A 59,147-nucleotide genomic window follows, 5' to 3' on the forward strand; every position below is an offset into this window, starting at 1 on the left:
TCCACTTTCCTGTCTACTCACTGTCCCATAGAGCAAAGACTAAAGACAATAAATAAAGTTTCTCAGTAGCTGTGAAGACAAAGCATGTTACTCGATGAAGATCAAGCTTTTACATCACAGTCAACATAGGCGGCGATATGTGACAAAGTGCTAACATCTGTGAGATGGTCTGCGCCAAGCCGAACATACTGCACATGCAATAAACCCCTTCATAATACACTTCCTAATGAGAGCCATATTGAGTTCCTGCTTTTTTGAACGATTTTCCCCTTTCTCGCAGGCTTTTGCAGATGTGAAGGGAAATTCGTAATTTAGCAGCATGCCTCTCCACGTCAGCAACGCTCAATCAGCGAGAACACAAGCCCCTCGAACAAAAACAGTAGCCGTTGACAAGAAAAACACAGCCTTTTCGAGAGGCCCTCCTGTTTCACAGTAGCCGTGTTCCTGAAAGGAAAATAAAGCCTGGTGATCCAGGGAGCCTCCTCTACATCTAACCACACAAACCTCTGCTAGGTTATAAAACCGCTGAATAATGGATTCATTGTTGAGTGCGAGGACATCTCACAAGGAGAATCAGTTGATAGCCGAGTTTAAAGGGCTACTTGAAGACTCAAGAACAACAAAGTTCTCCAAAAAAACATCCAATCATCATGAAAGTCCTATCTTAAGCTTGATGCTTTCTAAAATCATTTGTAATGGGAAATGTAGATTAAATGGTTGTGGTAGTCATCCAATTTTAAAATGCTATTCAAGTAGATAAAAACAGACTAGTGTTCTACAGATATTTTTTAAGAACATTTTCTTGGACGAATTCTTTATAAAATTACTTTCACTGCTGTGTTCCAGCTATACATTCCAAGCATCTGGTGGTCCACAACATTTCAGGTTTTCTTCAATAAATCAGTCTACTGTAAAAGCCAAAACTTGTCCGTTTCCAGTTGGTTTGAAACTTTTCATAGTCATACTCAATGCGTACAATGCTGAGCAGATCTGCAACAGGCTCTGTATTTTGCCACAAGGTGTGTAATGCATAGTTTAAATGAATAAGCCAATTTGCAAAATGCTTTAGTAAGAAATCATCTGGCAAAGACATAAATGTATCATACAATGTGTAGTTCTGTTCCAAAACCTACTGCACTGCCTCACTGTCGACAGCCCGTATAGTCATAGTCATCCTTCTAAAGGTGCAGTTGTAATTACTGTTGCTTGCAAGTCATTGACATTTTGCAACATTTTTTTCTTTCTAAAACTTGCCTCATTGACCACTAGAAAGTTGCTTGGTTTGAAAGTGACTTCTGTGCAAGCTGTGCTTCCTACGGTGAGCGTGATTTGACCAAGTACAACATGTTCCTGGATCAACATCCTTGTTGATCCAGGAACATCATTCCAAACAACCAATCAGAATTGAGTGATAACTTTTCAGGAAATATCAGTTTTAGGCTTACAATCAGGATTAGGTGCTTCTACAACCTTGTTAATCAGCTATTATTTCCCTAGCATAAATTATGGGTAAAGTTAGGTTAAGTCTGTATTTTTGGACAGTAATGTTGATCCAGGAACATGTCTTACTTGGTAAAATCACAGCGACCACTTCCTACACCAATATAACACTGACTATGGACAATGATTTTTTACCCACAAAATTTTGCTAATATGACTGCACCTTTATCTTCATGGAACCTCATAAGCAAGCAGCACTTCATAGAAACTCCTTCTTTGGCATTCCTGCGGTGCGAACACGCCAAAAAGCGGATACTTCAGCCAATAGTTCTAGGAACTATGAAAAGATTCTTCCGGTGCAAAAGCCCCTTAAGTAAGCAAGTTGTTCAGTGAAAAGAAATGCTTATTCAAATACAAATTTTCCCTTAAATATGATCCCTTGTAAACTAGTTGTTAGATGCTCCATAACAGGCGCCCATGTCTGTTCAAACATGGTACTATATCCCCTAACCACTGCAGTTAGTCTCTCCAAAATTCTGAAGATCTCAACCTCAATTTTTTTTAGTTGGTTAAATGTCATTAAGGTGTGATGCTAAGCATAAAAATATAATACTGTACATTACAAAAATATATATATTTTATTTATACTGAACTGTTTATTAGTACTGGTAACACTTCAGTATAGGGACCAATTCTCACTATTGACTAGTTGCTTATTAGCATGCGTATTATTAACATTGGCTGCTTATTAGTACTTACAAAGCACATATTCTGCATGACCATATTCTAAATCCCTAATCCTAACCATAACTATGAGGCTAAAGTCGTAGTTAGCGGTTTGTTAATATCAATAATTTGATCTTAAAATAAAGTGTGGCCACTTTTCTGTACTGAAAGGCATAAGTAGCTACATTTATAATCAACATTTCTTCTCTGGCATATTGGATTTTCTTTTCCAACTAAGCTTGTCATAGTTTATTCTTAGACTTAAAATCTGGCTAAAAGAAGGCACAGCATAAACAAGTTGCCTACTTTATCTATGATACCTTAATGCCTAAATATTTTTGAAAGATTCTGACACAGACCATTTGTGCAATGCTAAGCTACAATAAAAACCTACGTACAGACTGCTGTGGAATACAAATTCACTGACAACCTTCAGCGGGCAATCATCTCAATAGATATAAATATTACTACTCTCAAGCACAGTGACAAGTTTCCATGAGCTTTACGAGCTGCCCATCCTGAAAGAATGCAATGGATAAACCTCTGATAGCCTCATAATTCACTCCTTTCTGCCACACAAGCATGCTAGTTTTCATGCCATGCTTCTAATCTTAAAAATGACAAATGACTCCCTTCCTGTAAGGAATTTCTTTGTTGGAGCTTCTGGTGTCTATAGTAAATTTAGGCACTACCAGATGGGGGTAAAAAGTAGAAAATGAGCTGTTGCTCTAACATATGAAAGGATTGCCATTAATTATCCAAATGTTACTGTTTGACAGGCTTCTGCACACTCGAGGAACCATTGATTTTATGAAATGCACTCTATAGAAGATAAATACAGTCTTTAAAGGCTCTTAAGAGAGTGTTAATTTTGCGATCTGCATACTGGTGAGACTCTTCCTTGAAAATACAAGAAACGCAGCTCTCTGTTTGAATTTAAATTGCATCATTAGTGGCTTCAGTAATTTATGTATACTGAAATGTGCTCACAGGAGAAAACATAATGGAGATTTTAGCGTAAACATTTTGCAGTCATGAACCATAACACGGGTGGCAAGCAACATCCACCCACTGCACACGGAGCACTGGACCCTTTCACATTTCATATGTTTGTAAATTCAGACCACTTGTTGCCACCTGTCCAATTAGAATGAAGCAGAGGAAAAGGGGAAATGACCTAGACAACCTCAGGGCCCCTTTTTACAGACATGTACCAATCCAGCATCCTGCTGAAGCGTCATTAGATACTCTCGTCTCCTGGGAGAAACTGCACTGCTCTCAACTTTGGGCCATTTTCTGACCTTGAGAGCTGGGGTGTGTACCTTACAGGGGCCCACTTTTGACCTATGACCTTCTGCTTTTATTGGCCATGTTGAGTTAACGAAGTGTTGAGGTGACACTATGAGTTTTAAAGCAGGAGATGAAACCAGGAGAAGCATAGTCCTACTCATTTTGTCTTGGAAATTCACCAATGTACATAGTACTACAAACAGAATTGCAAACTAAAGTATTCATCATCCTACTCCTAAAAACTAGTTTTATACAACTATTTGCCCTTCAGCCGGTTCTATCTCACTCAGTATAACGAGGCTTTCACGCCACGTAGTTCTAGGAACTAGCCAGCAGGATCGTTCCTCTATAGGCTTCTGCATTTCTCCTTTGGAACGTTTTCAGTGTACACTTATGTCACTGGTAGTTCCTATAGAACAATTTTAGACCCTACTCTGAAGTAGGAGCTAATTTAGTTCTCCCAAATGAAGTTCCTAAAACCGTTCCTAGTTCCTGCGGTGCGAACACGCCAAAAAGCGGATACTTCAGCCAATAGTTCTAGGAACTATGAAAAGATTCTTCTGGTGCAAAAGCCCCTTAAGTAAGCAAGTTGTTCAGTGAAAAGAAATGCTTATTCAAATACAAATTTTCTCTTAAATATGATCCCTTGTAAACTAGTTGTTAGATGCTCCATAACAGGCGCCCACGTCTGTTCAAACATGGTACTATATCCCCTAACCACTGCAGTTAGTCTCTCCAAAATTCTGAAGATCTCAACCTCAATTTTTTTAGTTGGTTAAATGTCATTAAGGTGTTATCTAGGAAAAAACACTGGTCACTCTTATCCCCTTTTCCATGCCATCTATGAAACAAAGAATTTTGAATGCCGGGGAGAAAATCTGCAAATCAATGGTGACCTGACAAAAAGCCCCTTCTCCCTGCAAATTTCATGATGTCCTGCCATACGTTAAGCATGTTGAATATGATAGGGCACTTGAGTCTGGAAATTTGTGAATACACAAATTACTGTATTACGTTTAGCAGACTCCTGACATTGGAGTAAGCCAGCCTTTGTTGAATAAAACCTGTCTGTTCCAGGTTTAGTACCTGAGGGAGGAATGATTCAAGTCTTCTTGCTAAAAGCTTGGACAGCAGCTTACAATTAACATTTAAAAGACTCAAAGGCCTGTAAGAGCCACAATCATCAGATGTTTTTTTATTTTTTATTTCTTTTCTGAATCAACAGTAGACAGTCTTTTTAAAATGAATCAGTATATATATCTCTGATATTCTAGAATACATTTGCTTTTTTTTTTGTAAAACTCTGCCTTTCCAGTTACCACCTTTCAAAAACATTTCTTCTGGTCTGCCTGCTGTTCCTCAGATAGGCTAGGATATTTGATTTGGTTAAAAAAAAGAATGATATCAATTATCTGAGACACTAGTCTCTGATGAGTACAACTTCTGATAAAACTCATAATAGTGTTAATTTGTTTAGAATCATGAGATAAATTGCCCTTGCCATTTTTAAATGTAAATGCCATGGCCTGACTTATTGCTGTATCCATATCTGCCTTGCAAAGGTCAATGGGGTCTTCACCTTCCTAGTTAGGATTTGATTTAAGGCTGAGCAGGCTGCATTTAATTCTTTCCGCAAAACATGTGAGGGAGTGTTTATAAAATTATTCTCTAAATCCTTACCAAGGTGTTCTAACTCCAGTTGTTTTTCCAGAAGAATATTTTTACATGCTGCAGAATAAAATATTATCAACCCCCTAACATAAGCCTTCACTGTTTCCCAAAGGAGAGATGGATCTGTATCAGGCTGCTTAATGGTTTCCATAAAAACACCCATTCTTTTCCAAGAAACTCCAAGAATTTAGAGTTACTAAGCAGTGAAGATTGTAATCACCAATAATGGGATGCAGGGTTAAAATATTCTATTCTATTCTGTTGGACATCCATTGCAGGTGCAAATAATATGTAAAGTCTCTAACTTTAGGGTTTATGATTGTCCATGCATAAGCAGGCCCAAATCTTCACAACACTTATTTAATTTAGCATCCTCAAAGTTGCTATATTTTTTAGATGGTCTAAGCTGGGGTCGAATGCATAGTTAAAATCTCCTTCAATAATTATGTGATTAGCAGAAAATGATACTGTATATTGGCAATTAATTCAGAAAAATTGAGGTTGAAATGTATTTGGGGCATACACACTTCTGATAAGGACCCTTTCTCCAAAAAACTGGCCTAGAATAAGAATGTAACATCCTCCTGTATCTTTAATCATATCCTCAAACCTGAAAGTTAACTTCTTATAAATTAAGATACTTTGAAAGAGGAACTGAAAACCTGATCCAACTACCCTAATCTGAGCTTCAAGTGGGTTTTCTGTAAAATAGCAATCTGAGCCTGTTTCCTTTTAAGGCAAGAGATTCTTTTCTTGTCTCTTGATTACATTGCTGACCCCTTCGAGATTTAATGAGACAATCTTAAAGGGTTAGTTCACCCAAAAATGAAAATTAGCCTGTTATTTACTCACCCTCAAGCCATCCTATATGACTTTCTTCTTTCAGATGAATCCAATCGGAGTTATATAAAATTGTCCTGGCACTTCTAAGCTCTATCATTGCAGTAGGCAGGTGTTTCTGTTCAACAGTCCAAAACACATTAAATAAAGTGTGCGCATCCATAATAAAACGTGCCTCACACGGCTCCGGGGGGTGAATGAAGGCCTCCTGTAACGAATCCATGCGTTTTTGTAAGAAAAATATCCATATTTCAAATGTAATAAACACTTTTCTCTCACTTTATCTAACTGTGGTACGCTGAAGCCGTTCCGGCGGATGACGTAGGACGTCGGCATCAGTCATGAATTAGAAGCACAAACCGAGGATTTGTAAAGAAAAATGTCGGAGGATTTCGATATAAGCCAAGAGGAGACTGGTTTTCCTTTGCTAAAGTAAGGAAACTTTGCTTCTTTTGCTCCTGTAAAAAAACTCGTGATAGGATATCTCAGAGGCGCAACACATACGTCCTACATCATGTGACAGTCAGCAGAAGTGAGAGAAAAGTGTTTATTACGTTTGAAATATGGATATTTTTCTTACAAAAACACATGGAATCGCTACAGCGCTTTAATGTGTTTTGGACTGTTAAAGGAGGCATAATCTCATGTTAATCTTGAGTACCTATAGGGTAGTACTGCATCCTTCATATCTCCAAAAAGTATTTAGTTTTATCATGTTTATAAAAGAAAGATACAGCTTTACGATTCTCTCCGGAAAAAGCCAAGCTCCTGGAGGCGCACCATGGGTGATGCTAAAGAGTGACGAGCACTTGCTCGCCGAATGCCAACAAAACAGACATTTGATGCCGTTTCACTTACCGACTGCAGTTCTGAATCATGACCGGGATCTTTTATAGCTGGGCCCAGAAAAAAAAACTGTATCCACTGTTTACATAACGCTGGGTTCTTTAGGAAGCTGAACAACATTATCTTTCCCTTACAACCAAAAACACACTTCTTTGGATTGGAGACATTCTTCCCAAGCAAGTCCCGTGCAGCGCTGCCGCCGGATGAAGCGCGTTGATGGGCGCGATCTCGCTCTTCCGGGAGAAATGCCCATATAAGGAGTTCCACCCTCGTCTACGTCATGAAGAGCCACGATCGAAAAAAACTCCCCGAAACTTGTACGAACCCGGAAGAACGGTTTTTAGCACAGAAATACTCCGTCATACGTCCAAATAGTTTTTTGAAACTTTGTCCATGCTTAGCATGAGAATCCAACTCTTTAACAGTGTAAACAACTCTGAATGCATGAAACAACATTGTTCTCCCCCTTTAAAGAGAAACAATAATAATGCTTGGAATAGCCAGGACAATTTTTAATATAACTCCGATTGGATTCGTCTGAAAGAACAAAGTCATATACACCTAGGATGGCTCGAGGGTGAGTAAAACAAATTTTTAATTTTTGGGTGAACTAACCCTTTAATATCATTTATAACCTACCACCCAGAAATTATATGAGTAGATTGAGGAGAAACATCCGAAATTTGGCTTCAGAGGGGACAAGATAGCAAAATAAAATTTCACCAATTTATAAATAAAAAGAACCACAAGGCTTAGAACCCAGATGCGCATACATGCACATGTATGTGTCGTGATGCTGTTGTGAGCATGCGAAGAAGTCGGACACAGAAGAGAAGAAATTGTTTGGACATGGACTATTTTAACAGTGTCCTTACTACCTGGGCCTTGAACATGGTAGTTCTGTTGCTGTCTATGGAGAGTCAGAAAGCTCTCGGATTTCATCAAAAATATCTCAATTCGTGTTTCGAAGTTGAAAGATGTCTTACAGGTTTGGAACAATATGAGGGTGAGTAATTAATGACAGAATTTTTGAGTGAACTATCCCTTTAAATTTAAACTAATTACTTAAAACAATCAAAATATTTTTAACTGTTGTTAATAACAATTGACTGTTTAAAATTGTATCTAAATTATACATTTTAAAACAGGAGCTAATAGGACTGTTATACTATGACAAAAATCTTTATTGTTGATTATTGCTCAATATTGTAATAATGATTATTAATGTTGATCAATAGAATACATATAAAACTTGTCTGCGTTTTGGGGAAATGGCTTGTCATATATTCTGGCTCTGGCTTCAGAGACAAACATGTCTCTGATCCATAATGCTATTCTAGTCTAGCACAAGTTATTCATTATTACAACTAATTATAACTCCTGTCATAATCACTACAAAATAAATTTTTTATTTACATTGTATCTGCACTGTGTTGTTTATAATTAGGGAATTCAGGAGGACAATAAATTTAATCAGTGACTGTGCAGACTCAACAATTCCAGAGTTTTCTGACTGGCGCGTTTTCAGCACTGACTAATCTAACGGTGTGAGCACACCAAAAGCAAATTTAATTATTTGCGTGGGCAGATTACAAAGTCAAGTCAAAGACACGAATAGATGTGAATTTGTGCCGGGCAACGTGAATGACTCGAATTGGCGAACGCGATTGCTGCAAACACACTCAACTTCCACACAAGTTGAAAAATTTCAACTTGAGTGGGAAATTTGCATGATGCATTGTCACGCAAGCCAATCAGAGAAGAGAATATTGACATGTCCGTGTCCGGTTTGACACATCCAGTTGTATGGAGGACAGCATTATTGCAGCCATCTGTGGGCACCCCAAGATTTATGACACACTTTTTATTCATACAGAGCAGACAAAAAAGGAGACCACAGAGAAAAGTAAGCGAGGAAGTTGGACTACCTGTTAAGCAATGATTACTTGATTCTAGCTATGAGTTTTAAAGAAATGTTGTTGTTGATGTACGTGAAGACACTGCTCATCATGTGAGTGACGCGAAAAACATCCCGTGACAATATAGAGCGAGTAGCGCGACGCGAATAATCACTTAGTTTTTGGTATGCACACACCATAAGGGTCTCTGACTGGCCATTGCATTCCTAAGCGTGTGATTGGTTATAAGGCTCAACGCTGCAAAAAAAACAAACTATGTATAAAAAGCAATCTGAAGCAGTGTGAGCAAATCAAAATGTAATTCCGTGAATAGACACTTTGCATTAATTTTCACATTTAATTTTAATCACAACAGCCATAATCGATTGTTTAACTGTGCAGGGGCAATTTTTTCCCCTTTATTCTGAATTTGTGAGAAAGTTTTGTTCATTTTGGTGTAATTTTTTCAACAAGAGTCGGTCTTCAAAAAGCCTTTATGCAAAAGGTACATCTTGAAAAAGGGGGCGGGGGGCTGTCTTATATTCAGAACAATACGGTAACTTTTTGTCTAGATAAAAGTCAAAAAATGTTGACAGATGCGGCAGCTAGGCCTCTGTGCACCCTCGCAAATACACATTATTGCATTTCATTTTTAGATGTTAAAGAAAGAAGGATGTGAAACTTACAAACCACATTCATGCACTTTATACATCCAGACTGAGAGTAAAACTGGTCCTCTTCCTTAAGCTATTGCTAGGCAAATCTTCATATTCACATCAGCAACTGGCAGATGACCATGGAATACCAGAACATTTCTAACAGCTCTCTGTTTGCCCGTACCTCAGTGGAGGAGCTTGTATCCAGCACTGTTCTGGGATTGTGCTGTGCTCTGGGTGTACCAGGTAATATAGCGGTGCTGGTTATGCTCACCCAACATTTAAAGGAGGGCAGTTTTACCCCAAAACTGATGCTGAGTCTGGCTGTCTCGGATCTACTGAGTCTGATTTCTCTGCCTGTGTGGATCTATGCCCTCCTGAACGGCTGGGTTTTTGGCCATGGTCTGTGTAAGCTATTTTCCTATGTAGTCTACTGGAGCCTCTACAGTAGTGTGCTTTCTGTCACCTTGTTGAGTGTGCAAAGGTACCTGCAGGTGCTGTATCCACAGCGATGGGCGAAGCTTGGACAGAAGGGCCAAAAGGGGCTGATTTTTGGGATATGGACATCAAGTGGAGCTCTGGGTTCTTATGCTCTTTATTTCCGAAATGTGAAGAAGAAGAAGGACAGGCTTTTACACTGTTATCAGGATTACACAAATAAACAAGAACAATTAGCTGTCTTACTTGTAGAGACTCTAGTGATGTTTGTTGTGCCTCTCTTCAGCCTGTTGTTCTTCTACCTTAGACTTCATCAACGGATAAGTCAGTCAGCTTCCTTCAAAAGCCACAGGCTGACAAAACTGTCTGTCAGAATCGTAGTGGCCTTCTTCATATTCAGCACCCCCTGTATGATCAACAACTTGGTCTTAATGGCAGTGTCATGGGAATCAGATGTCAGCAACAATGTAACCGGGGCTCTTTTCTTCATCAACAGTTGCGTGAACCCCTTTCTTTACGCCTTCTCGGCTCGAACGCTGCAATGCAGAAGAAAACAGCATTCAGATGAGCCACAACAACATCAGGATGAAACTGAGTAAACACACTCTGACTAAAAATTTGCACTTCTAGTAGTGTTTTATGTTTCAGTTTTTTTTAAGTGTGTTCTTGTGTTATTTTTAATCTTATTGTATCTAAAGGGAAGTGCATACAAAGCGTTTCATCACTCATTTCCTCAACTTGTGTCTCCTCAATTTGAATACTTTATTCCTTCACTTTAAAAGTACATTGAGCTCTACTTTTTACAGGCTTTTCTTACAGTGTAACTTGTGTACTAATATAGCTTATACTTTGAACTTAACATTGTGTATAAATATTGGCTGTTATAACAAATTGTTCAAGATTTTCCTAATTTCTAAGTGTTGTGGCATTTGTGGAAAAAAGTTTAGAAAATGTATTTTCTTGCAAGAAAAAGGTCAACATTCATATAGTCATTCAGGGTTTGCTGCAGATTACGACAAAAAGGAAAACACCCCAACAAATCAATGCATATTCAGCATATGTGTCCATTTAAGGTTATTCAACAATGTCCCCTAGATGTGTTTCTAAATATTTAATGCAAATTATTTTCTAAGAGGCTAGGACATCTAAGAAGCTAAAATAACATTTTCAGTCTCACGCTGATTTCCTGTTATCTCTCAGCTCATGAAAACTAAAGCATACTGATGAGGCATCTAGATAAGAAAATAACACTCTTTGGTAGAGTAAATCAAATAAAGCTAATAATGATGATAATAATAATTCAGATAAAAATAAAATTTCCTCCACAGTAAGTCACTTTCTAAAAAAAAAAATCTGTTAAATGTATAAAAAAAAGTTTAAATACTTTTTTTCTGTAGCAACAAAAAACAAACAAAAAAACAAAACAAACATACATTCAGACAAAAGTCAACTATAGTAATCAAGGTATATTTTAACTAGAAATGACATTCTGCATTTTTATTTTTGTAAGGTTGGGGTCAGTTGTCTTATTTATTGGGGAAAGTTGTTGCATTCGTTTTAAATATATAATATATACATTCCATTATTTACAATAGACTATGTGCTGGTCATAAAAAACAGTTTGATAATTCTTTATCTTTTACATTGCGGTTTAAATTCTGCTGAAAAACACAATGGTTTCCTGTGTGACAACATGCACCACTACCGAGTAACCTCTGAGTCAGTGGCAGATACAGAAAATAGTGGTGGTTAGCTTTATTCACATTATCTGGGTTAATTTGAGAGGGGAGCGGGGGTGTAATTATGCCTTGTTGAAAATAAAATTTCATATATTCTATTTTTCCATATTCTTTGCTAATGACATGATAATGAAATGTGAGAACATATGGCATGGTGGCTCCTTCCATATTTCATACTCCTCTGCCATTTTGGAGTTTATGCACAATACGCAGACATATGCCATCATTCCATAATATAAGGCCAAGCTACCACTACATACAGGAAATAAGTATAAAAGACCTGAGTTGTTGTTAAAATCTTCTTAAACTCTTATTGTCAAGTCAAGTCTGAAGTGACTATTGCAACTTGAGACACTAATTCAAGTACCCATCTCTGCTTAAGATCGTAGAAACACATAAGAACTTTCAGAACACTCAAATACACGTTCCTCTATGTGGCATGAGGGGAAAACTTCCAGTAATTCCAGACTCCATACTAATTATTCATATTTGTGAAAACCGTGAATAACATAGTGGTGCAAGAGACACACTTTTTTTTCTTTTGAAAAGCTAATTATATGTTTTATTTCCATAGATTAATGACGCTTATTGGGGGCCAATGGCCATATCAAAATCCACACTGGTCATTACAAGCAGGGTGATGAAGGAGGCTTCATTTTTAAGCCTTACCAAATATTTTGAAGAACTACGAGGTAGAGCCGCAGACTGGAAGCAGCCTTGGAAGTGAAGTCAGCCAAGAAGAATGCATGAGATCTGGAGGTCCACCACATGAAAAGATCTCCCAGGGTTTACTGGAGAACTTTTCCCTGAAGACAGCCTCCTACAGTTTTAAGATGCTGACACAAAACTTGCCAACAAACTATAACATCTCTTATTTCACACAGATGAATGGACTACAGACAATCTTTTTGTCACTAAAGAATAATAAAATAAATTGATAAAACAGTCACATAATCTCACACAAACATATTCTTCATATTTTAGGCTGCTATTTGTATCTGACAAAGTTCCATATGTAGGTGAATTACAGGAAAGGGCATGATTACAGAACACACATTTTCCATCAAACATACAAATGCTGCCGTCAGACATTTTAAAGCAGCCATCAAAGGCATGGAAACCTCCATGTGGGAAAAGGCTTAGCAAACCCAGTCACTCTCAGCATGACTCCTTCAGCACAGAGCCATGTTCTCTCAGCAGGCAGATCTATTCTCTTCCGGGAGAAATGCCCATATAAGGAGTTCCACCCTCGTCTACGTCATGAAGAGCCACGATCGAAAAAAACTCCCCGAAACTTGTACGAACCCGGAAGAACGGTTTTTAGCACAGAAATACTCCGTCATACGTCCAAATAGTTTTTTGAAACTTTGTCCATGCTTAGCATGAGAATCCAACTCTTTAACAGTGTAAACAACTCTGAATGCATGAAACAACATTGTTCTCCCCCTTTAAAGAGAAACAATAATAATGCTTGGAATAGCCAGGACAATTTTTAATATAACTCCGATTGGATTCGTCTGAAAGAACAAAGTCATATACACCTAGGATGGCTCGAGGGTGAGTAAAACAAATTTTTAATTTTTGGGTGAACTAACCCTTTAATATCATTTATAACCTACCACCCAGAAATTATATGAGTAGATTGAGGAGAGACATCCGAAATTTGGCTTCAGAGGGGACAAGATAGCAAAATAAAATTTCACCAATTTATAAATAAAAAGAACCACAAGGCTTAGAACCCAGATGCGCATACATGCACATGTATGTGTCGTGATGCTGTTGTGAGCATGCGAAGAAGTCGGACACAGAAGAGAAGAAATTGTTTGGACATGGACTATTTTAACAGTGTCCTTACTACCTGGGCCTTGAACATGGTAGTTCTGTTGCTGTCTATGGAGAGTCAGAAAGCTCTCGGATTTCATCAAAAATATCTCAATTCGTGTTTCGAAGTTGAAAGATGTCTTACAGGTTTGGAACAATATGAGGGTGAGTAATTAATGACAGAATTTTTGAGTGAACTATCCCTTTAAATTTAAACTAATTACTTAAAACAATCAAAATATTTTTAACTGTTGTTAATAACAATTGACTGTTTAAAATTGTATCTAAATTATACATTTTAAAACAGGAGCTAATAGGACTGTTATACTATGACAAAAATCTTTATTGTTGATTATTGCTCAATATTGTAATAATGATTATTAATGTTGATCAATAGAATACATATAAAACTTGTCTGCGTTTTGGGGAAATGGCTTGTCATATATTCTGGCTCTGGCTTCAGAGACAAACATGTCTCTGATCCATAATGCTATTCTAGTCTAGCACAAGTTATTCATTATTACAACTAATTATAACTCCTGTCATAATCACTACAAAATAAATTTTTTATTTACATTGTATCTGCACTGTGTTGTTTATAATTAGGGAATTCAGGAGGACAATAAATTTAATCAGTGACTGTGCAGACTCAACAATTCCAGAGTTTTCTGACTGGCGCGTTTTCAGCACTGACTAATCTAACGGTGTGAGCACACCAAAAGCAAATTTAATTATTTGCGTGGGCAGATTACAAAGTCAAGTCAAAGACACGAATAGATGTGAATTTGTGCCGGGCAACGTGAATGACTCGAATTGGCGAACGCGATTGCTGCAAACACACTCAACTTCCACACAAGTTGAAAAATTTCAACTTGAGTGGGAAATTTGCATGATGCATTGTCACGCAAGCCAATCAGAGAAGAGAATATTGACATGTCCGTGTCCGGTTTGACACATCCAGTTGTATGGAGGACAGCATTATTGCAGCCATCTGTGGGCACCCCAAGATTTATGACACACTTTTTATTCATACAGAGCAGACAAAAAAGGAGACCACAGAGAAAAGTAAGCGAGGAAGTTGGACTACCTGTTAAGCAATGATTACTTGATTCTAGCTATGAGTTTTAAAGAAATGTTGTTGTTGATGTACGTGAAGACACTGCTCATCATGTGAGTGACGCGAAAAACATCCCGTGACAATATAGAGCGAGTAGCGCGACGCGAATAATCACTTAGTTTTTGGTATGCACACACCATAAGGGTCTCTGACTGGCCATTGCATTCCTAAGCGTGTGATTGGTTATAAGGCTCAACGCTGCAAAAAAAACAAACTATGTATAAAAAGCAATCTGAAGCAGTGTGAGCAAATCAAAATGTAATTCCGTGAATAGACACTTTGCATTAATTTTCACATTTAATTTTAATCACAACAGCCATAATCGATTGTTTAACTGTGCAGGGGCAATTTTTTCCCCTTTATTCTGAATTTGTGAGAAAGTTTTGTTCATTTTGGTGTAATTTTTTCAACAAGAGTCGGTCTTCAAAAAGCCTTTATGCAAAAGGTACATCTTGAAAAAGGGGGCGGGGGGCTGTCTTATATTCAGAACAATACGGTAACTTTTTGTCTAGATAAAAGTCAAAAAATGTTGACAGATGCGGCAGCTAGGCCTCTGTGCACCCTCGCAAATACACATTATTGCATTTCATTTTTAGATGTTAAAGAAAGAAGGATGTGAAACTTACAAACCACATTCATGCACTTTATACATCCAGACTGAGAGTAAAACTGGTCCTCTTCCTTAAGCTATTGCTAGGCAAATCTTCATATTCACATCAGCAACTGGCAGATGACCATGGAATACCAGAACATTTCTAACAGCTCTCTGTTTGCCCGTACCTCAGTGGAGGAGCTTGTATCCAGCACTGTTCTGGGATTGTGCTGTGCTCTGGGTGTACCAGGTAATATAGCGGTGCTGGTTATGCTCACCCAACATTTAAAGGAGGGCAGTTTTACCCCAAAACTGATGCTGAGTCTGGCTGTCTCGGATCTACTGAGTCTGATTTCTCTGCCTGTGTGGATCTATGCCCTCCTGAACGGCTGGGTTTTTGGCCATGGTCTGTGTAAGCTATTTTCCTATGTAGTCTACTGGAGCCTCTACAGTAGTGTGCTTTCTGTCACCTTGTTGAGTGTGCAAAGGTACCTGCAGGTGCTGTATCCACAGCGATGGGCGAAGCTTGGACAGAAGGGCCAAAAGGGGCTGATTTTTGGGATATGGACATCAAGTGGAGCTCTGGGTTCTTATGCTCTTTATTTCCGAAACGTGAAGCAGGAGGAGGACAGGCTTCTAGAGTGTCATCAGGATTATAGAAATAATCAAGAAAAACTAGTTGTCTTACTTGTAGAGACTCTAGTGATGTTTGTTGTGCCTCTCTTCAGCCTGTTGTTCTTCTACCTTAGACTTCATCAACGGATAAGTCAGTCAGCTTTCTTCAAAAGCCACAGGCTGACAAAACTGTCTGTCAGAATCGTAGTGGCCTTCTTCATATTCAGCACCCCCTGTATGATCAACAACTTGGTCTTAATGGCAGTGTCATGGGAATCAGATGTCAGCAACAATGTAACCGGGGCTCTTTTCTTCATCAACAGTTGCGTGAACCCCTTTCTTTACGCCTTCTCGGCTCGAACGCTGCAATGCAGAAGAAAACAGCATTCAGATGAGCCACAACAACATCAGGATGAAACTGAGTAAACACACTCTGACTAAAAATTTGCACTTCTAGTAGTGTTTTATGTTTCAGTTTTTTTTAAGTGTGTTCTTGTGTTATTTTTAATCTTATTGTATCTAAAGGGAAGTGCATACAAAGCGTTTCATCACTCATTTCCTCAACTTGTGTCTCCTCAATTTGAATACTTTATTCCTTCACTTTAAAAGTACATTGAGCTCTACTTTTTACAGGCTTTTCTTACAGTGTAACTTGTGTACTAATATAGCTTATACTTTGAACTTAACATTGTGTATAAATATTGGCTGTTATAACAAATTGTTCAAGATTTTCCTAATTTCTAAGTGTTGTGGCATTTGTGGAAAAAAGTTTAGAAAATGTATTTTCTTGCAAGAAAAAGGTCAACATTCATATAGTCATTCAGGGTTTGCTGCAGATTACGACAAAAAGGAAAACACCCCAACAAATCAATGCATATTCAGCATATGTGTCCATTTAAGGTTATTCAACAATGTCCCCTAGATGTGTTTCTAAATATTTAATGCAAATTATTTTCTAAGAGGCTAGGACATCTAAGAAGCTAAAATAACATTTTCAGTCTCACGCTGATTTCCTGTTATCTCTCAGCTCATGAAAACTAAAGCATACTGATGAGGCATCTAGATAAGAAAATAACACTCTTTGGTAGAGTAAATCAAATAAAGCTAATAATGATGATAATAATAATTCAGATAAAAATAAAATTTCCTCCACAGTAAGTCACTTTCTAAAAAAAAAAATCTGTTAAATGTATAAAAAAAAGTTTAAATACTTTTTTTCTGTAGCAACAAAAAACAAACAAAAAAACAAAACAAACATACATTCAGACAAAAGTCAACTATAGTAATCAAGGTATATTTTAACTAGAAATGACATTCTGCATTTTTATTTTTGTAAGGTTGGGGTCAGTTGTCTTATTTATTGGGGAAAGTTGTTGCATTCGTTTTAAATATATAATATATACATTCCATTATTTACAATAGACTATGTGCTGGTCATAAAAAACAGTTTGATAATTCTTTATCTTTTACATTGCGGTTTAAATTCTGCTGAAAAACACAATGGTTTCCTGTGTGACAACATGCACCACTACCGAGTAACCTCTGAGTCAGTGGCAGATACAGAAAATAGTGGTGGTTAGCTTTATTCACATTATCTGGGTTAATTTGAGAGGGGAGCGGGGGTGTAATTATGCCTTGTTGAAAATAAAATTTCATATATTCTATTTTTCCATATTCTTTGCTAATGACATGATAATGAAATGTGAGAACATATGGCATGGTGGCTCCTTCCATATTTCATACTCCTCTGCCATTTTGGAGTTTATGCACAATACGCAGACATATGCCATCATTCCATAATATAAGGCCAAGCTACCACTACATACAGGAAATAAGTATAAAAGACCTGAGTTGTTGTTAAAATCTTCTTAAACTCTTATTGTCAAGTCAAGTCTGAAGTGACTATTGCAACTTGAGACACTAATTCAAGTACCCATCTCTGCTTAAGATCGTAGAAACACATAAGAACTTTCAGAACACTCAAATACACGTTCCTCTATGTGGCATGAGGGGAAAACTTCCAGTAATTCCAGACTCCATACTAATTATTCATATTTGTGAAAACCGTGAATAACATAGTGGTGCAAGAGACACACTTTTTTTTCTTTTGAAAAGCTAATTATATGTTTTATTTCCATAGATTAATGACGCTTATTGGGGGCCAATGGCCATATCAAAATCCACACTGGTCATTACAAGCAGGGTGATGAAGGAGGCTTCATTTTTAAGCCTTACCAAATATTTTGAAGAACTACGAGGTAGAGCCGCAGACTGGAAGCAGCCTTGGAAGTGAAGTCAGCCAAGAAGAATGCATGAGATCTGGAGGTCCACCACATGAAAAGATCTCCCAGGGTTTACTGGAGAACTTTTCCCTGAAGACAGCCTCCTACAGTTTTAAGATGCTGACACAAAACTTGCCAACAAACTATAACATCTCTTATTTCACACAGATGAATGGACTACAGACAATCTTTTTGTCACTAAAGAATAATAAAATAAATTGATAAAACAGTCACATAATCTCACACAAACATATTCTTCATATTTTAGGCTGCTATTTGTATCTGACAAAGTTCCATATGTAGGTGAATTACAGGAAAGGGCATGATTACAGAACACACATTTTCCATCAAACATACAAATGCTGCCGTCAGACATTTTAAAGCAGCCATCAAAGGCATGGAAACCTCCATGTGGGAAAAGGCTTAGCAAACCCAGTCACTCTCAGCATGACTCCTTCAGCACAGAGCCATGTTCTCTCAGCAGGCAGATCTATTAGTTTCCGTCCAGTCAACTTCCCCAAAAGACCACTCCAACTTTCCCCACTGTGACCCATAATCATGCCATGTTACCCCCCAGAGCCCTGCCTCTATGATGTAAGAGTTACACCCACGTGAAAGGGATGATTCACTTAAAAATGAAAGTTCCGTCATCATTCACTCACCCTCTTGTTGTTCCAAACCTGTGGTCCAAATACGATTGGACCCCACAGATCATTTTCCAAACATCTTCATTTGTTATGCACAATTTCTACAGGTTTGGAATAGCATGAAGGTGTGTAAAATGATGAGTTTTATTTTAAGGTGAACTATATCCCTTTACCGTAGAGGCAGACGGTGAGGATTGGTCCAAGATAAACTGGTCACAGTCTTTTTGCACTTATAGTAAAGATACATAACCTAATTACTGTCAAAAAGATGTACAACTAGGGTTGGGTACCGTTCACCTTTTAACCGGTACGGTACCGGTACCCTTTTTTGGTACTTTACTCTGTGTAATTACAAAAACATTTCAGTGAAAAAATAAGTCCTAAAGTCTCAATTTCAACATTTTGAACAATAGGGCCCTACAAACTTTTTCTTTATTTCTTTCCCCCCCCCCAGAAATTTTTAGAAAGGCAGAACCAGAAAGGCATTAAACATTTATTTGAAATCAAATGAAAATTAAACACTTTTATTTTTGGGCATTTTTAGGGTTTACTGTTGAAATTAATACATGGAAGAAAAGTTTTGTGAATATTCCTTTAAAACATTTTTTAATAGGCTAATAATTGTATTATTTTTTTTCTACAAGTGATATAATCTGTAATAAGTAATATTTATTTTTATCATTTAATTGTTTTATTTAAATTTGATAGAAAATTGAATATTTAAAGATGTACATTATACTGTACAAAAGTAATACAAGAGTAATACATTTCTGTTACATGTTAAACCGTACTTTTATTTTGACAGGTTGCCATCAAGTTTCTGTGAGTATACAGTATGATGATGCTAGTTTTCTCAAATGAAACAGTAAAATTCTCGTGAAGTGACTCTCACAGCAGCTCTGGATATTAAGTTTTTGCATTCATGCCGTCATGTAGTGAGCTGCAGAGGCCAAAAATCACCGCGAGCCTCACACGTGCTTCAGTATTTGTGTAGTGAACAAAACAGCGTTTCCGCCATTCATACATACAGAGGCAAGTGGAACATGCAGGACTCATATTTAAATCGTCTTTTTGCATTTTAATATTCACAGACACTAGTTCATATCGCGATTCAAATTAAGTGGCAGGGGCTACTTTTGATTTATTCGTCCAAAATTGACGAATAATCCGTAATTTGGCACCGACTGATTTAACGTGAATCGGTACTTGGTAGTACCGATGCAATTCGGTCGGTACCCTTAAAAGTACCGAGTTCGGTACCCAACCCTGTGTACAAGGCAGCAATATACAAACAAATTGAAAAAAAATGCTTTTTGTAACCAATCAAATGTGGTTTGGTTGACCAGTACACTCTGAAATAATTGGCTGTGGATAACACCAGACTGCTAGTGGGACCTGGTCATTAACTCTGCTACAATGTTTGCTTTGTTAGGAGTTATTTTTTTGTCTTATTACTAGGGATGCACCCCCGATACTGGTCTCCTGTACTCATACTCGTTAAAATGCCCCGATACCAAACGCCGATACCACACAGCATGTGTTAAGCGCCATATGCAAACAAAGAAACACAGACAACAGAACAACAGACAGCAGAAAGGAGTTAAGGACGTCTACTTCGAAGTATATGTATGCAATGAATATAATGTTAAACATTCAGTATTAATGCCTGTATAGTTGATGTGCGCGAGCTGATAAACAAAGCACGCTGAGTGGATTGAGCGTGCGGTGGCACAGATGCGTGAGCTTGTCGAGTGAATATACCTTTCTCACAGACATCAAAAACAAGTAAGTAAAACAATGCACAAGTTACTTAACGGTAGGGAGAGAGAGAGAGAGAGCGCAATTCTGTTGTGTGATCTGTGATGTTCACTCACTTAGCACACGCATCATTTGGATTAAAACTTAATCGTAAAAATAAAACATTTATAGGGGCATTCACTATAAACATCATTTATTTTCAACCTTAGGCATACACGACTTTCTGGCGAAAGTGAAACTAACAGCTTGTGTGAAATGCGCTAGGCTGTACTACTCCCTCTCATTCTGCATCAGTACAAATACGTGCACGCGCTGTGCGTGTTTTGCTTGCTTGAGTGTTTGTGCATTATATGAGTGGCTTTGGAATATAAATCGCAGCATGTTTCAGATGAAAAAACACGACTTCTATTTCTGAAAATATCACAGTTACGAGATTTATAACAAGTGGTTCCCTGCATTATTACAGCAAAGCGCGTGATTACAGTACTAAGCCGCTGCAATGGAGCAGCTCTAATGCTATTAAAGATGAATTAACAGTGAAAGTAACAAAAACTTGTCAAATACATTTTAATGGGCATAATTAAGTGTGAAAATAACCGAAGGACATACAGTCAAACCAAAAATTATTCCGAGACCAGATATAATTTTTTATATTTGTTTACCTAGTGGGTGCAGGACACTATAGTTCATTTATGTAAGTGAAGAGAGCAAAATAAAGGAAACTGTGACAAATCATACCCAAAAATTCTTCATACAGTGGACTACCAGAAAAATTGATACAAATTTGGGTCTAAAAATTATTCAGACCGAGTCTGGGAAAAAACATTGAAGTTGAGGTTTGCATGAAGCTGGGTGACAGCATGCCCAGGAGACTACAGGCTGTCATTAAGGCTAAGGGTTGCCCGAATAAGTATTCATAGTTGTGTAAATACTGTCATACTAACAGCTGTCTGAATAATTTTTGGTTGATTGTAATCTATTACATACCTTTCTATCAAAATTATCTAACATTATCAAGATGAATTTGTTCTGACACAGTGTAACTCTGAGTTCTTGTCATATTTTATTACCATTTTCTAAACTATAGGAATAAACTGTGATAATGTGAGAAATGTTGAAGGTGTCTGAATAAATTTTGGTTTGACTATCTATTTAATAAATGAAGTTAACCAACTAACATTATACATACCCTTTTGGTTTCTGTACCCAATATTAAAAAAAATTTACAAATGCAATAAAAAAATCAGTATCGGTACTCGGTATCGGCAAGTACCAAAAATAAAAGTATCGGTATCGGGTGAGTACTGGAAAAAGTGGTATCGGTGCATCCCTACTTATTACAATCATTGTAATTTTTGTATTATTTACAGCATAGTTAACATTTTGAAATAGTTTAACCGCTATATTTTCATTTTTAGTAATTTTGTTGTGTGCTTTTGTCATTTTTATTAATATTATTATTTTTGTTAATAGTACTATTTAGGTTTATTTTTTATTTAGGTTTTAGTTCCAAAGGCAACATTTCTAATTTTCATTTAAATTTAACATTTCATTTCAGCTAAATTTCAATTAACAAAAATGTTCTCAATAGTTGTAGTTTAAGTTAACAACAATAACCCTGAACAGAACACAGAAATAGTAACTTTGTGCAAGAAAACAATGTGCATATTCGTCATACAGCATATTAGCCATCTCCAATCAGACAAGCCTAACTTATTTTTTTAAATCATCTTTTATAAAAGTCACTGAATAAAAGACAACGCAAAGTGTGATTACTGCCTTTTATTTTTCTAAGCATTACGACAGTTCCTTTAAAAGGATTTGCTGGTTGACATTGGCATCAGGTGCAATACTTAAAGAAGTCTGTGGAACAGCAAGTATAATCGGTTACTGCTAAGATAAATCAGTTTTCTCAAGTGGGTCAAAGTGTACTTTGTACATCCCTAAATGGTAACCTGAGCCCCAGCACAGGGGATGTCTTTAGGGCTGCTGAGATGATGGGAAATCAGTATGTTACAGGGGAAACGGACTCAGAGGAAGTCTCTCTGCTTGGATGATGTAACAGGACTCAGTAATACAGCAGATGATTAAAGCTCCAGTTCATCTGTCTTGCGCACAATAAATAAGACAAAAGAAAAGAAACGCTATACTTCACATTATTACATGCAACCACAGTGAAAACATTTAAAACATATCCTAATGGGGCTAATTTAGTTTTTTTTAAATGCTGCCGTTTGACATGTAACAATACACTGAGCCTATAATCAAGCAAAAGGTTTAACAATATAAAATAAAAAAGTGTGCCTGACATGCTTGAGCTGCAACAGTCAATCTTACAATCATTGACAAGTAGGCTAGTTATCGACATATTCAACTAAATTAATTTCAGATTTTTATTCAACCCCATTTAGATTAATATTAGTTTAAAATGTATGCCGATTTTGCTTTGAAAATTCAAGAAATTTCCATGTTTGTGAATCGGACTACACTGGTCATGCAGTTTATTTTTCCATCGAGAGAAGTCTTTCTCATGAAACAGTCCTTCATTGAATTCAATACATACTGTGAACTCATTCACAACTCAGTTAAATTTCTGAAGATGAAGTGACATGTGGCCAAGTATGGTGACCCATACTCAGAATTAGTGCTCTGCATTTACCCATCCAAAGTGCACACACACAGCAGTGAACACACACAAACCGTGAACACACACCCGGAGCAGTGAGCAGCCATTTATGCTGCGGCGCCCGGGGAGTAGTTGGGGGTTCGGTGCCTTGCTCAAGGGCACCTCAGTCGTGGTATTGAAGGTGGGAGAGAGCGCTGTACATTCACTCCCCCCACCAACAATCCCTGCCGGTACGAGACTCGAACCCACAACCTTTGGGCTATGAGTCCGACTCTCTAACCATTAGGCCACGACTTCCCGACTTCCACGACTTCCACGACTTCCACGACTTCGAGATGGTGCTGAGGATGCCAAAATGAACAATATGGCACAAACTATGCAGTTTAAGGGGGGGGTACTTCAAAAGAAGGCAGTGACATCTGCAGGACAGACACTGCTATACAAATACATTATCATGCCGCCACTAAAAATAGCCAGAGTAAAAGATCTATTATAATTTTTTTAAATCAGCACCATTTAAATGAAGCAATTGCGATTAATCTGAAATGTTTTTCTACCCAGCTGTACTGATGAGCCTCGGGCATTGGACAGCTTTGTTTCTTTCAGTCCCATCATTTTCTATCTGCTGACTACACACAGAGAGGAAGCTGTGATAGAGGGAATGCCCTCTTGCTAATCCTCAGATTAGGGTCTGTTAACTGTGATACAGAGCTCCAGATTTGCCCAGGGGAAAAGTCATGGACAAAAAGCCTAAGTGAACACTGTCTAGTGAGAAGATCTCGGGCATTGCCCTTGTATGCCGGAACATGGCAGGGGGGAATAATGACGCATGTGTGTGCAAAATATACTGAGCTCCTACAAAAATCATTTAAATAGGAATACTTACCTAAAATTTTTAATTCTGCCATCATTTACTCAAATTAATATACTTAAGAGTAGGTTTGCAAAATTCTGGGAGTTTTCAAGACTGGACACTTTCCATGGGAATTAACAGGAATATATGGAAATAAACTGGAAATTTGCAAAATTGCAGGAACTGGGGACTTAAATGCAGTTCTTGCGGCATAATCTTGGTTAAAACAACTGGATTTAATGCGATTTCAGTTTAATTTCTACCCTGCAAATTGCACAATCACATGCACACAGCACACTGCTTATACTGCAGGGCTTTTGAGGCCACACCCCCTACATGCATGGTGCTTTCCTCCATAACATGAACAGATCATTTCTTAAATCTTGTACAAAGTCCATCTTGGTAAGTATTCATGTAAATTACATGAATATTACAAAAATTATGTTTAAAACTTCCTTGTGCTGTGTGTAATATACTGTGCAACTAAATTAGGCTATAGACCAATTTCAGTGTTTGCAAACAGTGATGACACTTTTTTGTGGGCGGAGCCTATCCGGTGGCAGAAAAATGACAGTTTTAACATAGCAGTCTATTCAAGCCATGGAATAAAATAATAAAAATGTAATTCTATTACATAGAATTAGTTTATTATGTAAAAAAAATCTTACTTTTTTCTTGCAATTCCGAGATTATTTCTCACAATTCTGGTATTAAGAAAAATCAGCTCATCAATCTTTCTTTTTAGTTTATAATCCCTCACTTCTGGCTTTTTTCCCTCAGAATTGACAAACTCGCAATTGTTGACTTAAAGTTATAAAGTCCGAACTAGGAGATATAAACTTGCATTAGCAAGAAAAAAAGTCAGTACTATGAGATAAAATAGGTAAATGTTATGTAAAATGTTATAGGTTTAAATAGTATTTCATGCATGTATTTCAACTGTAGGGCTAATACAATATGTCCCCTATATGAATATTATATAGACCTATTGTTTAAATCAAATTTATGCTTTAAAAGTAGGGTAATCATAGCAGGTTTCATCCATAGCCCGTCCGTTTAAACGTCTGCGTTTGCTTCAAATGTTATATAAAAATTATTTGCATTCTGATTCTGACATCCAAAGGCACAATACATTTTTCTCTTATTCCATGGATTTTACCCGTTTCCCTCCACTTGTTCCCAGTGTTTTTCTGCCACCACTATGCGCGTGCAGCTGCAAGTGACGTAATTGACATCTACTCCAAATTGGTCAATACCATTGTAAAAACAAATACACTGACTGAACAAACATTTAGGTGAAATAATAATAAAACAGAAGTCTCCCTCCCCCCACACACACACACACACACAATCCCCCAAGTCACCAAAAAGGGGGATTCCCCTCCATTTTCTCTGAAGCAACACTTGCTGCATTTGAGCCCAAAAACAACATCTACATTTTGATATTCTAAATATGGGATTCAAGTTTAACTAGTAAATACCAAAAAGTGTTTATACAGTAGCGAGCTAGCCAGTAAATCAAGATATGAAAAATCATATAGTTAGCACAATCAAATAGTTAGCACTATTTCATTGACAATTTATGAGGTATGTGCTAGCTAGCTCAAGCTGTGATGCACTTTCTGCTAGTCAGTTTTCTGTTATCATACAGAAGTACAGTACTGGTCAAAGGTTTGGACACATTACTATTTTTAATGTTTTTAAACATTGCATATCTTTTGCTCATAAAAATAATAAAAATGTAATTCTATTACATAGAATTAGTTTATTATGTAAAAAAAATCTTACTTTTTTCTTGCAATTCCGAGATTATTTCTCACAATTCTGGTATTAAGAAAAATCAGCTCATCAATCTTTCTTTTTAGTTTATAATCCCTCACTTCTGGCTTTTTTCCCTCAGAATTGACAAACTCGCAATTGTTGACTTAAAGTTATAAAGTCCGAACTAGGAGATATAAACTTGCATTAGCAAGAAAAAAAGTCAGTACTATGAGATAAAATAGGTAAATGTTATGTAAAATGTTATAGGTTTAAATAGTATTTCATGCATGTATTTCAACTGTAGGGCTAATACAATATGTCCCCTATATGAATATTATATAGACCTATTGTTTAAATCAAATTTATGCTTTAAAAGTAGGGTAATCATAGCAGGTTTCATCCATAGCCCGTCCGTTTAAACGTCTGCGTTTGCTTCAAATGTTATATAAAAATTATTTGCATTCTGATTCTGACATCCAAAGGCACAATACATTTTTCTCTTATTCCATGGATTTTACCCGTTTCCCTCCACTTGTTCCCAGTGTTTTTCTGCCACCACTATGCGCGTGCAGCTGCAAGTGACGTAATTGACATCTACTCCAAATTGGTCAATACCATTGTAAAAACAAATACACTGACTGAACAAACATTTAGGTGAAATAATAATAAAACAGAAGTCTCCCTCCCCCCACACACACACACACACACAATCCCCCAAGTCACCAAAAAGGGGGATTCCCCTCCATTTTCTCTGAAGCAACACTTGCTGCATTTGAGCCCAAAAACAACATCTACATTTTGATATTCTAAATATGGGATTCAAGTTTAACTAGTAAATACCAAAAAGTGTTTATACAGTAGCGAGCTAGCCAGTAAATCAAGATATGAAAAATCATATAGTTAGCACAATCAAATAGTTAGCACTATTTCATTGACAATTTATGAGGTATGTGCTAGCTAGCTCAAGCTGTGATGCACTTTCTGCTAGTCAGTTTTCTGTTATCATACAGAAGTACAGTACTGGTCAAAGGTTTGGACACATTACTATTTTTAATGTTTTTAAACATTGCATATCTTTTGCTCATAAAGCCTTCATATTTGATCAAAAGTACAGTACAAAACTAATATTTGCGCAGTATTACTGGTATTACAATTTAAAATAATGGTTTTCCCTACTTATTACAATCATTGTAATTTTTGTATTATTTACAGCATAGTTAACATTTTGAAATAGTTTAACCGCTATATTTTCATTTTTAGTAATTTTGTTGTGTGCTTTTGTCATTTTTATTAATATTATTATTTTTGTTAATAGTACTATTTAGGTTTATTTTTTATTTAGGTTTTAGTTCCAAAGGCAACATTTCTAATTTTCATTTAAATTTAACATTTCATTTCAGCTAAATTTCAATTAACAAAAATGTTCTCAATAGTTGTAGTTTAAGTTAACAACAATAACCCTGAACAGAACACAGAAATAGTAACTTTGTGCAAGAAAACAATGTGCATATTCGTCATACAGCATATTAGCCATCTCCAATCAGACAAGCCTAACTTATTTTTTTAAATCATCTTTTATAAAAGTCACTGAATAAAAGACAACGCAAAGTGTGATTACTGCCTTTTATTTTTCTAAGCATTACGACAGTTCCTTTAAAAGGATTTGCTGGTTGACATTGGCATCAGGTGCAATACTTAAAGAAGTCTGTGGAACAGCAAGTATAATCGGTTACTGCTAAGATAAATCAGTTTTCTCAAGTGGGTCAAAGTGTACTTTGTACATCCCTAAATGGTAACCTGAGCCCCAGCACAGGGGATGTCTTTAGGGCTGCTGAGATGATGGGAAATCAGTATGTTACAGGGGAAACGGACTCAGAGGAAGTCTCTCTGCTTGGATGATGTAACAGGACTCAGTAATACAGCAGATGATTAAAGCTCCAGTTCATCTGTCTTGCGCACAATAAATAAGACAAAAGAAAAGAAACGCTATACTTCACATTATTACATGCAACCACAGTGAAAACATTTAAAACATATCCTAATGGGGCTAATTTAGTTTTTTTTAAATGCTGCCGTTTGACATGTAACAATACACTGAGCCTATAATCAAGCAAAAGGTTTAACAATATAAAATAAAAAAGTGTGCCTGACATGCTTGAGCTGCAACAGTCAATCTTACAATCATTGACAAGTAGGCTAGTTATCGACATATTCAACTAAATTAATTTCAGATTTTTATTCAACCCCATTTAGATTAATATTAGTTTAAAATGTATGCCGATTTTGCTTTGAAAATTCAAGAAATTTCCATGTTTGTGAATCGGACTACACTGGTCATGCAGTTTATTTTTCCATCGAGAGAAGTCTTTCTCATGAAACAGTCCTTCATTGAATTCAATACATACTGTGAACTCATTCACAACTCAGTTAAATTTCTGAAGATGAAGTGACATGTGGCCAAGTATGGTGACCCATACTCAGAATTAGTGCTCTGCATTTACCCATCCAAAGTGCACACACACAGCAGTGAACACACACAAACCGTGAACACACACCCGGAGCAGTGAGCAGCCATTTATGCTGCGGCGCCCGGGGAGTAGTTGGGGGTTCGGTGCCTTGCTCAAGGGCACCTCAGTCGTGGTATTGAAGGTGGGAGAGAGCGCTGTACATTCACTCCCCCCACCAACAATCCCTGCCGGTACGAGACTCGAACCCACAACCTTTGGGCTATGAGTCCGACTCTCTAACCATTAGGCCACGACTTCCCGACTTCCACGACTTCCACGACTTCCACGACTTCGAGATGGTGCTGAGGATGCCAAAATGAACAATATGGCACAAACTATGCAGTTTAAGGGGGGGGTACTTCAAAAGAAGGCAGTGACATCTGCAGGACAGACACTGCTATACAAATACATTATCATGCCGCCACTAAAAATAGCCAGAGTAAAAGATCTATTATAATTTTTTTAAATCAGCACCATTTAAATGAAGCAATTGCGATTAATCTGAAATGTTTTTCTACCCAGCTGTACTGATGAGCCTCGGGCATTGGACAGCTTTGTTTCTTTCAGTCCCATCATTTTCTATCTGCTGACTACACACAGAGAGGAAGCTGTGATAGAGGGAATGCCCTCTTGCTAATCCTCAGATTAGGGTCTGTTAACTGTGATACAGAGCTCCAGATTTGCCCAGGGGAAAAGTCATGGACAAAAAGCCTAAGTGAACACTGTCTAGTGAGAAGATCTCGGGCATTGCCCTTGTATGCCGGAACATGGCAGGGGGGAATAATGACGCATGTGTGTGCAAAATATACTGAGCTCCTACAAAAATCATTTAAATAGGAATACTTACCTAAAATTTTTAATTCTGCCATCATTTACTCAAATTAATATACTTAAGAGTAGGTTTGCAAAATTCTGGGAGTTTTCAAGACTGGACACTTTCCATGGGAATTAACAGGAATATATGGAAATAAACTGGAAATTTGCAAAATTGCAGGAACTGGGGACTTAAATGCAGTTCTTGCGGCATAATCTTGGTTAAAACAACTGGATTTAATGCGATTTCAGTTTAATTTCTACCCTGCAAATTGCACAATCACATGCACACAGCACACTGCTTATACTGCAGGGCTTTTGAGGCCACACCCCCTACATGCATGGTGCTTTCCTCCATAACATGAACAGATCATTTCTTAAATCTTGTACAAAGTCCATCTTGGTAAGTATTCATGTAAATTACATGAATATTACAAAAATTATGTTTAAAACTTCCTTGTGCTGTGTGTAATATACTGTGCAACTAAATTAGGCTATAGACCAATTTCAGTGTTTGCAAACAGTGATGACACTTTTTTGTGGGCGGAGCCTATCCGGTGGCAGAAAAATGACAGTTTTAACATAGCAGTCTATTCAAGCCATGGAATAAAATAATAAAAATGTAATTCTATTACATAGAATTAGTTTATTATGTAAAAAAAATCTTACTTTTTTCTTGCAATTCCGAGATTATTTCTCACAATTCTGGTATTAAGAAAAAGCAGCTCATCAATCTTTCTTTTTAGTTTATAATCCCTCACTTCTGGCTTTTTTCCCTCAGAATTGACAAACTCGCAATTGTTGACTTAAAGTTATAAAGTCCGAACTAGGAGATATAAACTTGCATTAGCAAGAAAAAAAGTCAGTACTATGAGATAAAATAGGTAAATGTTATGTAAAATGTTATAGGTTTAAATAGTATTTCATGCATGTATTTCAACTGTAGGGCTAATACAATATGTCCCCTATATGAATATTATATAGACCTATTGTTTAAATCAAATTTATGCTTTAAAAGTAGGGTAATCATAGCAGGTTTCATCCATAGCCCGTCCGTTTAAACGTCTGCGTTTGCTTCAAATGTTATATAAAAATTATTTGCATTCTGATTCTGACATCCAAAGGCACAATACATTTTTCTCTTATTCCATGGATTTTACCCGTTTCCCTCCACTTGTTCCCAGTGTTTTTCTGCCACCACTATGCGCGTGCAGCTGCAAGTGACGTAATTGACATCTACTCCAAATTGGTCAATACCATTGTAAAAACAAATACACTGACTGAACAAACATTTAGGTGAAATAATAATAAAACAGAAGTCTCCCTCCCCCCACACACACACACACACACAATCCCCCAAGTCACCAAAAAGGGGGATTCCCCTCCATTTTCTCTGAAGCAACACTTGCTGCATTTGAGCCCAAAAACAACATCTACATTTTGATATTCTAAATATGGGATTCAAGTTTAACTAGTAAATACCAAAAAGTGTTTATACAGTAGCGAGCTAGCCAGTAAATCAAGATATGAAAAATCATATAGTTAGCACAATCAAATAGTTAGCACTATTTCATTGACAATTTATGAGGTATGTGCTAGCTAGCTCAAGCTGTGATGCACTTTCTGCTAGTCAGTTTTCTGTTATCATACAGAAGTACAGTACTGGTCAAAGGTTTGGACACATTACTATTTTTAATGTTTTTAAACATTGCATATCTTTTGCTCATAAAGCCTTCATATTTGATCAAAAGTACAGTACAAAACTAATATTTGCGCAGTATTACTGGTATTACAATTTAAAATAATGGTTTTCGGTTTTAATATACTTTAAAATATAATGCATTTCTGTGAAGCAAAGCTTAATTTTGAACATAATTACTCCAGTCTTCAGTGTCACGTGTTTCTTCCGAAATCATTCTAATATGCTTATTTATCAATTTTGGAAACTGTTGTGCTGCTTAATATTTTTTTTCTTTTTTCAGGATTCTTTGATGAATAAAGAGTTTTTTAAAAAAGCATTTATTTAAAATAGAAATCCTTTTTTTAACAATACACTATTCAAAGGTTTGGGGTCAGTATCTTTTCTCTTTTTTTAAATAAATGAACACCTTTATTCAACAAGGATGTGTTAAATTAATAAAAAAGTAATAGTAAAGACTTATGTTAGAAAAGATTTCTATTTTGAATAAACACTGTTCATTAGCTTTTATTCATCAATAAATCCTGAAAAAGCATCACAGATCCACCCCCCCCCCCCCCAAAAAAAAATCCAAAAATGTCATTTTTTAAATTGTATTAGTTTGCATGCATGCGAGTCTATGATCAAACAAAATGTTTTTATTTATGTTTGTATACAGTTTTATACATTTTCCCAAATTTCCAATTAATTCCCACAAAATTCTGGTAAATTTCAAACTTGGAATATTTCCAAAATTCCCCAGACGCAGGCTCCCATGGAAAGAAATTTTCCGCCCCTTCGCAACCTTACTTAAAAGAGTTCAACAGGGCTCCGTTCATAGACATATTTCCTACAGGAAAGCCCTTTTAGGCAATCTTCCATCTTGTACTTTCATTCAAACTGTTTCATAAACCAATCTAATCTAATTCATAAAGCCTACACTTGATCCGCTGCAAGCTATTAGGCTTCATGACTGGCTATCTTGAAATCTTTCTTTTGTACAGGCCTACATGTCCGAAGATAAACACGAAGATCTACTATATTTTCCTACTACTGAACTACAAAAGCATTTTTTCCAGAGATTATATCACCTTGAAGAATTTCGGCTGAATACATTTTAACCTGATAAAACAAACCACTTTCAGCTGTGCCTCCTCTAAACTTCAAGTAACACAGGATATGTGAGATTGGCTGAAAGTGCCATTGCTTGGACATCACCCTCTTCACCTCTTACTGTAGCTCTCAGTCCAATAGGGAAGCCCTGAACTCAAGAGCACTTCCATCAGTCTGAGAAGCCCTTTTATTATTACACCCCCATAACAGCTCATAGGCTATTTCCTGGAATAGAGAGTGAGAAATGCATTTATGCAAGAAGAGATCATGTTTGGACACATACTGTACCTTTGATCTGTTCATTATTATATGTACAAAACAAATCACAGTTAACAGGAAATAAATCTCTGATAAGCTCAACTCATCTTCCTAAAATGACCCCACAGTGCAAAATGATCAATGGTGCATGAGCACCCCCATGTGGTCAAAAGTGATACAACAGAACATACGACGATACAAGACTGGAGAAAGAAGAGAACAGAAAAGACTTTATTTTAGATTTCTCTGAGAATTAAATCATAACAGGATGAATCACACATAGGTTCCTTCCTTGGCACATTGACTACAACAATTTGCGGAAGAAACCCACAGTGCCTTCACAGTAACATCTCTAGCTCTGTAAAACCGAATCGGGAAGATCAGTGGCGCTGAGACACCATGAGAAAGGCATACAAAGTTACATAGAAAGTCTGATTATTAAAGTAACCTCTATGAAATGCAACCTCGGAAATAAAAAGTATACAAATCTTAGTCAGCTGAAGAAGAAAAAAAATCAGTCCTTGATTCCATAAATTATTATTTCTGCGAGTGTTAATCTCAACGGTATGCAAAAAATGTAAAAAACAGCATATTTCTAGTGTTAGTGTATGCTTATCCAAAAATAAAACGCAAGTCAGAGTCAGTTAACGTATTATTTCTTACAGATAAAGGGGGCTCAAGCATTTCACCTATTCAGCGTATGAACATGAGCCCAGATTGAGTGAATGCAAACAGTAGATTTCACACTCAAGAACAGGAAGGACACTTGTATAATTGCACAAGCTAAAATGTGTGCACTACTACTAGTAAATCATGTGACATCTACTAAAAATAACAGGCAAATAAAAAACAGCATATTTCTAGTGTTAGTGTATGCTTATCCAAAAATAAAACGCAAGTCAGAGTCAGTTAACGTATTATTTCTTACAGATAAAGGGGGCTCAAGCATTTCACCTATTCAACGTATGAACATGAGCCCAGATTGAGTGAATGCAAACAGTAGATTTCACACTCAAGAACAGGAAGGACACTTGTATAATTGCACAAGCTAAAATGTGTGCACTACTACTAGTAAATCATGTGACATCTACTAAAAATAACAGGCAAATAAAAAGCTTTTTCCAAAACTCTCAAAGAATATTATTAATATGATTTACAATACAACAACCTGGCCACATGCAATGCTAGCTAAAGCTATGTATAGAGAACATTTGTATAGAAGCAGTTATGCTACAGAGGCACATCACATCTGTAAAACTATTCACACGAGTACTTTGAAATCTCATTGGGGCAAAAAGCAAGCGAGGAAATCTACGATGGTGAGATATATTCATGTAGACAGGTTCTTGAGAGAGAGAGAGAGAGAGAGAGAGAGAGAGAGAGGAAAAACCGGTAGATCTTTCAGAATCTCATTCCCTCAGAGGATGCTGCCAAAGTGAAGAAGAACTTACCAAAGCCCAAAAAGAGCCCAAACACATTTTGAAACCATCCCAACAGGAAATAGTACATGTATTATCGATATAAATCTATGATATATATTTATGATTCATATATTTTATATTTCCACAGCTACATCAGTCGTAAAACCGTGTACACTGTATAGTTTATCTATTTATACTTAAATTAACAATATACCACATTCACATTATAACTGTCATATACTGCATCTCAATCAACAGATAAAAAAGATAAAGCAATACAAATAAAATGGTGGTCTACAAAGTAAACCAATAATTTACAATATGGTTTTTCTTCTTCTCTATCAAAACATCTCATGCACAGAGAGATTTCGATATCTGTGGGAACTGGTTTGAAAATAGGCTGGGTCCAGGTGCTTTGTTAGCATGAAGGCATCTTAAAAAAGTATCTCAAGACTCGGTTTCAGAAAATAACCAGACCAAAAAGCTCACATGGAAGACGTAATGTATACTAAAAGCCCTTATGTAGGAGTTATGCATTGTATATGTATAGTAATGCCTTCTCTGGTTGCAAATAAACTAAAAGAAATCCCATGGACTAAATGCATTGAACTGACTGTCTATTAAGGACTGAGGCTACTTCAAAATGGCATAACAAATCACATTCCTCATATTCTAGCACATTTACAGAATGCAAACCCCACAGTCTTTCTGGGAAAAAGACGACAGGAATCACTGACTACGAGATCTCAAACACCTGCTTGGTTTATACTGATCGACACGGTCCAAAGCAAGTCATATAGTTTTAATGGCATCCATAGTGTTTGCCCAAAGCAGCACAATATCAACGGAACACCCAAAAACACAAGAAAACATCAAAATGCTAACAAACATCAGCCTTTCCACGTCACAATAAAGCACACAAGATTATCTGTCCTACTCACACTAGGCTGCATCTTTTATTCGCGTATAACCAAGTCAGCTGATGAGGCATTTGAGGTCCAAAGGAAAACTGGATGGTTTTAACACCAGCATGATTTAGTTGTTTTCTTCGACAGCGATTTTACAATGAAACTGCCTTCGCTTCTCAGGCTCAGGGTGTAAACCTGGTCTGCTGCTAACTTGAATGTATCTTCCACAGATCCAACATGCAAACTAATACATCAAAGAACACCGAAAATGGAAACGAAGGCAAAAAAACATATCACACACACACACACACACAAGCTCCTCAACTCACAAGCAGGTTATCGAAACCCAAATTCTGCACTTTAAATTTAAGCAATGTCCACCACTACAGAGAGCCAAAGAAAACGAGAAACATTCGAGGCACACAATGCTCAAAGGGAATGTCAGAAGACTGTCGATGCGTCTGAAGCAAGTTAACTACGCAGTTGCAAAATGAACGCATCGACATCATTCGTTAGTGTCACTCCGTGTCCGTCTACGCACAAAACATTCACTTACGAGTAGCTCAAACACTAAGGAAAGCAAAAAAGTACACAAATAGTGAGTGCGACACAAGCCAAGCGCTTGGAAATGAAATGATGTCTGTCTTGTGGTGAAAGTCTTCTCAATCTCTATAAAAGGCAAGGTGCCACATCTATGGCACAGGCAAGTAGTACGTTACAATCACAGCTGACAGCTATCCCACTACGAGAGAGTGAGAGGTTCCCAAAGGGCAACTATATTACAGTAGAACTGCACAAACTCTGGGAACGATTTTGGTACATAATGCAGAGTGGTGTCACGCCCAGTGCACTATTACACTGGGTACCGTAGTCTCTTTGGGCTCACGCGAGCACGGCAAAGAGCTCGGACCGAGGGAACAGGCCTCAGGAAAAAAAGTACTGCACGGGAACCACTACAGGCTGGAGAGAGGAGCGTGGCGGAGCAGCGGCATCTGACACCTTAAAGGCCTGTGAGGTCAACAATGGCCTTGATGAAGATGGTGTCATCTCGGATGTAGGAGTTCTTGGAGTCCAGTTTGGAGAGAGGGCAGAAGAGAGGGCAGCCGCTGGCAATGTTCATGTCACTCACAGGCCTCTGGAAGGAGGAAGAGGAAATGTCTGGCCGGAAGGCATCGATGATGTGCTCCCTGTTGTTCTGATCCAGCAGCATGAGGGTGACCTGAGGACCAAGGTGTTGGATAAATATTTAAATGACAAGAAAGGTCTGAGTTTAGACAGGTATGAATGGGTGAAAAGCTGAAGCCAGTCATTCAGCGGAAGAAACAAGGACCCCATAAAAAGCATAAAGTGAGAACATAAAGGGATGGAAAATGGCCACGGTCACACATTATATCGGTGTTAATGACATACTTTAGGAGTGTCCACAACAAAGATGTTACATGTTGGTTGCACATAGCTGGCATAAAAATGTTTCTTGAAAACGGTATAAAACTAATTAAATGACTAAAAATGCAATGTTGTGGTAACCAAGTGAAAAGCAAAAACATAACACTATCATTCAAAAGTTTGGGGTTAGTTTTTTTTTTTTTTAAGAAATTAATACTTCTATTCCGTAAGGACACTGAAAAGTGACACTAAAGACCTAATGTTACAAAAGATTTCTATTTTATATAAAAGCTGTTATATCAATTTGTATTTCTATTCAAGAATCATAAAAAGTATGATGTATTTTTTGAACACCAAATAAGAATTATTTCTGATGAATCATGTGACACTGAAGACTGGAGTAGATTCACCTTTGCCATCATAGGAAAAATTACATTAAATATATATATTTATATATATTAAACTTAGAGTTATTGTGAAATATTATAATTTTAAATATCAGTGATTTTACTGAATTTTTGATCAAATAAACGCAGCTTTGATGATCATTAGTCTTAAAAAAATAAATAAAATACAATTTTACCAACCCCAAAATTTGGAACGATTATATATTTTTTCTTACATCTTAAATACATGATGCGCGTGTATTCAAGGTCTAGGTTTTTTTTCCCCAAGTATTTTCTTTTTTTTAATTCATTTACCATCAGTAAGTTAGTAATGAGTCACACCACAAATTGCATTTATGTATTTTTGAATAAAATAATAGGAAAAAAAGAATCAGCACTTCACTGACTTGAATCTGAGAAGAAGTCTGTCAGGATTTCAGGAATTAAAAATGGTCAGCCACAATGTTAAAAGTTGATCACACTGACCTTCTGATTGAAAGGCCACTTTAGCAAGGCATCACTGTGTCCCCTCATCACCACGAAGAACAGAGACAAGTGAGTACCACGTCCCGTCCCATCCCCATTCAGATAGATGCGCAAACACATCTTATAGCCATATTTGCTTGTATAAAATGCTGTAACAAACAACAGGGCATTTTGGAGTGAGACGCCATACCTCATGACATGTCATATCTAAGCTAAACAACAAACACAAGCAATCTCTCACACTATTCTTAATAATTAATATGAAACCGTAAAAGTAAAATATGCTAAATAAAAATACCAGCCGAGAACATAGCAGGTGCCCGTCCGGCTACAGCATCTTGTCTCTTCTTCGAGAAGTCAGAGATCTTCCACACAAATACACCATCATAAGTGGCAGCGGACATCTCCCTCATCTTTGCCTCCATCTCCACGATGGAGAGATCCCTAAGGCCTACTGTCCTCTCCAACTGCCGTACCTGCATAAAAATCTAGTATTGAATGAAACTATATCTCAGGCTAAAAAAAAACAAAAAACATCTGCTTTTACATCAGACACTTTACCTTGTTGTTAAGTATCTCAATCTTGTCCTGGTCAAGCCGATGCTGACGGTTATAGGCCTCCATGGTGGTGGCGGAGCGCTCCATCTCACGGTTGAGCACGCAGACGATGTTCTCAAAGGTGCTTACCTTCAGCTCCAGCTCCTGACAGCGACGGCTGAGCTCCGCCACTTTGGTTTTCTCACTGTGTAGTTGCAGCTCCAAGGCTGCCCCGACGGCTGTAGGGAGTGGGGTGAAAGACGTACCCAGCGTCGGAGCCGGCAGTGGCGCACAGGCCCCCTGCACGGGAGCCCCTGCTCCACTCAGCTGGCCCATCTTCAGCTCCAGCTCCCGCAGAGACTGATGCAGCTCGTGGATCTTATGGCTGGCCAGTTCCAGACTCTGAGGCTGCAAACCCTCCAAGTTCACCTTGATGCCCATGATGAAGTGCAATAGGAGGTTTAAATGTTCGTAGGAACAGGCTTGCTCATGGTCATGGATCTTCTCCTTTTCTACCTACAAGAAATCAGAGAGCCTGATGCTAAAAAACATTTGTGGAACCGAAATGAATATGAAGTCTAATGGATGAGGAAAAAAGTCAGATTACCTACCGTCATATCACAGCCTACAACATGAAATCTGCAAGGTGTTCTGAATTTGGTGCACAGTTTAATGTGGTCCACATACTGCAGAAGGAAAATACAGATACCCAAATGAAAGTAACTATGAAAAAGTTCTATCTGCATTAAAAAAAACAATATAAATACAAAAGAAAAAGTAAAAAGCCTAAATACTATTTACTTACTTTCTCTCTGGGAATTTTTTTCTTGGCACAACCTTCACAAATCATTGGGTATTTAGGGCATATCTCATCATGGGCCTAAAAAAAAAACATGTTCTTTAGTATCACAAGTATCACAAAAATCTAGGGATGCACCGATACCAGGCCCGATACTGAGCTCCTGTACTCGTACTTGTTAAAATGCCCCAATACCAAACGCTGATACCACACAGCATGTGATAAGTGCCATATTCAGACAAAGAAACTAAGACAACAGACAGCAGAATGGAGTTATTAGAGATTAAAGATGTCTATGAAGTATATGTATGCAATGAATATAAAACATTCAGTATTAATGCCTGTATAGCTGATTTGTGCCAGCTAGTAAGCAAATTACACTGAGTGAATTGAGCGCTCGGCGGCGCAGATGCACGAGCTTGTCGAGTGAATATCCCTTTCTCACAGACATCACTGGAAAGTTTGTAGTTCGGTCGGAGATATCAAAAAGTAGTAAGTAAAATAATGCACACGTTAATTAATGGTAGGGAGGGAGGGAGGGAGAGAGAGAGAGCACGCACTTCTGTTGTGTGATCTTTATTGATGTTCGCTCACTTAGCACGCATCATTTGGATTAAAACTAAATCGTAAATATAAGACAATTTATAGGGGCATTCACTATAAACGTCATTTATTTTTACCCTTAAGCATACACAACTTTCTGGCGAAAGTGAAAGAACAGCCTGTGTGAAATGCACTAGGCTGTACTGTACTTGTCCCTCGTAGGCTACCATAGAGATGAAATGAACAGTGAAATGAACAGTGAAAATTTCATTTATGTAAAGTGAGGATAACAAAATAAACTAAACTGTGATATATTATACCCCAAAATTCTTCATTCAGTGGACTACCAGTAAAATTGATACAAATTTAGGACCAAAGATTATTCAGACCGAGTCTGGGGAAAAATTTAAGTTCAGGTTTGCATGAACCTGTTTGACAGCATGTCCAGGAGACTCCAGGCTGTCATTAAGGCTAAGGGTCACCCGACAAAGTATTGATAGTTGTGTAAATATTGACAGCTGTATGAATAATTTTTGGTTTATTGTAATCCATTACATACCTTTCTATCAAAGTTATCTGACATTATCAAGCTGAATTTGTTCCGACACATTTTAAAGGGGTCATATGATGCGATTTCAATTTTTCCTTTCTCTTTGGAGTGTTACAAGCTCTTGGTGCATTAAGAAGATATGTAAAGTTGCAAAGACTAAAGTCTCAAATCCAAAGAGATATTCTTTATAAAAGTTAAGAGTCAGCCACGCCTACCTAAAATGGCTCGTTCTAACACGCCCCCACATATCTACCTCATTATGTGGGAAGATTTGCATAACGCCGCCCAATGTACACACAAAGAAAGAAGGCGTAACTTTTATTCTCGCTGTGGTATTGTTGCCGCTGCCGCCATGCCGTGGAGACACCGTGTGCTTCGTTGTGAAAGCGAAACTACTTTGTTTGGCCTTCCAAAGGAGACTGAGGACGATATCCGCTTCGTCATGCCTAGAGCTGATCTGTGCTGGTCGCTGAGGGAATACTTCAACTTAGTGCTGAGGATCGCCGGATCGGCTTTCACCGTGGACGAAGCTCGGGGTCATCACATGTGGTTGCTGCTCCTTCGTCGAATCCGCCGGGCGCGCCGTTCTCGACCCTGCCGCCTTTGCTCATTCTAGCCCGGCCTTAGCTCACGCTAAGCCACGGATTTCACTCACGCTAGGCCGCAGTGTTTTTCGTTGTGAAAGCGAAACTACTTTGTTTGGTCTTCCAAAAGAGGACACGACTACAAATCAGTGATTAAGTTGTATTTACAACACTGTTCCAGAACAGTTTAACCCAAATCCAGATGTGTGCAGCACATTTTATGGAGGACTGTTTACTGATCCTGGGAGAGTTGACTACAATGACGGCAGTTCTGACTCACGCAAGTACGTTTTCATTTAAAGGATTTGACACTGATGATTCAAACGCGAGTTTTGAGCAGTGTAGAGTAGCACTTGTTGTTTGTCATTTCTCCGATCACAAATGCAGACAGGGTTTTATGTTTACGCGGCGCGTTGCAACGCAACGCATAAAAAGACAGTATAAGTCATTATAATCAGTAATTATGTCCCCACTGGATGCAACAAATGCCTCGTTTGTAATGGGTTTTAATGTTTTTGTCTCGTCGCTCCGGACACGGCATCAACAGCATGGTGAGGGGCGTAACATTGCCGACACACGCTTGAGGCATTCGGCCAATCACAACGCACTGGATAGCCGGTACATCCCTACAAAAATCCAAAACTAAAAAGATGAAAGCCATGAATGAATAAAGGATTGATTAATGATCCTCACATTACTATTAGAAGAAAGAAAAAAAACAGTTCTGTTTTTTTAATGTTAATAAGAAAGAAAAATATGTCTTACCTTAATGTTTTTAAAATGAAATGGCTCCTTGCAGTATTTACAATTAAGAGTCCTTTCTGGGCATTCCCTCTCATTGTGACGTTCAAGTTCGTTGGCTCTCAGAAGCTCTTTGCATGATGGGCAGGAAAGGATCCTGAAGTCACACTTTCCCTCATGGTTTGCCTTTGAGAGATCAAGAACCATTCAGATGGTGCATGTCATTTTAAAACTGTTTGTAAACGGCAAACAACACTGCCTAATAAAATAAATAAAAGATTAAGATGGTTTGCTGGTCTTCGTTGATCCCCCAGTCTGGTCAAGCTGGTTTGTTAGTGAGTTTAGGGCACTTTTCAGCTGTTTTTTTTTTTTTTTAAAGCATAGAAGGGACACGCAGTACCTCATATTCTTTGATGGTGCCTGTCCAGCTGCATTCCTCATTGATGCAAACAGCTTCAAGAGCTTCAACTTCTCTTTTAGCAGCATTATCAGGAAAAGCCTAAAATAAATTTGCACATAGTGAAAGTGAAATCTTCTTCCAACTTTCATTTGTCCCATTACTGACAGTGCAAAATTGGTTAAGGCCTGTTCACACCAAGAACTATGACTATAAAGATAATCATCATTCACACCAATGGAAGATAACATTCTGTTTATTTTAAGCACACAGAAACAAGCTGTTTCAATAATACTGTTCCTCTGTGGTGTGGATTTTTCTATTCTCATAGAATTACAATGTGTATTAAAACATTTACTGTTATCGTTATAGTTATCATCCTTTTCAGTGTATAAAAACTGGCCGCCTAAAATGCCATTTGCCACCAGCCTTCCGAAGAACTTCAGAGGAAGTCACAGCTTCTGCCACAATTACTGCAGTTACTGTACAAACTGTACTTCAGTTAATGTAAGAATCGAAAAATCGTATTATAGTAAAACTGTGTATCTTTCCTAATTTTTAAAGGAACTTTGTATTAGTCACCACTGTTACAAAAATGTCCAAAATATACAACAAAAACATTCTGGTGGTTTTACCATTTTAGTGGAAACTACAGTGATTATAGTTTATGAATTCTCATTTTATTTGTAGTTACTTATTTATTTTTGGAAGGGTTATCAGCACTAAAAATATTTCAAGGCGATGTTCCTACCATTTCAATTGTACAGTATAACAAAACGAATACTTACACAGCCCTGTTTCAAAATTGATGTTGGTTCTTCAAATATGTCCTCCTTTATACAGGCACCGCATTTCTGTGGTCCAGAGCTGCGATGGAAAAGTACAGGTTTGATACACACAAGCACCACAAAAATTGAAAAAATCGCGGATAAATACAAAAGCACACCACATATAGTAACAGTTGATTTTGACAACAGCTGCAACAGTCTGGCTATTGCAGTTTCCAGCTCGCCCAGCTAAACAAGCAGCCGAACACAACCTGACAGCCTGCATTTATTTATGTTCCCCGACCTGAAGCAACGTTTACTGCTTGTATACCCATAAAATATACCATAAAAATGGCACGGGAGGCTAGGCCTGACAGGTCGTGTTCATCTTTTGTAGTGTCGTGTCGTGTCAGGTGGGCCATCTGGACTGAATGCCGCTTACCTCACTGCTTTATTAAAACAATAAGAACAGAAACGATGTCCGCACTGCGCCTGAAACGGTCTCCTAAGGATTTTCAGACAGATATTGCACAGATGCTTGTCCTCCAGTTTGTTGGCGAGTATTTTCTTGGGGAAGCCAGGTTTGTTGCCTTCTAATGAAGATGGTGGTGAGGGTTCCTGTGCAGCCATTATTCCCGAGCGCGCATGTGACCAGGCTCCGGAGAAGAGACACGGATCTTTCTACACATTTCACTGAGAGAGGTTGTAAACAGACGATTTTGCATGGTGTCACATAAAAGGATTAACTTAATATGCATAGTTAAATACACGCACGGTTTAATGTTTATACAGGCATGACAGCTATGACAAAATAGCATCGTCAGAATAAAGTTTTATAGTAGCATTTACTGTTGTTGGGATCTCTGATTATTTTCATAACAATACATATTGTTACTTTTTAAAATCACATATGCCCTACCATATTATGGTCCAACGAACATTATAAAACCTCCTGCAGTGCTGTGAAACATTGTATCAATTACATTCAGCGTTCTTGCCGTGTGCAGTCACAAGTAAGGTCATAATTTATTATTATTATTATTATTTATAGTGTTCCTTAAAAAGGTGAGTAACGATAGGCGTCGTGTTCTCTCCAGCTGCTCATGGATGGTAGCGTCCACTAGGGGGCGAATGGTGGTGACAAAATATGTGAAGCTAGAACTTTAACGTATTAAAAATTACAAAACAAAAGTCTTCTTTCTTTTATTGACCAATCATACAAATAATACAGTGACGTATAGGATGCATATTTAAGATGAATTAAACAATAAATTAATTCATATTATTATTACTACTGCTACTATTACTGTTGTTTAGAAAAAAAATAAAACCCACAAAGTAAACATCAAGCGTAGACGCATCATATTTTGCAGTAGAGCTCCTTTCCACTGAATTACTGAATAATTGTAATACGTATTTTTGCCGATCATCTTCGTCTTTTATTTTGAAAATATTAATAATAATATCTCCGTCACCATCTGTCAGTGTCGCCGTTTTCACGGAGACCGCCTCTTGTTGATACTGTTGTCACGAAACGAAAGCTGAACTGATAATTGCGGTTGTTGGCACAGATCTACCTCAGGCCAGTAGTAGTTTATTACTTGTTTCTGTGTAGATTTACAGAGTCTAATGACTCGAATCGCATGACCAATACTGTAGCGAGCGTTATACTGTAGCTGACCAGCAATGGACACTCTTTGAGATGGCAGCACATGCATCTAGATTAAACTAATCAGACTTCAAAGCAGCTATTTAAAATACCTTTGTGCCTATTCTGATGTGTTGACTGTTTCTGTATCATTCAATAATTCCTTTAATGCCTAACGTTACTCGTTCTTGGACTGAGAATAAGAACGAAAAGTACTAGCGAATAGTTTTACTTCTCTAGCAAAACAGCAGCTTCAGGTGGTCGTTAACAAGCTTCTGCAATAATAAGGTAAGTGTGTAATGTTAGTATGTTTATTCTAGCAAATAGTTTTTTTTTAAGGAAAAATAGAAATATATGTCATATAGTAATAAAGCCTGTTGTGAAGTCCGTGGAGAACGATGTAACGTTACAATATTTGTTTCACTACGGTGTATTTTTCCCCTTTTACCATCTATATTTTATTAAGGACATTTTATCCAGAAACAGTTTCATGTCCGGTATGTGTTTAATGAGTTTTCTCTTTTTCACACAGACTATGGCCGGGGAAAATACCCAGTTTTGCAGTAATTGGTAAGTAAAATAAATATAAATGAATAAAAATTATGTGGTCATTCACTTACCCTCATGTTTTTCCCAGTACAGAACAAAAGGGGATGTTAGTCACAATGACAGTTTCAGTCACCATTCACATTCATTTAATCTTTTCTCCCCCAAAAAATGAAATTGAACGGTGACTTATTCTGTCATTTTGTCTAACATTATTATGTAGCACGGGAGAAAGAATGTCAAACAGGTTTGGAAAATCTTGAGGGCAGGTACATAGTTTTTATTTTTGGGTGAACTATTCCTTTGGATAAGGAGGGCTGTTTAGTAGTTTCGGTTTAGACAACCCTTTGCTTTCTCTTGTGTGTTACAGTCCCTCCCATCTGTCCGTGTCCTCCCTTCCTGACTATCATGATTTGGCTGACGCACTTTTGTCCAAAGCAACTTGTGTTACACTTTTTACAGTGACAGTTTCTCAGGAATAACCATCACTTAATTGTCTTAGTCAAGGACACAATGGCAATTGTGGGGTTTATTGAACTGATAATGTGTCAACCAACTGACCATGATATGCGCTTTGTCTCTAGCAAGCATGACATTCCAGAAGCCAACTTTACAACACATGAGATCCACTGTCGGCGGAATATTGCTCTTTGTGAGGTGTGCCAGGAGCCTTTTCCTCATGCTGAGCTTGTGCAGCATAAAGAGATGGACCATGCAGAGGTACGATCCGGACGTGATGTATGAGTAATTGTATATTTAAGAATATTCCTAAGGACCTAAGTCAGAGTACTGTAGCCATAAATAAAAAACAAAAAAAAGCTTAAAGTCGACAAATAATTCTATGGGTTGTGAGAATCAGATTAAAATTGTAGATTTCTTTCCCCAGGTTACTGTCCCTAATGTTGATCCAAACCAGTATGACTTTATTCTGCAGAACACACACACTAAATATTCTGAAGAAATGCCATATTTTTATGTCTGTACAATGAAGGTCAGTGGAGTCAAAACAGAAATGATAAAAAAAACAGGATGTTTAGAGATCTTAACACATCTTTTTTGTTTAGAGTGAACTATAAACATCAAGTCACTATCAAATCAAAATGGTCCCTTGTAATCTTTAATCAAAAACATTAACTTAACCTCCCTATTGCAATGATATCTCTTCTCACAACCTGTCATTCATAGATCACAGCGATTAGCAAGCAACAGTGATCCAATTCATTCCAGATAAAAACAAATCCAGCCCTACTTTTTTTCCTCATTGGAGAAGAATTTTAACTCCGATATATGTAGCAATATCACAATTTTCCCTTCGTGCTGACTTTAAGACAGTAGGATATATTGAACATCAGCACTGTTTTAAATAGCATTCATTTAAACATAGCATCAGTGTAATGTATATTGCAGAATGAAACCGAAACAGAGTTGTTGTTGTTCTCCCCAGGCTGCTAAATTTGGGTTTTATAAAATCTATTCTAAACCTCTTTTTACAGGAACAGTGCAAATGTGGATTAAAGATAGAGAAGAGGTTCATGGAGGTCCACCAGGTACAATATAAACATTTATGCATATTGCTGTATTCGGTGATGAGTTCTGTATATTTGATGACTTCTTACCCCTTTCAGAGGTCAGAGTGCAGTCATCGACTGGTCCCGTGTCAGTTCTGTGATCTGGAGGTGGCCTCCTTTCAGGCTAAAGAGCACGAGGATTACTGTGGGACCCGCACCGAGCCCTGCCCCATCTGCAAGTGTAACGTTATGCTGAGAGAACAACACATCCATCCAGCCCTGTGCGGAAGTCTGACTCCACCTCAGGAGAGGCACAGTAGTAGGGCCCAGACCCCAGGAGCATGGTTTGAGGCACATTCAATCTATAACCTTATACACAATAATAACAGCACGGGGGCAGCAGACCGTAGGGGTCCGCCACGACCCTTGGAGGACAGACTACACAACAGCACCAGAGGAACAGTGAGGGGAGGAACCAGGAGAAATGCAGAAACAAGGAACAATGATTTTGCTTATTGTATGTATCCATCTGGCTGTTTTAGTCCTTATTCAGAAAAAATATTCACAATAAACTAGGGATGGATGATATAGCCTTGACAGATATGTGCAAATATTAGACATTTTTAAAAATGTATCCAGTCTGTAGATATTGGATATTCAATTGTGAATTTTCCCTGCAAATGAGGCACAGACACAAATCTGAAGTGGCAATTAGGCGTCTTTATACAGACTGTTTAATGGTGCTTAAAGGTGGCATAAATACATTTACACAGCAATTAAAAGTAAATTACTAAAATTATACTAGGGGCTGAGGTGGGTCAGAGCAACATTTAATCTGGCTTTTATGCTGCATTGCATCTTCACACAATATCGAACAGACACAAAGCAGATGTCTAAAGATGCTTTTAGATTACTATTGTTGTCGTCATCTAACACTTCAAGTTAATCTTTTAAAACTACGAATAATTTAATAACACTGTTAAATGTGATATTTAGCAAATCTCAAAATGTATTTACATTTTTAGTACTCTAAACCCCCGGTTTCACAGACAAGCCTTAAAGGGGTCATATGATGTGATTAAAAATTTTTCTTTCTCTTTGGAGTGTTACAAGCTCTTGGTGCATAAAGAAGATCTGTAAAGTTGCAAAGACTAAAGTCTCAAATCCAAAGAGATATTCTTTATAAAAGTTAAGAGTTAACCACGCCTACCTAAAACGGCTCGTTCTAACACGCCCCCACATATCTACGTCACGATGTGGGAAGATTTGCATAACGCCGCCCAAATGTTCACGCAAAGAAAGAAGGCGTAACTTTTATTCTCGCTGTAGTATTGTTGCTGTTGCCATGTCGTGAAGCTACTTTGTTTGGCCTTCCAAAAGAGGACGATATCCGCTTCTGGAGGACTTGTGGATCACCGGATCGGCTTTCACCGTGGACGAAGCAGAGTTCAGATGTGTGCAGCACATTTTATGGAGGACTGTTTCCTGATCCCCTAGTCCCAGACTAAAAGTCTGAGCTGTTTCAACTGAAAGAAACGTGCACTGATTGATCTTAAAACATGTCAGTAACTTTGTTTTGTCTCAAGATGCACACCAGTAATGTTTTTTTTCTAAGGCACGTTTATATGTCCTAATTGAACTATGACCTAATCCTGGCTTAGTTTAAGCCATTTCTGTGAAACCAGGCCTAAAATAAAACAATATTAAAGCCTAAAATAATGTTTCTATGTCTAATTTTACTTGTAGCATTTAAAATCATTTTTAATGATGGTTTTAACTTTGTGTTTATTTTTTTTTTAATTTAGACAAAATATGTTTGTCCACTTACTTTGGATAAAACCATCTGAGAACTGTATAAATGTGAAATGTAATGTAATAAAAATTGCGTAGAATTTAAATATTGGCCATAACATTGAATTAATTGGCTTATTGTATGAGTTAGAGTTGTAATATCAGTTCATCCCAACAATGGGTTTTAAACATGTTGTTGAATACGATGGGAGCTTTCGTCGGGTATTAACAGGATGCTGGAGGAAAAAACTAACCTTCCACTCTGCTCATTTCCTCAGTGCTGGATCAGGAAACAGAGCTGGGCAACAACAACAACAGCGTGCTGTGGTCTCTGGGACAGCTGCCAGACTATGAGTCTTCCAGTCTGGACTACATGCTGGCCCTCAGCCTGCAGAGTGAAGGTGACTTGGAGGACCCCCGTCAGGAGGGCGTGTGGACTGATGTGTGGGACCGTCGCCTGGGAAGGACACCAGCCCCGAGCAATCTCACGTCCCAGCTCACCTCCAGCACTAACAACATCTGCACTGCGGCCTCCCCTAAAACCAACCTGACAGTGGGCCACAGCCCCTCCTCAAACATCATGCTGCCTTGTGAGTTCTGTGAAGAGCTCTTTCCAGAGGAAGACCTTATCTTACATCAGGTAAGTGATGACGCCTCAATCATCCCATCACGCTACACTCCCTCTTGGCTTGATATTTAAGCCAGGCCTCTTGTGTCTTGATAGAGCTGGCAAGTTTGAAGTTGCATCAGCCACAGTGGTACTTAAAGCCTCTAGAGTCGCCTCTTTTGAGCGCCATTACATGTTCTACGTTATTACATTCTACGTTAACGGAGTACAACATAAGCCATGATTTTCATGGCAGGCTATTGTAATGTCAGCAATGATGTTGAATCTCCCACTTCATTTCTTCTTGTCAGATATCTATTGTTTCACAATGTGGTGTTTAGTTTCCATGGGAACCTCCTCGAATTTCAGCCCTCTAGCTTCTCCCACAGGCCGAATCCTGATCAGATTCTTCTCCTCTTTCTGAGGCCATAGAGCCTCCTTTATGCAGGCCATAGAGCCTGGTTTGCTATCTGAGTCGCTTGTTTTGGATTTTTGCCTTTAGTGGCCAGCATGAAGTAAATATTCGGTTTTTGTCTTCTAGACTGGCTGCAGCCCGGCCTCTGCTATCGCTTCCTTCAGTAAACAAGCTCCTTCTCTTCAATATGAAGAAATCATCAGTCAAGGGGCTAGTCATGTCATTCCTCCCCACACACCCAGTCCACCCACCCTGCCCCTCTCTGTTTCGCCGCTCTCCTACAGTTCCTCATCCAGCCCCGTTGAGGGCGACGTGCTCATTCCTTGTGAGTTTTGTGGTGTTGCCTTGGAAGAGGATGTACTCTTTCACCATCAGGTATAACACCCTGTGATTTTTGAAGTTTTACTTTAGGTTTTTTTTTTTGTTTTTTTTTAAGAATCTGCTACTTTTTGTTTAATATATTTGTAATATTATTGACCACAAATGCTCTAATTGTGAATGTCACCCCGAAATGTTTTTGGAAAATGTTTATAAATAAAATGCTACATCTCCACAAAATAGGCACTCGTTACAATTCATATTAAATATGTCTCAAAACATTTTGAGAAAACATCTTTACATGGTTTTGTAAAGAGAGAAGCTTCATAAATGTTATGATGGATATCTACAAAAGAATACTATTTTATATTATTTATTATGATTTTGACTGTCATAGCTCATGTAGTATTAAAGGGATAGTTCATCCAAAAATGAAAATTATGTCATTAATTACTCACCCTCATGTCGTTCCAAACCCGTAAGACCTTTGCTCATCTTCGGAACACAAATTAAGGTATTTTTGATGAAGTCCGAGAGCTTTCTGAACGCAACTGAGACGTTCAAGGCCCAGAAAGGTAGTAAGGACATTGTTAAAATACTCTCCATGTGACATCAGTGGTTCAACCTTAATTTTATGAAGCTACGAGAATACTTTTTGTGCGCAAAGAAAACAAAAATAACGACTTTATTCAGCAATTTCTTCTCTTCAGTGTCAGACTTTGATGCACGTTCACAAGAGTACCACAACACATGACAATTAACGACAGAGTTTTCCTTTTTGGCTGAACTATCCCTTTAAGAAAACCTTCTAGATTTAAGTAATTTATAAAACATTTTTATAAAAAAGTAATTTATAAAAATGTGTAAATTTGGCTTGTAATTTTCCTTTGTGTTTACATCTAATTAGTTTTTTATAAATCATGATACATGATTTTGTTTCTGTTAGTATGTGTAAGCACTTGTGAAAGTAGAGCAGAAATGGAGAGCGCACCTTTTAGTTGATACTCTTCAATCTCATTATACTGTACAGGACAAGTGTGACCTCCGCCCCAAGACAGCTTATTCAATCGACGGATTGTCTCCACGGAAACCACACCACACCGCCAAAGAGGCCCACGAGGGGAGATCTCCTGAGAGGCAGAGACATCAAGGTGAGCCACCAAAACCGACGAACACAATCTCATTGTGTAATCCATTTATTAATTTTACTTCTTATTTACAAAATATCTTTCTGCAGCTGACCCAGATGAGGAGCAGATGCGGGAGACGGCTCAGGGGTGGCAGAAAGGCACCTCAGGTTTGGACCAGTGGCTGCCCTCAGCCTACAGTTACACTAAGAACACGAATGCTGAGCAGCAGGTGAAGAGCAGGAACCAAAGTCACAGAGCAGTAGAAGTGAACACATACCTCATTGACAGCCTCATGCCCCGTTCTACAACCACTTCGGGGTATGCTTAAATATTTTTGGTAACACTTTCAGTGAAGCCCATATTTATAATACATTATAAGGTTATTCTTAAGGCATTATAATGAATGCATAGTGCAGAACAAAAAAAGTATATTATGTTATATAATCTTATGAATATTCATAAGAACAGTTTTTATGTATTATAATATTTACTTATTTGTGTTTATAGCTTTTAAGAGTATGATGATTTAGAACACAGTGAACATGTTGCATCCACTTAAGTTTCAATGGATTATATTTCTCATAGTTATAATGTATTATAAGTCTCATATCTTGCCATCTTTCTTATGCTACTTTACTTAAAGCAATCAAAGTCCACTTATAAGTATAGTAATAATAATTATTATTTTCTCAAACAGCCATAAGATCAGATACCAGATACGATGAATGTGTAATTTGACACATTTGCTTTGAACTATTTTTATTGTAATAACAGTTTGATTATTTTGATGGTACCTTTTAGAGAGCTGTTGATAAGTAACTCTGCAACTACATGTCAACTAGCAGTCATTGGAGTGTTGCTAGTATGTCTGCTAAATATATGCTAACACTTTATTTTGATGGTTCTTCAACAGACAAACTGACTATAAGTAACTTTGCAAGTACGTCAACATTCTACCAACCTTAACCTAAGCCTACTAATACTCTAATGAGAGTTAGTTGACATGTAATTGCAAAGTTGCCTATAGTCAGTAGACTAAGGGGACCATCAAAATAAAATGTAACCTAACATATAAACATTGCATGTTTTTTTTTTTCAGTTGAAATTATTAACTAGCTCACATCCAAATTAATATTAGCCTCACAGGGAACATTCAAATAACACTCAACACCTACCCACTCACAAGATGTAGTAAGATACTCTGCAGATCTTAAATAAACAATGTCAAGATTATATAGTCCATTATAAATGTAAAAGTAGATTTAATATGGTGTTCATTGTGTGTTTATAAATAATCAATCTTAAAAGTTATAACCACAAATGCGTAAGCATTATAATGTATTATAATTGCTGTTATGATTATTTATAAGATGATATAACATATTATAAGGTTCTTTATAATGCATTGTGGATTCATTATAATGCCTTAAGAATACCCTTATAATGTATTATAAATATGGGCGTAATAGAAAATGTTACCATATTTTTCATAAATAATTTCTATGTATACATAGGTATGATGATGAGAAAATTCAGGTTACATTAAAACTAAAATGTGTATATTTTTCCATGACAGACCTCCACACAGAGGAAGATTGGAAGGTCAAAGGAGTGATAAAAACACAGAGACTCCAAAGGTATGTACGTGAATTGTTACAGGATCATAAATACGATTTGGAAGACCTGCAATGCAGGATATATTAGAGATGCAGCGATTAACCGGTTTCGCGATTAACCGCGCTTTAAAACGTCACGGTTAATTAATCGTAAAGGTTCCGCTAAACCGAGTGTTTCTGTTACATGGAACGGAACTGTTGCAGCTTGCGCAGAACAAAAACAAAGTTACACTAGCGGTGCACCAGCTTAAAATGAGGTGCTTATCAGAGGCACGGAGGCTACTACATGCATTAGATGAACTGTGACAGAGGGACCAAACAGCGAAGCTTTATTTCCACCAGAGAAATGCCTGTCGATAGTGTGGGACCATTTTGGGTAGGCTACAACAAGAATGACCAAGGTGTCATTTAAATATTGCTGCAAAAAACTGCTGCTAAAGAGCGAATACATAAGGGATAGGCTAATGCACGGCTAGCTGTACATTGAACGATTTTAATGCACGAGGTGAAGGCAAGAACCACCTGACGCGAAGCTACAGCTAGTTTCAGATCAGAAAACGATCCGTAAGATCACATTTATTCAAATTAATTATAACATTTAGCTACTTGAATTCATTATTAGAGAGAGAGAGAGAGAGGGGTGACAGTTGCCTGTGTGAATTAGCCTAACTGCGTCTCTCCAGTAGGCGATTTAATCTATTTTATTAATAAAAGTCACGGGGCAGCATTTTCAAGAAGTTTGTGTCCTCCTGAATCTTTGTACACGTGCACAGCGCGATCTCCGATCTCACAAACCAAAATAAACTGTCATGGATGTTTACAGAGCAGAGGTCACCTTTTTTTAATTCCAATGGGAGAGATGGACTTTGGTTTGTCTTTTGTTTATTATTCATTTGTGCTGTATTGTTGGTTACGGTGTTATTTCGGTTTCAAAAGCCAGCAATAAATAACACTTTAATATCTAAAGAGTGTTCATGTGATTTTATACATTAGTAATGTTGGGAAATGAATAAATGCATAATAATCGTCATAATCGTAAAACCGTGATTATTCCTCAGACAATAATCGTACCAACAAAATCTATAATCATTGCATCCCTAGATGATATGACATATTTTGATTCTACAAATACTTTTTGACCTGTTCAAACATTACATTACATTAATTACATTTTTATCTCCAGGTGCCTAAAAAACATAATGTTGAAAAAGAGGAGGAGGAGTAGAAAAGGGGAAAGAGTCTAACCAATCTTTGAGTCAAAGCAGTGACCTGTTATTACTGTCTATATGCTATTATGTTTGTGTCTGTAAATCTTTTACATGTCCAGCTGAATTGATCAATTATTTGGCTTGTAAATGTATTTCTTTAATTGCACTAGTTTTTTTCTTCATTGTATTTTTTCTATGGTGTTTGTATGTGATTTTAAATGTTTGTTTTGAGCTTTGTTCAATTTTCTTTGTTTCAAAGACGTTGGAACAATGTTTTATATTTTACTGCAAACTCTACATGTTATAGTATAAATATAGAAACTCCCATAAAACTTTACTGTATTGTTTTATACATTGGTTAATGCAGTGGTTAACATGAACAGCTGAACAATGCTGCATTTATTAATCCTGGTTAATATTATTTTTTACATATACATTTTAACATTAATATTATTAGTTCATAATGCATTGTGAACTAATAATGCACTAATGACCAATATTAGATTTATGGATTTTAATTAACAATGATTAATAAATGCTGTAAAAAAATATATACTGAGTGCATTCACTAATGTTACAGACGTGTAGTGTGAAGTGATGCAGAAATTACAAATTCTTATTTGATCCTGAGTTTGAAATAATTTTACAATGTACCGGTAAAACATCAAAATTAAAGAAAAAAAAATTATTGTAAGGCTGTCTGTATATGGTGGTAAAATTGGTTATGTTGTTATTCTGATTGTTTATCTTCCTTTGGTTATGTAACTATCACATCTTTTCAATAAAAATATTTTGCTGTGGCTGAACGTAGGATGGCCATCACATTGGGTTGTTTTTTGTTTCTAGTCTACAAAGTGATAACTGAGCATTTTTAACTATCAGAAGATCAATATGGACTCATCTTTATCATTTTTTCGACATGCACTCTGTACTCTTCTTGCACAAGAAAGCAGTACAGGGGTTATGAGAACAAAGGACCTATATAAGATACATATATAAGAACCGTGTTTTGTTTGATACCAAATGTTCATTTCAAGAAATCGACCAGAGGACAGGGGTGGACATCGATGTCGGCAGTGCTCTATATGCAAGCAACAAATTAAAGCTCCTTCCTGAGTTCTTGAAGGAGATAAAGGAGTTTTACCACTCTGACGGCTTCACTGTGGATTTCAGCGTCAAAGAAACACTGGATAAAATTAACACGTATGTGAAGGAAAAAACACGGGGGGAAAATAGACCAAGCTGTTGATGGTCTGGAATCTGACACTTTGATGTTTCTTCTCACTTACATATATTTTAAAGATAAACACACACCTATACAATAGTCACAGACTTTTGTAATTCTGGCAATGCCATCGTCTCAGATCCCTTTAAAAATGTCACTCTTTCTTCCAAAGGAAAATGGGACATGCCATTTAACCCAAGCAGGACCCGTCAAAGTAGATTTCATGTGGACGCTGAGACCACTGTTCCAGTACAAATGATGCACCAGTACGAATCCCTCAAAGTTTATTATGATGTCGAACTCACTTCTAAAGTCCTCTGTCTAGACTACAACAACTCTTTCTCCATGTTTCTGGCTGTACCAGATATTCACTGGCCAGTTAAGACCATCAAAGATCTGGAGATGGCCATCTCTAGACAGCACATTGAAAAGTGGAGGACAGCTGTCAGAAGAAGGTTGGTTGTCATAATTATTTAATGTATATCAAAAATAAAGTTATCCGGACTCATAAAAGCATAGATGTTCAATATCTCCATATGGGCCAGTCAATGATTTATTTTGTCCTTCAGAAACACTGACATCTATGTCCCCAAGCTCTCTCTGAAAACATCATATTCCCTGAAAGATATTTTGAAAGGAATGGGAATGGCTGATATGTTTACAGATAAAGCCGACTTCACAGGAATTTCAGAGGAAAAGATGCTCATTTCAAAGGTACAATTTCTAGATCACTTTCTAAAATACTATTTTAAATTAACTGAAGAGTTTTAATGTACTATTTCAAAAAAACATCAATTTTTAAGAGGACTCACTCTGATTCACTTTCAGGCTTTGCATAAGGCCAGTCTGGATCTAGATGAGAAAGGAACCACCGCAGCAGCAGTGACAACGGTTGATTTCAGACTATTGTCCTACAGCCCATTGGATACTTTGAGTTTTGACCGTCCATTCATGATCTTTATCACTGACCAAAAAAATGACAACATCCTCTTCTTTGGAAAAGTTGTCAATCCGGAGGAAAAACAGTATTGTGACATTCAAGATGTCATGACAACATTAGCCAGCATGTGTCCATGATTTAAACAACTGTTGTGCCATTATATTTCTATTAATATAGGACCGAGATACTCGATTCTTCTTCTAGAGGTCTTCAACCCTGGTCTTGGAGACCTAGTATTTCTGTTTCCTCTGGTGAATGCACACTTATCTGCCAAGTGGCAACTGTAACTTCTTAATTGGAAAAAAAAAATCAAGTTTAAAAAAAATAATAAAATAAATTAGGGAACACAACTTAACCTATGTCTTACAATTACTTTCATACTCCACACAGTTGGTGTAGAAATTAAAATCTGTGATTGTTGATTGGATTACCCAGCTCTGGATAGAAATAGAGCTAATAATTAGTGAAATGAGTAAAATAGTACAAACATTCCTAAACTGTGATGCTAAAGGACTCTCCTGAATAATCTCAGCTGGTCTCAATTTGTAATCATGCCTTTACAAATAGGATGGTTTGCTGTTTGAAGAAAGCTTTGAGTTAAACTTCTGCTAACTGGTCTTTTTTTTTAATTCACTGCATTTTATTTTTATTTTATGCTAATCAAAAAGTAATAAAAATAAATATTTTGCATAAACCTCTGGCTATATTTATTCAATACGGCACTTGTTGGGAATCTAGTTGGTCATCAATTTAAAAAAATATATTGTTCTAAGCATTGTAATGTGATATATAGGTCACATTTTCTCCATAAAGGATTTTGCTGACACTGAAGGTCAACGGCTTTCCTTCTCTTTACCCAGTTTACGCAGTAATCTGTGTGTATTTCAACAGTAAGTGGATACATATCTCTTAATTATCACTCATTTATTGACATGCACCCAGGTTTTACTCCTCTTTCATAATAATAATACAGGTTATGCATGTTACCTATAGGGGGTAAGTAGAACTGAGTTATGAAGACTAAATAAAAATAATAATAAAAAAATAAATAGAATACTCAAAATACATATTTGCTGGTAAAATACAACATTTTGTAATTAAAAGGTATAGTAAATTATACTACATAATGAAAAAGGGATGAGTTTGAAAATGATGTCAAATATATTAAGTACATATCAGCAATCATTTCATCAGTGTGGTTAAACACTGCAAACGTTTATTCACTGCACTGATTTGAGTCCATACTTTGTAGTTAATAATTGGTTTTCTCTGCTGAGTAAAATAAAAAGTAAACAGAGTAAAGGTTGTTTCATGATCAAACTTGAGGACATGGGCTTTATAATTCAGTCCAGTTTGGGGAAAGAGAAACAGCAGCAGTCTGGAAAGGTGAGACATTTATGTGTTCACAAGATAAATCATACAATTATTAACAAATTATATAGGACATTGTTTGATAAATATGTAAAGTTAATCTGTTAGAAGAACAAAGAGTGAAAATGGGGGTGAATTAATTAGGAACATTTTTTTCTTTGTCAGTAAGTTAAACTGTCTTGAGCATTTGATGTATTTCTGTCAATAAAATGTTGTAAAAATGTTTCTGTTAAATTTCTTCAGGTCCCTCAAACAAGACCATGGAAAGGAACATCATATATTTGTGGATTTGTGCTTTTGCAGTAGTTCATGGAAATCAAGAGACTTCACCACAACCTCCCATCAGTGATAAACTCCCATCATTGATAAAGATGATAAACAATGATTTTGCTTTTCACCTGTACAAGAGGCTTGTAGAAATGCCCGAGTATCAGTCCAAGAACATCTTCTTCTCTCCCTTCAGTGTGTCCATGGCCCTTTCTGAGCTGTCTTTAGGAGCCGGAGGCGAAACCAAAGAACAGCTTCTCAGTGGCATCGGCCATAACAGCTCGGTCTTCAGCACTGAAGAAATGCACCAGATGTTCCACAGTCTCCTGGAAGAAATCGACCAGAGGACAGGGGTGGATATCGATGTCGGCAGTGCTCTATATGCAAGCAACAAATTAAAGCTCCTTCCTGAGTTCTTGAAGGAGATAAAGGAGTTTTACCACTCTGACGGCTTCACTGTGGATTTCAACGTCAAAGAAACACTGGATAACATTAACACGTATGTGAAGGAAAAAACACTGGGGAAAATAGACCAAGCTGTTGATGGTCTGGAATCTGACACTTTGATGTTTCTTCTCACTTACATATATTTTAAAGGTAAACTCAGACACCTATACAATAGTCACAGACTTTTGTAATTCTGGCAATGCCATCGTCTCAGATCCCTTTAAAAAAATGTCACTCTTTCTTCCAAAGGAAAATGGGACATGCCATTTAACCCAAGCAGGACCCGTCAAAGTAGATTTCATGTGGACGCTGAGACCACTGTTCCAGTACAAATGATGCACCAGTACGAATCCCTCAAAGTTTATTATGATGTCGAACTCACTTCTAAAGTCCTCTGTCTAGACTACAATGACTCTTTCTCCATGTTTCTGGCTGTACCAGATATTCACTGGCCAGTTAAGACCATCAAAGATCTGGAGATGGCCATCTCTAGACAGCACATTGAAAAGTGGAGGACAGCTGTCAGAAGAAGGTTGGTTGTCATAATTATTTAATGTATATCAAAAATAAAGTTATCCGGACTCATAAAAGCATAGATGTTCAAATGTTTTTAAGTTCAATATCTCCATATGGGCCAGTCAATGATTTCTTTTGTCCTTCAGAAACACTGACATCTATGTCCCCAAGCTCTCTTTGAAAACATCATATTCCCTGAAAGATATTTTGAAAGGAATGGGAATGGCTGATATGTTTACAGATAAAGCCGACTTCACAGGAATTTCAGAGGAAAGGATGCTCATTTCAAAGGTAAAATGTCTAGATCACTTTCTAAATGATGATTTAAAATGAACGTTTTATAGTATATAAAAAGCATTTTTAAAAGGACACGCTTTGATTCACTTTCAGGCTTTGCATAAGGCCAGTCTGGATCTAGATGAGAAAGGAACCACCGCAGCAGCAGTGACAACGGTTGATTTCAGACTATTGTCCTACAGCCCATTGGATACTTTGAGTTTTGACCGTCCATTCATGATCTTTATCACTGACCAAAAAAATGACAACATCCTCTTCTTTGGAAAAGTTGTCAATCCGGCGGAAAAACAATAATGTGACATTCATGATGCCATGACAACATTAGCCAGCATGTGTCCATGATTTAAACAACTGTTGTGCCATTATTTTGCTGCATGTTTGATGTCGGACAGAGGTACTCAATCCTTCTTCTAGTGCAGGGGTGCCCAACCCTGCTCCTGGCGATCGACTGTCCTGCAAAGTTTAGCTTCTAGAGCAAGGGTTTCAAACTCAATCCCTGGAGGGCCGGAGCCCTGCAGAGTTTTGTTCCAACCCTGCTCCAACACAAGCCTGAAGGACTTGATTAGTTGGATCAGGTGTGTTTAATTAGGGTTGAATCTAAAATCTGCAGGGCTCCGGCCCTCCCGGGATTGAGTTTGACACCCCTGATCTACTACACGCACGAATCCGTGGACGTGGCTAAACAGGCAGTGCATTAGGGTTGAATCTAAACTCTGCAGGGCTCCGGCCCTCCAGGAATTGAGTTTGACACCCCTGTTCTAGAGGTTCACGTTCCTGCTGAGTTTAGTTCTAATGCATATCAAACACCTCAACCATCTTATCAAGGTCTTTTGATATAGCTGACCTGCAAGATTGAGTACTGACAGGCAGGCATTGCAAGATCTCTGGTGAATGTATACTTATCTGCCAAGTAGCAATATGTTATATGTCGGGGTGGCGAACGTTGGTCCTGGAGAGTTTTGCTTCAACCCTAATCAAACACACCTTAACACCAAACAAGTTAATCAAGGTCCGAACGGTTACGAAGCTACAGGCAGGTGAGTTTTAATTAGGGTTGGAGCTGAACTCTGCAGAGCTGCGGCTCTCCAGGACCGGAGTTCGCCACCCCTGCTATATGTAATGCCTATTTGGAAAGATGTGTTGTAAAAAGTTACGTAAAATTCAAATACTGGCAAAACTGGCCTTTGTCTTGCATTAATTTCATACCCTACACAGTTGGCATAGAGATTAAAATCTGTGGCTTGTCCATTTTATTATCTATCTCTGGATAGAAAACAAAGAAATAATAAGTGAAGTGAAAGTGAAAAGTAAAATACAAACACATTCGTTCGAACAAACATATTGCTATTGTAACATGGCAGTAAGCACACAAAAACATACTTGCTTAGATCTCATAAATGTATAGCCATTCTGCAAGTCTAATCCTTTGAGTCCTTGCCTATTGTTTAGAGCAGTGGCGCCCAATCCTGGTCCTGGAGAACCCCCAATACTGCACATTTTTGGTGTCTCTCTTATCTGACACTCACATTTGGCGGAAGATTAAACAAGTTTTATTTTTTAATTCATTTTCTACGACAACATATGTACATCATAGTCCCATTCACAAACAATTTATGAATCAATTTCTTCAAGTGGAACAAACTGCTTTAGGCCTACAAAAACATGATCGACTCTCATCATTCCCAGCTACACTGAACTTATCCCTTTTTCTGGTAAATGCGGGGGGATAATGACAAGTGAGAGTGAGATTTAATCTTTGCTACATGCTTGTTTGGTTAGGATGAGCATATGAATTACAAAAATGTAT

The 59,147-nt window shown here is 37.4% G+C and overlaps 5 protein-coding genes and 1 pseudogene across 7 annotated transcripts; 5 read left to right on the forward strand and 1 right to left on the reverse strand.

Annotated features, from left to right (window-relative positions):
- The first annotated feature begins 9,507 nt into the window (after nucleotides 1–9,507).
- Nucleotides 9,508–10,404, forward strand: LOC107560217 (C-X-C chemokine receptor type 2-like). Its single transcript, XM_016244333.1, has one exon. It carries the CDS (start codon nucleotides 9,508–9,510, stop codon nucleotides 10,402–10,404), a length of 897 nt encoding a protein of 298 aa, XP_016099819.1.
- Nucleotides 10,405–15,218: 4,814 nt separating this feature from the next.
- On the forward strand, nucleotides 15,219–16,115 carry LOC107560218 (C-X-C chemokine receptor type 2-like). Its single transcript, XM_016244335.1, has one exon. It carries the CDS (start codon nucleotides 15,219–15,221, stop codon nucleotides 16,113–16,115), a length of 897 nt encoding a protein of 298 aa, XP_016099821.1.
- A 16,720-nt stretch (nucleotides 16,116–32,835) lies between these two features.
- Nucleotides 32,836–42,610, reverse strand: LOC107560229 (TNF receptor-associated factor 2-like). 2 transcript variants are annotated; one of them, XM_016244348.1, is made up of 11 exons: nucleotides 42,410–42,610; nucleotides 41,933–42,183; nucleotides 41,512–41,590; nucleotides 40,727–40,825; nucleotides 40,351–40,512; nucleotides 37,915–37,989; nucleotides 37,721–37,795; nucleotides 37,134–37,625; nucleotides 36,871–37,048; nucleotides 36,573–36,721; nucleotides 32,836–35,533 (listed from the first exon to the last, which is right to left on the reverse strand). In XM_016244348.1, exons 2-11 carry the CDS (start codon nucleotides 42,118–42,120, stop codon nucleotides 35,315–35,317), a joined length of 1,716 nt encoding a protein of 571 aa, XP_016099834.1. In that variant the 5' UTR covers nucleotides 42,121–42,183; nucleotides 42,410–42,610; the 3' UTR covers nucleotides 32,836–35,314. The 2 variants fall into 2 exon arrangements, with proteins under 2 accessions (XP_016099834.1, XP_016099833.1); XM_016244347.1 differs by having other exon boundaries at nucleotides 41,933–42,610.
- A 361-nt stretch (nucleotides 42,611–42,971) lies between these two features.
- LOC107560230 (TRAF-type zinc finger domain-containing protein 1-like) lies at nucleotides 42,972–52,665 on the forward strand. 2 transcript variants are annotated; one of them, XM_016244349.1, is made up of 11 exons: nucleotides 42,972–43,426; nucleotides 43,671–43,708; nucleotides 44,269–44,404; nucleotides 45,178–45,231; nucleotides 45,310–45,709; nucleotides 47,262–47,623; nucleotides 48,132–48,380; nucleotides 49,354–49,474; nucleotides 49,561–49,771; nucleotides 51,030–51,090; nucleotides 52,253–52,665. In XM_016244349.1, the coding sequence occupies exons 2-11, from the start codon at nucleotides 43,674–43,676 to the stop codon at nucleotides 52,292–52,294; spliced, it is 1,671 nt and encodes a 556-aa protein (XP_016099835.1). In that variant the 5' UTR covers nucleotides 42,972–43,426; nucleotides 43,671–43,673; the 3' UTR covers nucleotides 52,295–52,665. The 2 variants fall into 2 exon arrangements, with proteins under 2 accessions (XP_016099835.1, XP_016099836.1); XM_016244350.1 differs by lacking the exons at nucleotides 51,030–51,090; nucleotides 52,253–52,665 and having other exon boundaries at nucleotides 49,354–49,485; nucleotides 49,559–49,617.
- A 424-nt stretch (nucleotides 52,666–53,089) lies between these two features.
- Nucleotides 53,090–54,587, forward strand: LOC107560219 (alpha-1-antitrypsin homolog; annotated as a pseudogene).
- Nucleotides 54,588–55,757: 1,170 nt separating this feature from the next.
- LOC107560223 (corticosteroid-binding globulin-like) lies at nucleotides 55,758–57,804 on the forward strand. The gene is made up of 5 exons (XM_016244339.1): nucleotides 55,758–55,828; nucleotides 56,057–56,677; nucleotides 56,777–57,059; nucleotides 57,190–57,334; nucleotides 57,434–57,804. Exons 2-5 carry the CDS (start codon nucleotides 56,074–56,076, stop codon nucleotides 57,632–57,634), a joined length of 1,233 nt encoding a protein of 410 aa, XP_016099825.1. The 5' UTR covers nucleotides 55,758–55,828; nucleotides 56,057–56,073; the 3' UTR covers nucleotides 57,635–57,804.
- Nucleotides 57,805–59,147: the final 1,343 nt, after the last annotated feature.

The sequence above is a fragment of the Sinocyclocheilus grahami genome, unplaced genomic scaffold (assembly GCF_001515645.1).
Source record: "Sinocyclocheilus grahami isolate Dianchi unplaced genomic scaffold, SAMN03320097.WGS_v1.1 scaffold715.1, whole genome shotgun sequence".
Taxonomy (NCBI): Eukaryota; Metazoa; Chordata; class Actinopteri; order Cypriniformes; family Cyprinidae; genus Sinocyclocheilus; species Sinocyclocheilus grahami.

What these genes read in the sequence shown, in the direction of transcription:
- LOC107560217 (XM_016244333.1), top strand. Translation starts at nt 9,508, where the DNA reads ATGGAATACCAGAACATTTCTAACAGCTCTCTGTTTGCCCGTACCTCA.
- LOC107560218 (XM_016244335.1), top strand. Translation starts at nt 15,219, where the DNA reads ATGGAATACCAGAACATTTCTAACAGCTCTCTGTTTGCCCGTACCTCA.
- LOC107560229 (XM_016244348.1), bottom strand. Translation starts at nt 42,120, where the DNA reads ATGGCTGCACAGGAACCCTCACCACCATCTTCATTAGAAGGCAACAAA. An exon ending in TGTTTTAATAAAGCAGTGAG is followed by an intron (nt 41,591 to 41,932) that starts GTAAGCGGCATT and finishes TTTCCATCGCAG; the next exon opens with CTCTGGACCACAGAAATGCG. An exon ending in TTGAGATACTTAACAACAAG is followed by an intron (nt 37,049 to 37,133) that starts GTAAAGTGTCTG and finishes ATTTTTATGCAG; the next exon opens with GTACGGCAGTTGGAGAGGAC.
- LOC107560230 (XM_016244349.1), top strand. Translation starts at nt 43,674, where the DNA reads ATGGCCGGGGAAAATACCCAGTTTTGCAGTAATTG. An exon ending in GAACAATGATTTTGCTTATT is followed by an intron (nt 45,710 to 47,261) that starts GTATGTATCCAT and finishes TCATTTCCTCAG; the next exon opens with TGCTGGATCAGGAAACAGAG. An exon ending in AAAACACAGAGACTCCAAAG is followed by an intron (nt 51,091 to 52,252) that starts GTATGTACGTGA and finishes TTTTATCTCCAG; the next exon opens with GTGCCTAAAAAACATAATGT.
- LOC107560223 (XM_016244339.1), top strand. Translation starts at nt 56,074, where the DNA reads ATGGAAAGGAACATCATATATTTGTGGATTTGTGCTTTTGCAGTAGTT. An exon ending in AGGACAGCTGTCAGAAGAAG is followed by an intron (nt 57,060 to 57,189) that starts GTTGGTTGTCAT and finishes TTTGTCCTTCAG; the next exon opens with AAACACTGACATCTATGTCC. An exon ending in AAAGGATGCTCATTTCAAAG is followed by an intron (nt 57,335 to 57,433) that starts GTAAAATGTCTA and finishes ATTCACTTTCAG; the next exon opens with GCTTTGCATAAGGCCAGTCT.